This window comes from Lygodium microphyllum, chromosome 25 (assembly GCF_053477565.2).
Source record: "Lygodium microphyllum isolate KBCC chromosome 25, Lygodium_microphyllum_v1.1.10, whole genome shotgun sequence".
NCBI classification, from domain to species: Eukaryota; Viridiplantae; Streptophyta; class Polypodiopsida; order Schizaeales; family Lygodiaceae; genus Lygodium; species Lygodium microphyllum.
Genome location: NC_141159.1, coordinates 88,153,626 through 88,225,714, shown reverse-complemented (window position 1 = coordinate 88,225,714; position 72,089 = coordinate 88,153,626). Strand labels below are relative to the sequence as shown.

General features: G+C 43.7%; 2 long non-coding RNA genes across 3 annotated transcripts; both read right to left on the bottom strand.

Annotated features, from left to right (window-relative positions):
* Positions 1-43,249: 43,249 nt before the first annotated feature.
* On the bottom strand, positions 43,250-44,982 carry LOC148014474 (uncharacterized). 2 transcript variants are annotated; one of them, XR_015688689.1, is made up of 5 exons: positions 44,898-44,982; positions 44,697-44,782; positions 44,439-44,587; positions 43,656-44,172; positions 43,250-43,544 (listed from the first exon to the last, which is right to left on the bottom strand). It is a non-coding gene; the product is annotated as an uncharacterized LOC148014474 (long non-coding RNA). The 2 variants fall into 2 exon arrangements; XR_015688688.1 differs by having other exon boundaries at positions 44,444-44,587.
* Positions 44,983-45,088: 106 nt separating this feature from the next.
* LOC148014473 (uncharacterized) lies at positions 45,089-52,518 on the bottom strand. The gene is made up of 3 exons (XR_015688690.1): positions 52,085-52,518; positions 50,726-51,606; positions 45,089-45,176 (listed from the first exon to the last, which is right to left on the bottom strand). It is a non-coding gene; the product is annotated as an uncharacterized LOC148014473 (long non-coding RNA).
* Between the last annotated feature and the right edge of the window lie 19,571 nt (positions 52,519-72,089).

Genomic DNA, 72,089 nt, shown 5'->3' with positions numbered 1-72,089 from the left:
GGGTCGTTCCTCTCATAGGGTAGGTTGCAAAACGCCATCCAGGTGAGCATGCTAGTATCACACACTCGCCTCCTCCAAAGGGTTTGGAAGTGTAGCCATGTACAATATGTGGTATTTTGAACACTTTGTCTTGCCAAAACTTTGCTTCCTCCATGCCCCACAGAGTGGGGGTCTTCTCTCTTTCTTCCAACCATTTTTGTCCCAGTCGGCTGCCCATCGCGATCACCTCCTCCATTACCTTGATCGATAGGACCCTCCGTAGGTTGTTAGGCATGAGGAAGTTGAAGATGAAAGGATCCTTTTCATTTTCTTGTCGTTCCCAAATCACCAGCTCCGCGTGGAATCCAGCAGGGAGGTCATCGGGGCACGATGGGAGGGGTGCGGATGGCCGCACGATTGGTTTGGCTCTTAACTGCCTCCTAGTTTCTTCAACTAATTTTCTCCATTTCTCCCTGAGCACGGTTTGTTTGTTCGAGGGCGGATCATTTGTTGTTGGTGTTCTTGAGCATGCAACGAGGGGGGTTGTGGGATTATCTCTTCGCTGGTTCTCCTCATGATAAATTCAAGGTTAATCTCCTCCCCCTTCCGGTCTTCTAGTTGCGCTCCTTCCTCAAGGCCCAATGCATCCAACTCCTAGGGGGTTAGGCCGGCCAATAGTAGGTACTTCCGTTGCTCTTCTAAGCTCAGCATAAGCTCCGCAGGTTGGAGTGGCATCTGTAGCCCCGCATGCAGGGCCCTGTGTGCGATGCTCAGTTTCTTCTGCACCACCTCCAAATGATTCATTTCCCTCTGGCTGGGTCATGTCTAGTCATGTGTTGAGGAAGGCCTATTGCTGGGTATTGAAGTCTGTCTGGGCGGCGTCTGCTTTACTTTCTGTAAGGATTTTTTCTTTCTCCACCAAAGCGAGGCACTGTGCCAGCGTCTTTACCCATTTCTCATTCTACGCGGACCATTCCTTTGCTCTTTTTTTCATCCCTTCCATGCTCTCTCCCGGCTTCTGTGCTAGGGCTACAAGCTTCTGCTCCTGGACTTTGAGTTCTCTGCTCATATTCTCGTGCTCTTTCCTTCCCAGGTGCAATTGATCGGTCATAGACTCAATCTCCTTTTGTTGTTGCTCCCTCTCTTGTCTTCTCTCCTCCTCTTTGGCATTTAGTTCCTCCATCATTTGATTGATGTTGGTGGTTTTCACCTCCAATTCCCCATGTTACATCAAGAGGATCTTGTATTCCCGCTGTATCTACACCAGTTCTTGATTTTCATCCTTGAGCCACTGTTTGTAGCTTTCTTCCATGTCTTTCTTGGCCTTTAATTCCTACTCGAGGTCAAAGATCTATCGTTGTTGCATGGCTATTGTGCGGGTTTTCTCAAGCTGGAAGGCGGCTATTGACTCCTTTTCTGCCACTAACTCAGCCACATCCATTCTCTTTTCCTCCTTTGCCCTCTCCAATTGGGAGAGCAACTCGGCAACGTACTCATCGTAACTAGCTGGTGGCATCATTTTTGTGTGGGTTGGGGTGGTTGAGGCTTCCACTCTCGGATGCTTTTGGTCCTATCTCGACTCAGCATCTGCGGCTGGTCTCTTTTGCCCCATGGCCGTGGTTTCTGTGCTCTTTCCATGGGCCATTTCTTTATTGATAAAATATTGCATCCAGGCCACGAAGTTGGAAACCTCCATGCTGGTGGGAATGCTAGGGGTGAGGATGGTTGGTTCAATGGAGGGTGCCATGAGGGTGGGGATAGGATGGAGGAGGGCCTTACCTTTTCCTTCCAGGACAGCGGGCGGCACGGCTTCTGGTACCTGCGTGCTTGAGCTAGGCCCTTCTTCCCTCAGCTGGCTGCTCCAGGCTTGTGGATCATTAGCCCTGCACTGTTGCTCAATGGACCGGCATGTGGCTTTGGCCAAGTCCTCCTCCTTCCTTCTTAGTTTCCCTTCTTCCAGCATAGCTCTTCTTTGCTTTTCTTTTTCGGCTTTCCTATATTCTTCCTCCCGTTTCTCCTTTTCTTCCTGCTCTTCTCTTTTTCTCTTCTCAGCCTCCTGTTTTGACGCCTTTTTAGCCCTCTTGACCTGTTTTGTTGTTTCTTCTTCTTCCTGTTTCTTCTTCTTCTCCCTCTCATTGGCCTCCTTGAGGAATTGTCTTTTGATTTTTCCAAATCCTCTTTCTCCTTCCTGCAGTCTTCATCTGGCTTCTTTTTCTTCTGCGCTGTCTTCTTCTTGGGTTCCTTGATCTACTTTTTGCTTGATTGCTCTTCTTGCCCCTGCCTTTCCTTATCAGTCTTGATCTTGTCGCTGGACCTCTCTGGGTCCTGATGAGGGGGTGACCTGTCAGGCATTTCTCCTTCTCCTTCTTGTGCATCCTGCGTCTCTTTCATTGCCTCGTGGATGAGCGCAGTCAAAATGCTTTCATAGGCAATGAACAAGGCCTTGGATGAGGCCTTCTTTCTTTCCGTGGCCCTAGAAGCTGGAGACTCTCCTCCTACGGGTGTGCTTCCTAAATCCAGTGCTTTAGCCACCTGGTCGATAGTTTTGCATGCAATCTCGTTTCCGCATCAGGGATGTCCTGGATGATGATGCCGTCATTTGTCAGCACATCCTCCTTTCTCATCTTCAGCATGGCGTACACATCCCTCTTTTGGTTGTTTTCTATTTTTGGCTCCAGTTCCAATGCCTTCTCCACCAAGGCGGGGGGTTAAGCAAACTTGCACCTATTTGGCGTTTTGTCCCCTTCCTATTATGACGGTGCCGCACTCATTGTCGAGGTTGTAAGACATGAGAAACTCCACACACTTTGTGTGGTCAAGTTCTTGTGCAAATTTTTCCAGGTACTTGGTGAAGTTGCATTTTTCAACGACTCTCTTGGTCGCTTCCTCCTTGGCCACCAAACCTTCTACATTGTGAATGGTTTGAAACTTTAGTTGGTTGTTGGCGTGGCTCTCCAGAGTGATGCTGTACTGCGCTCTTTCCTCTTCCGTGAACGGAAGTCGGTGGGCACAGTCTTGTTGCGACATCTTTTATTCCTGTTATAAACCCTAGTTTCCATTAGTGCTTTCAAATTAACAATTCACCAAAAAAAACTCATAGACTAAAAAGGAAAAACTCTATGTGTTTATTGAATGAAAGCCTTAAAATCCTATCCAATGTGGAGCCTTCCCTTTCAGCTTTAACTTTTTGCCTTTTATTTTAAAGTTCTCTTGACATTTTCTTACCTCACTCGTTGTCTACGTGCTTATGCATTTTGCTTGATTTTCATTAGTTTTAATTGATCTCTTGATTCATCTCACTCCCCTTCCCTTCCCAGCTTGAGAAGAATCCTTACTAGGATTGAAGGTGTTGGAGGTTGAGGACCTTCTTGGGGACCTTCGGCAATGGGTTTTAGGAGTCACCGGCATAGGAACCAAGTGTAAAAATCGGGGTTATACTCTAACTAAGCTGCACGATCGAGATCACAAGGGCAAGTGCCAACGTGTGTTATGTAAGTGAGAACATCCATTAGGAAGTCACCGGAGGCACCACGGCTAGCAATGTGTAGCTCCTCCTCAGTCAATAGGTGATTGAGGTAAGGGTGTCCCTTGATGTGCTCTTCCAGGGGGCGGTCGAGAAGAGTGGTTAACACTCTATACGAGGTTGACGCGATATAAGTGGGGTCGTACTCCGCTCTTTTAATTGTGCGGCGCTGCTCCATGTTGGTGATGACTCGGCATCCCTCTACTTCCCATTGCAACCTAAGAGTGTATCATTGCCGCAAGAATGGGGATTCAGTCCTAGCAAGTTGGGATAATTCTGCAATTTCTTGGTTGGTGATGGCAGCAAGTTGGGATAATTTTGCAATTTCTTGGTCGGTGATGACAGAAGTGGTTCACTGATTGTATGACATTATGAGGCGTTGTTTGAGGGCTTGCTCTTTAGAGACCTCGCTGTTGAGAAATATAGCAGTGGAGTGTGGTGCCTTTGCGAAGGCAAGTTCAAACATTTCCCACGAACAAGGCATCGTGCGAATTTCGATTGCAAAAGGCTCGGGCAACAAGCCTAAGTCCAAGCGGTCATAGCTCAGAGCTAGCTCTCTGAAGGTGGCATCGAGCCATCTACTAATGCAATCAACCATGTCATCCCCTGTATCTTTGGCTAGATCTGAGGCCAGTGTCAAGAATGACTTCCACTCGTAGGAGGGTTTAAGACGTGCTAGTGGTTGGGGTTTGATAGCACTAGAGCCTTTGACAGTGGATAGTTGTGGTTATGGGTGTTCCTTAGGTTGTGGTTGGGCTTCTTGGCTTAGGGCTGGGGAAGCACAGCTACTTCTAATGGACTGCTGCCTTAAGAGTGGATCATTGTAGTCGGATGGGCTCTAGCGGGTGATGGGTCATGCGACGATATCTGTTGTTTGGGCCGGTAGGCTTGTTCGACTCTCTCGGGCATATGTGTGGATGGGCTTGATGGATGTGGTCCTGGGGAGCATTGCAGCTTATGGGTTTGAGGTTTGATGGGGCTGGGGGTGATCAGGCTTGGGGGTAGCATATGAGTGGTGGTCTTGGCCGTGTGGGCCTTAGGGATCCACAACCAAGCCTTCCCCTCATAGTAGCCTTGCGCGTGCAGGAGGGCTTTAGAGACCCACCTTCTCCTAATCATGCCTTGATTACTGCGCCTTGGTGTCCTCGGTTTAGAGCTTTGGGTCTTATGACGTTGCGTGCGACGACTCCTAGGTGGCAGTTGCGGTGTTTAGGCCTCCATTAGAAACTAGGTTGTTGAGCCTTAGCTTTTGTTACCACAAGCAGTGGTTCTTAAGAGGTGGTGGGTGGTGGTCGGGCACTACCCTTCTCCTTAGATTCGGATGTTAATAGTTCCATCAATGGCTGTGCAGATTGTTCCATCACACAACCCTTGCTGAAAGGTGTATCAATGTGGATGTTGGCTATGGAAAGGTGAATGAGATGCAACTCATAATCGACGTGGCAATGAGTTTGCTTCTTGAAGGTTTGCCCTAGCAGCGTCTCCGTGCCTGGGTCCTTGGTGTTTGGCAGCATGTAGAAGATCATTGGTACAGTTTTGGTCTCGATAGAAACAATGGCCCTACACTTATCGAGGAGTGCATAGGAGCGGCCCCCATATGGATTTAATCTAGCATTAGTGGGTTTTGTAGTGGTGGTTTGCCAAGTTGGGTCCAATGATCATGAGTCAAGACATTGAAGTCCGCTCCCTCATCAATTAAGGCATTGAAGATGCATGTTAACTTGGTAGTGACCATGATGTGCAGGTATGCAGGTTCCATGAGTTCCTCATCCCCGTCATCGATTTCAGTGATGGTGGCTACTTGAACGTTGACTGGTGGTTCCAACATTGGTGGTTCATGCAAAGGATGCATGGGGGGGTAGTATTTCTTGACACGGCTGCCATTCAAGAAGCCTATTCCGTCTCCGGCTAGAGTCTCGAGCTCAACGTTGCCCATTCGGCTGATCGCACGGACTCTGAAAGGTCTAAGACCCCAAAAATTCATTTTTTGCTTATGCCCCTTGACTGAGTATAGGAGCATTAGGTCACCTTATTCGAAGTCGTGTTGCTTGACATGCTTGTCAAACCAGCTCTTGCGTCGTGCCTTCTCACATATGAGTGCATGAGTGGCTAGAAGACGAGTCTCCAAGAGGCATTCGAGCTCTACTAGGCATTGCGTCCATGTCTCCTTTCCTTCCCATCGCTCCTAAAGTGCAATTCATAGGCTAGGCACAAAGAATTCTATGGGGAGAATTGCTTCGGTTCCATAGGTCAATCTAAAGGGGGTTTGTTCGACGGCCGTTTTGTAAGCTGTGCGATAAGCCCACAAGGCCGTTATCGGCTTGTTATCCCAGTTGCTGCGTGAGGCTGAGATTACCTTGGTTAGGACATTGACAAGAATCTTATTTGTGAATTCTGCCTAGCCGTTCACTTGAGGGTAGTATGGAGAGGATTTCCAATGGATAATTAGGAAGGTGAATAGGAGATGAGTTATCACTTCATTGACAAAGTGTGTCCCCTAGTCACTGACTAGTTTGATGGGGCATTAGAATTGTGAGATCATCTGCTCCCATAAAAACTTGGCAGTCGTTCGAGCATCCTTCTTTTGGGTTGCTCTCGCCTCTGCCCACTTTGTTAGGTAGTTTGTGGCCACAATGATGTATTTGGCCTGAGAATACTGTGCAATGGGGCTGATGGGTCCCATGAAGTCGATTCTCCATTTTTCGAAGGGTTGTCATGCAATGATTGGGGTCAACTCCATTTGATCCTTGCGAATCGGGACCTTCATCCCACTGACATTCATCACAATGCTTAACAAATCATGCGGCATCACGAAACAGCATTGGACACCATAGTTGAGACTGCAACACCATGCGGGCCATTGTGTCTCCGCTAAAGTGTCCACCAACAATCCCATGGTGTGCCTCCGAGAGCATGTTGTGCATCTCATGTTCGCACACGCATCTGCACAGCAATCCATCTTGCCCTAAGTGATATAACTGGCTTGCTATCAACTGGTAGGGTTGGATTTTGAGAATAAGTCGCCTCAATCTTGCCTTCTCTATTGGTCGTTCAGGCAGTCCGTGCTTAAGCACTTGGACTATGTCATCTGCCCAATATGGCGTTAGATCGACCTTGAATAAATCCCTCCTGCTGGAGAGGTTAAAGAGGTGGGCATTTGGCAGTTCATCGGTGATGCCTTCTCCAGTGGATTCTCCTATGGGGATGCATGACATATGATTAGCCATGTAGTGTTGTTTTCCCTTCCGTACAACCACAGAGAAGTCAAACTCCAAAAGCAAAAGGAGTCACCGAGCTATGCATCCTGTAGCGCAAGGTTTGTTCACTAGGTATAGCAAGGCTTGATGGTCTACAAAGAATGTAAAGGGTGTAGCCAATAGATAATGCCAGAACTTCTTCACAACAAACACCATGGCCAAGCCCTCTCTTTCCATCGTCGAGTAATTCATTTCTATCTCTATGAGTTGTCTGCTAGCAAAGCTCATTGGATAATCTAGGTTGTGCTCGCCAGGTTGGCACAACACTGCCCTCACAACAATTTTAGAAGCATCGATATGCACGTGGAAGGTTATGGTCCAATCCAGGGCTCGTAGAATTGGTGCTATGGTTAGAGCCCTCTTCAACTCTTCATATGCTCATTGACATGCTTCAGTCCATTCAAAGACAACCAGCAGCTTGTATAAAGGTCTAGCTATCAATGTGTAATTCAACACAAACCATCAATAGTATCCCGTATGGCCTAAGAAGCATTAAACTCCCTTGTAGTTGGTTGGGGGTGGAAGGTCGACAATAGCCCTAACCTTTGTGAAGTCAATGGCAATGCCGTTCCTCGACACCACATTGCCGAGGATGCATCCATGCTTCACCCAAAACTGGCATTTCAAGGGGTTCAAGGAGAGACGAGATAGGTGATACTGGTCAAAGACTGCTTGGAGTTTGTCCAAGTGTTCCATCCAAGTCGAGTGAACATAGAGGTCATCGACAAAGACTTCTAACTCCTTGCAAAGCATGTCTTTAAATATGGTGCACATGAGACGTTGAAAGGTGGCAGGGGCATTAGTCAACCCAAAAGGCATGACTATGTACGTAAAGACGCCCCACTTGATGGCGAAGGCAGTCTTATGCCTATCGACAGGATGCTCTTGCACCTGATTGTATCCTGAGAAGCCGTCCAAAAAACTATAGGCCTCCTTTCCTGCCACTCTTTCAAGCATGTGCTCGGTGTATGGAAATGGAAGCATGTGCTCAGTGTATGGCAATAGATAATTATCCCTTTTAGTAGTAGCGTTCACCTTCTTGTAATTGACGCACACTCTAATTTTTTTGTTTTTCTTCATCACAATGACTATGGGTGATACCCAGTTCGTGTGCTCAATTTCGTAAATGAATCATGCTTTCATTAGCTTATCAATTTCTTCCTTGACAGCATGAGTGTGCTTAGGATTCATTGGGTATGGTCGCTGCTTTACTGGCGCTACTTTGGTGTCATGGGTATGTTATGAGTCACTATACTTGGATCTACCCCTTTAAGCTCTTCCAAGGACCATGTGAATACGTCTACATACTCTCGTAAGAGAGCAACAAGACTCGCTTCCTCTTTCTCAGCCAAGTCGTCAGCAACAAAGACTAGTCGGGGTGTCTCCCCTTCCTGGGTTAAGTTCACCTCTTTGACCCTGGTTGGTCCCTTGATTGGTTTGCTTGTTTGCCCTTGCCATTTGGCACCCATCAAGATCACTACCCTGTCTCCTTTCTTGAATTTCGTAAATCATTTTGGAAGGTCCCGTGGTTTTCGTTGTTCGTCTGTTCGGGTGTCCCTGGGTTGGTTTGCCCTTCCTTGCTTCAATCGTCTGTGTCTCAGGTGGACAGGTAAGTCCCCAGTTGTGCGTCGGGTCTTGGGCGGCCTAGGTATTTTTGGGTCACTATCCAAGCTTACCACCGACTCAGAGTCGAACTCGCTGTCTTTGCTAGAAGAGGGGTCTCCCCTGGTGGTCGCAGTTCAGATGGTGATTATGCCCTAATAAAGAACTAGTGTTGCTCATGGTTGGGCTAGGCCTGCTTGCTCAAGGTCTATGGCTCCTATGTGTTCTAACCGGGTGCGGTCACAATTTATATGCATGAGTCCTTGCTTTGTCTTGTAGGCACTTCTTTTTTGTGGCTTGGAATTTGCCCGTATTTGTTCTATTTCATGTCCTTCCATGTCGTATTCTATCGAATCCACCTCACCCTCACTTCCATCATTGAAGGGTTTGCAGTCTTTGTACTCATTGTCAGAGTCCTCTGCACCAGATTGTTTATCGTCCTGTAGGGCTTGGTACATCTCTTGTCGTCAATCCAGAACTAAGGCCCAGTTGTACATAAGGTTCAAGTCATGCACCCTGGTCCATTGCCACTCAGATTTGCCTAAAAGATCCTGGAGTGGTTTGAGGTTTGCTATTGAATTGTCAGCCAGCTTGTTTGTTAAGTATTCCAGGGCCTTCTGGAGTTCTCTCTTGTTGCCTAGCACTTGGAAGGTGACGGGCTTAGGTTTCCCAAGAAGGGTTCCTTCCATCATGCACACTGGTATAGAGGGCGTGCCATCGATCGTGCCCATCATCTTGATGCCTTGCTCATGCGCCTCTTGATCTGAGAACGATAGGTCGACTTTAGCAAGGACATGCATCCAATCCCGCTCATCCTCTGGACATTGGATATACTTGGTCAAGGGCCCATAAGACTGCTTAACCTAACTATCACCCTTGAGCATCGAGGAGATGGCATCCAAGTTAACTGGTGAGGTCTTTCAAGTGTCCATCTCTACCCTCACAGCTTTTGTCATGTTGCCTAAGAACATCAAGCCATTACCCCAATCTTCAATAACTCTGGCATTGTGTATCTAGGGCCGGCCTAACAGGACATCGTAGTCCACCCCCTTCATGACTATAAAGTCGACAGAGAAATGGACACCTGTGATTTTCACTGGCCAATTTTTAAGTACCCCGAATGGCCGCACCCTCATGCCATTTGCTTATGTGACATTAAACCGAGCGGTCTCAATAGGTGGGTTTCCCCAGGTCTGCAGTATTGTGTGGCTTAGCACACTAAACCCACCTCCCGTGTCTACGATCCCCTTTCTTGTTGTGTTTCCTAAGGCTAGGACTGGTAACACTGCATGCATCTCAATCCCTTCCCAGAAAGCATTAACGTGCAAGGATTTTGGCACAGAGCATAGTGTTAGACTTGGTATTTGTGTTTCTGCATCCTGATCCTGTAGATTTGACGTCTGTTCTCATGATTCCTCAACCCACTGCTTGAGGTTTTGCCTTTGGGTGGGGTGCTGCTTAAGCAGGTCTCCTAGGCTTAACGTCACTAGGGTGGTCATTAGCATGGTAAGGAGGCTGTTGGCTGCTTGTCCCTCTCCTATGTCGGATTGTCTTGGCCAATGACCGTGATTGATTTGTGGGCCTGCAGCATCAAGGCTTGCCCTAAGGGGTACTGTCTGCTGTGCGGCTGCATATCCTGACTTTGGTCGAGGGGGTGAGACTGCCATGCTAATGCTGATGAGATCCTCGCTCTCGTCCTCTAGGATGGGCTCAACATCCCTTAAGTTCTCTTGGGCCTCTTTTACCTAGTCCTTCACTTTCTCTATGGCTTCGAGTTGCTGCTTCGGATGCGGGTACTCCCCTACCTTGGCACTTCCCTTTTCGACCGTCTTGGGAGCTGAAGTTTCCATCTCTACGTCCTCGACTTTCTTTCCAACAAGCAGAGTTGTAGCACTCTCAGCTTTTAGTGTGATCTTAGCCTTAAGCCTCCTCTTCCTTCGCCTACGGCTCATTTTTCCCATCGAGGTTGCATTGAGGTTGTTGGGTCCCGGTAGGGATATGCCAGCCTGCTTTGTCCGAGCAAGGGTCATGACCTGCAACAGGATGGGTGTGGCCTCCCCATCAAGCTTGTCGATGCCAAACAGCCCCAATGGGACAGATGGTACTTCAACTGAATTTGTAGAAGGTTTCTGCTTTGGGCAATCGACGAAGAGATGGGTGATTCCACACTCAACACACCTTAGGTTAGCTTTGTCTCTGTTCTGCTGCTCCCTCTCGGGGCAATGTGATGAGACATGGCTTGGGTGACCACAAGTCCAATAGATGATTGGATCCTACGTCTACTCTCCTAGGCCTCTACCTCGTCCTCTTCCTAACACCATCATTGGTACTGGTCAATAGTCCATAATGACAGCGTTTCCCTCTTCGTCATGAGAGACATAAGGGTATAAGTAAGTCTCTTCCTCATTTGGCTCTTCCACATAGTGGACTAGAGCATTACTTGGTGGATGGGTCACATAGGGACTGGGCAGCCCAGGTATACTTGTAGGGTTTATGTCCATCCTGGGGACAGTTGGCTTAATGTCGTTAGGCACAAGAAGGGCCAATGGGGGTCCCCTTCTAAAAAGTGGTTGCAATTTGTTTGCTAGGTAAGGCTGACTGTATGGTTGGGAGTATAGAAGTCTCCTGGGCAATCTGCAATGCATAATGTCGTAACCAAATCTACCGCAGTTAGCGCAAGGTCTCGACCAAGATCTTGACACACGACTGGCAAATGATTTCCACCACATTACACACATTGGATGTGTGGCCGCGTTGGTCATCTCCACAGGTCTTGCAACTTGACTATCTCCATCTTGACATCAGCCAAGTGTTGTGGTTCATCTCGGTGGCCTTTCCCTTATCCTGGGATGATAGGGTTGGTCACTCACCAGAGGTTGATGCTCTTTCCAAACCTCGCGAGATGGTTTCTTCTGAGTTGGAGCTCTTGGAGGTCCTCTCTTTCAGTTGATCATCAAATCTAATAGCTTCCTCAAAAACCCTAGCTAGCATATCTCGCTACAAGCTTGAGTTGGCTGCCAAAGCCTTATATAGTTCCTCGTTTTGAATTCCGCTGATGATGAACACAGTGGAAACTTCTCTTTCAGTCAGTCGTTCACCTATAGGGATTCTCTTGAAGAGGCTCCTTACGTGGGTTACATAATCGTGAATGTTCTCCTTCTCTTTCTACTTGACATTCATCAGTCGTACTAGAAGATTGTCAGAGTATCCAGGCTCGGCAAATCTCTTAATGAAGAGATTCTTGAGGTTATTGAAGTTTGCCCTTGTCACCTAGGCAGAGCCCGAATGCTTGAGAATGCTGAGTCAGGTTGTTGAGGCTATTGGCTTTGCACACTTGCTCAAACTGCTCTACAAAGCTGTATGGGTTATCATGGGGTTTGTACTTATCGAGCTGCTTTGCGACCATCGAGATTTTAGACTGGCTCTTAAAGCCTTGGGTTGCTTCTAATCCTGCCACCAGCAGTGAGGTCACCAATGTTGTAGCACTTTGCTTTGCTGTGGTGTTGTCTAACAATCGCTTCATAAGAAGTTTGCTTAGCATTAAGTCTCCTTCTAGGGCTCTCTCATGATCCGTTCGGTTTCTACCGACTAAGTTCAGCACTCGCTGTACCTCACGCAACTCTGTGCTTTGCCTTTGACTCTTGGCATGCTGGTCTCTATTGTACGGGGCTCTTCCTTGCAACGCCTTATGGGCTAGCTTCCTCTCTTCTTCTAAGTCTGCGATGATAGCATCTGCTATCCGACCGTGGTGCTCATATCGGGCATGCGCATCATAGCTGCTGACCAGTTGTTGCTGAATAGCCTCTGGGAAGATGCCCAAGTTGAGTTTCTCGTGAGACCTGCGGCCCGAGCTTTCCTCTGCCATAGTCGAGTTCTCGTGCTTCGCCAAGTTATCGATCAAACTGAGTGGGTTTGTCAAATCCCCTTCATTTGCGCCGCTTGCTTGGTCCTACTTTGCATGTTGATGGTTTGTCTCTGTTCTTGGGTTCTCTCCTATTCGTGGGTTCCTTAAAGTGGCTTATCTGAGTGAGTTCCTTGACTTATTAAATACAATCCTCAAGTTATCTCCACTTTGTGCGTGTGTTCTTTCTGGTGCACTTCTGTTCAATCAGGCTTTCACTTTTTCTTAAGTGCAATTCAAGTGTGGAAATTCAAGGTGAGTGCGGCAAACAGCCTCTTAGCATCTCATGCACCCTCGGGACAGATAGGCTTTGTAGATCAATTCTCTGGCCGTCTAGATGGGATTTAGGGTCTTTCGATTACGTTGCCTTGCCGTTTTTGGGCTCGATCAGGGTTTTATGGCTCATCCGGTTACCTCTAGGCCTCTGACTTTCTAGGTATCGCAAAAGCCCACTCAAACCGTTAAGCAGCTATGCCTTATGATTTTGTCTACTCGGTGCGCCAAAATCAGGATTTGAATGTTTGGAGGGCTTACGACAGGTTGCACTACTGAGCTCAAGTTGGGTTAGGTCAAATCTCTGAGATTGAGCTAGACACACACTCAACCCAACTGGTCCAAATTGCAGGGGCTGAGCGAGTGACTCGGACAGGCCGAATTGCACTTATCCAAGTGCAAAAAGTTTTTCGTAGGCCGAGGTCCGAGTGGAGTAACTTGAACGGGCAAGCCAAATGTTGGGCCGAGAGCCAAGTCGGGTCCTGGGCCGAGTGGACCTCGGGCCGAGTGGACTTCGGGCCGAGTGTCGAGTGGAGTAACTCGGATGGGCCGAGTCGAATGTTGGGCCGAGGGCCGATTAGGGTTTTCAGGTCGAGGTCTGAATGGGTGGGTCTGAGGGCCGAGTCTAGGACTCGAACAAGGGTCCTTCGGGCAAGCCAAATGCGGCGCGACGAATGCCGCGCAATGACAATTTCGATCGAATCTCTCTAGTCATGCAATCATCCCAAGCACAAACTTCCAAATCCTAGCTAAGGCACCAAGGGAAGTGATTGGTATACCTGGGGTGAGCGGTAGGCTCTCTGATGACGCGATCGAATTGAATCTTTGCAAGGGCTCTCTCTCTCTCTCTCTCTCACTCTCTGCAACGATTGCAAATGAGCTCTTCCTTGGCCTCCTGGCTCTTAAACCCCTTCCTGGGCAGGGCTTTGACACTCTCAATCACTCACTTGCCAACATTAAGCATCCCAAGCCAGCTTTTTGCCATTTTTTGCATGTTTTAAGTCCTCTTTTGCCCTGTTTGCAACAGTAAACCCTACCCTTTCCCAATTCAATTTCCTAATCCTATCCTATACTAAATGCAACGAGAATCGAAAGCAACAAATTGAAATGATTTTTCCCTATTTTCCAATCATCAAACAAACAAACTAACCCAAAATACTTACTTGTTTTGAAGATCAAAACACCCAACCTTCCTACCTACCACAAGCTCCGTTTTGGGGGAGAATCCCTTACTTCAATGCTCGATATAGGGAGCGCAAGCGCTGAAGCTTGAATCCATTGGTCCCGACAACAGAACCAAAATGTGGGAGCTTTCGCTCAACCGCCAAGACCCACAGACTGCTTATTGTTTCAAGCATTCCAAGAGAGCTCTAATGGCTACCTCTCACATAGCCGACGTGCCATCGATCCCACAAGTGTAGTGAGCTTACCTTGATGCCGATATGAGTTGCCTTCTCTCCCGCGCACTCCAGTAGCTCCACGATCCTAGATGCTAGCTAAAGCATCCTCAAGCCTCCTCCATCTCCAAGCTCCATCCACCATAGCCGCGTGCGCAAGAGAAGAGAAGAGGAGAGGAGATAGTGAAGAGCTTCACCCTCTTGATCCCTCACTCCCACTCACTTACTCCCTCACACTCTCATACTCCCTCTCTAAAGAGCACACACAAGCAAGGAGAGGAGAAGAAGAGAAGAGCTCTTGTTGGGCACACACCAAAGAATGGGCTTCCATTCACTTTTTGAACTTTATATATACAAACCCTAAATCCTCATGGGCACCCATCCCTTTTTACATGACCGGCCATTATGGCAAGGTCCCTTTTTCTAATTCTCTCTTTTTGCTTCATGCCCTAGGCCTATATTCGACTATTCTTTTACAGGTGGCACAAGAGGGAGCCTGGCACTCTTTTACAAGAGTTTTTGGAGTTTTTGAGGCGCCTTTTATTTAAAACTACGCTTTTGGCCCTGGCTTAGCTTTAGAGGCCGTCTGCATGTCCTTGCTCCTTTTCCATCTTCTTTTCGCTTTTTCATTCATACTTTCGCCTTCTCGACTTGGGGTTAATAGTTGCTCTCCTGCGAGAGTACATAGATATGTTTGCTTGGTCCATAGAGGAAGTCAAAGGAGTCGATCCGAAAGTCATGACATATAACATTCCAATGAATCCTAACGCAACACTAGTAAAGCACAATGACCTTACCCAATGAATCTGAAGCATGCTCATGCCATCAAGGAAGAGATTCATGAACTATTGCAAGCCAGATTCGTCTATGAGATTGAGCCCACGGATTGGATGTCACCCATCATTATTGTCTTGAAAAATAATGAAAAAATTTGAGTGTGCATAAACTACAAAAAAGTCAATGCTGCAACCAAGAGAGACAATTATCCATTTCCCTACACATAGAGCACATGCTCGAGAGAGTAGCAAGAAAAGAAGCCTACAATTTCGTGGTTGGCTTCTCGGGCTATAACCAAGTTTAGGTGAAGATAACATTCACCATGGAACGGGACACATTTTCTTACATAGCCATGCCATTTTTTGTGCCAAAACCAAGCCCAGACCATATGAAAGGTGAGAAGGATCGAAGCTTGCATGCGAGCTATGGCGGGAGAGCAAGAGCAAGAAAGAGAGAGACAAGAAATGGGAACTCCAACAGTCACAATGTGTGACCGGGCCTTCCTTTATTTACTAGTCACTAAAAAATGAATGTAAAGAATAAAGTGACGTGATGAGCGCCCACCACCTGCAGTGTGCAGTGGCGGGTACTGTTAGTGTAGTAATACATGGGGTGGCATGGCGGAGGCGCCTTTACCCCAACAACCTCCCACTTAAAGGCGAATCTGCCCCAGTGAGAGAGAAAAGAAAAGAAAAAGACAGTACAATTGTACATAGGTACAAGGGATGAGGAAAGGAAGCATCTCATCCAACGCCCATCAATCTCCTGAGGAAGGCAAAGCGCTCAGTAGTGAGGCTTTTTGTGAGCAGATCTGCAAGATTCTCGTCAGTGGAGATCTTGACAAGGTCAACAGACTTGTCCTCCACGACACCACGTATGAAGTGATACCTCACCTCAATGTGTTTCGTCTTCGCATGGAAGACAGGATTCTTAGCCAACAGAATGGCACTCATAGAATCCGAATGCAGTGTAGGTATAACATCAATCCCATGGTCAGCAACTAGATGGCCTAGCCATATGGCCTCCTTGCAAGCCTCAATGGCTGCAACATACTCGGCCTCGGTGGTAGACAAAGCCGTACACTTCTTAACCCTGGACATCCAAGAGCCAGCACCTCCAGCATAGGTGAATACATAGCCAGAAGTGGACTTCCTACTATCTGCATGTCCTGCATAATCGGAGTCAGTGTACCCCACGACGCCTGTATCGTGGCTGCCATAGAAAATACACATATCTGTTGTGCCCTTCAGGTACCTCATGATACCCTTCACAGCATCCCAATGTTTCCTACCAAGTGTAGCCATATAGCGTGCCACAACATCAACTGCAAAGGCAATATCTGGATGAGTGGCTATCATGGCATACATCAAACTGCCCACGGCTGAAGCATAAGGGATCTGGGCCATCTCGGCCCTCTGCTCATCTGTCTGCGGACAATCGGCCTGTGATACCTTCACATAAGAAGGCAATGGACAGCCAATAGGCTTTACTCCTGCATGCGGAAGCGCTCAAGGACTTTATGAATATACTCCCTCTGTGACAAGTAGAGGAGTCCTTGATGCCTGTCGCATCTAATGCGCATACCAAGTATGTGAGAGGCCTGTCCCAAATCCTTCATCTCAAAGCTCTTCTTCAACTGAGATTTAAGAGCATCTAGCTCATGATGAGCTTTCCCTTCTATCAGCATATCATCCACATAGAGTACCAAAATAAGCAATGAACCATCATGGGCTTTCTTCGTGTAAAGACACGGATCCATAGCACTCCTGTTGTAGCCTTGTGACTGCATAAAGGCATCAAACTTATGATACCATTCCCTAGGTGCCTGCTTCAAGCCATAAAGACTTTTCTTCAACTTGCACACTAGGTGCTCCCTGCCAGGTTCTGCAAAGCCCTTAGGCTGCTCCATATAGATCTCATCATGCAAGTCCCCATGTAAGAAAGCCGTCTTGACATCCATCTGATATAGATCTAAGTCAAGCTGAGCAACCAAAGCCAAGACCAAGCGCAGGGTGGTCATCTTAACCACACGAGAAAAGACCTCATCAAAGTCTACACCATGCTCCTGCTTAAAACCCATTGCTACCAATCTAGCCTTGTATGCCGGCTTAGGGTGTCCGGGGGTACTTTTCAGCTTGTACACCCACTTGCATGGTAAAGCCTTCTTGCCCTTAGGCAAGGCAACCAAATCCCAAGTCTCATTCTTATGCAAGGAGTCGATCTCAGACTGCATAGCCCTCTCCCAGGAGTGACTGTCACCCCTGCGCATAGCCTCATCATAAGTGAAAGTCTTTCCTGCATCTGTAACCAAAATATAATGCATAGAGGGCTGAAATCTATCAGGTGGACGTCTGTCTGTAGTAGACCGTCTCACTGCAGGCTCAGCTGCCTGCTCAGCTGCCTGTCCAACACCCTGACCATGAGCATCTGCTGCAGCTCTAGGCTGTCCAACTAGCTGTGCAGGAGCTCTAGGCTCCTCCTGAAAGGTCACTCTGCGGATCTCAACCACTTTCTCAGGCTGCCTGTGCATCTTGTCTTCATGGAAGACTACATCATGGCTGCGTACTATTTTCCGTGCCTGCGGATCCCATAGGCGATAGCCCATCTCTCCTGAATCACCATAACCAAGAAAGATGCATTTAATACTCTTTGGATCCAACTTACTCCTCTTGTCCTTGGACACATGGCAGAATGCCTCACATCCAAAGACACGGAGATGCGCATAATAGGGTGGCTTACCAGCCCAAACTTCCTCTACAACCTGAAAATCCAATCCACTAGAAGGCAATCGGTTTATGACATGCACTGCCGTACTAACTGCCTCAGCCCAAAAGCTCAGTGGTAGGCCTGCATGGCTAAGCATAGAGCGGACACACTCTTGAATAGTCCTGTTCATGCGCTTAGCCAAACCATTCTGGGCGGGGGTGTAAGGGGCAGTCAACTGACGCTTAATACCCCTGTCATCACAAAACTGCTCAAAAGCACGTGAGACATATTCTCCCCCATTGTCAGTCCTAAGGCATTTCAGCCTATACCCAGTCTGGTTCTCAACAAGAGCAAGCCAACGCTGAAAGAGTGCCAAGACATTAGACTTTTGCTTTATGGGATAAGCCCACACTTTCCTAGAAAAATCATCAATGAAGGTAACAAAGTACTTCGCGCCACCCATAGACATACATGGCATGGGCCCACAAACATTTGAATGCACCAAATCCAAGGGCTCACTCATGCATGGCCTACCCGATTTCTTATGCGTAGACCTATTCTACTTACCATAAAGACAATGATCACACGAGTCAAAATGTGCATAGTCCAAAGGCGGAAGATACTGCAAACCAGATAACATTTTCATTCCCTTCAAAGACATATGCCCCAAACGGGCATGCCAAAGTGATACATGTGGGATAGAGCCCACTGCCAAAACATGGTCTACAAAAGACCCAGATACAACAAGAGGATAGAGGCTGCCAGCCTTGGCGCCTCTAGCAAGCACAAGTCTGCCTCTGGTAATCTTCCAGGCAGAATCCCCAAAACAGACATGAAACCCCAACATGAAACCCTGCATCATCCAACTATCCTACAAACATAAGACTGTGCGTAAGTGCAGGTACATGACGTACATCCCTGAGCAAAAATGAATTGCCAGTGGAAAACTGCAACTGAATATCTCCACAGCCCACAATATCAAGAGACCTGTCATCTCCAAGTCTGACTGATCCAGATACAGTATGGTAAGAGTGAAACCACTCACGGTAAGGCGTCACATGGAAGGACGCACCTGAATCCAATAACCAACACTATGCATACATACTAGGTGTCTCAGTCAAGTGTGAGGCATCAGAAGAACTAGCTGCAAGTATGAACTCATCACTACCATTGGAATCCTCGGTCTGCGTGACATTAATTTCTTCAATCTTGACACTGGACTTCGCAGGTACTATGCTGTGATCAGAGGACTTCTCCTGCACTTTCTCTTTCCCCTTATCCTTGTGCTTCTCATTGCGCAACTCATGACACTGTGGTCTGATATGGCCCTTTTCTCCACAATGATGACAAGTGACATTAGCATTGCGCCCACACGACTTACTACGCGACTTTCCACGAGATTTAGACCGACCTTTCTGAGAGTCACGGCCACGGCCATTCCCACATTCATTCCTGTCATTCCTGCCTCTAACTGTCAAAGCATGTGAAACACGAGATGCATCCAAGTTTTTGTGATTAACCTCTTCCTGCAGAAGAGCACTCTCAACATCATTCAGTTTTAGAGTAGCACTAGAGGCACATAGGGCAGTGTGGAATACATCCCATGACTCATTCAGAGTCCCAAGCAAGAAAAGAGGAGTTACTTCCTCTCCAAAGGTGATATCCTGCGAAGTCAGGTTCTTCAGTATAGCATGGAACTGGCTCAAGTGAGCAAACATAGTCGCATTATCCTTCATGCGCAGATCCATAAGCTACTTCAACCAGTACATCTGACTCGCCGGACTTTTCTTATCATAAAGATTCTTGATCTTATTCTATAGATCCCATGCACTCTGTGCTTCCTCAAATACATTATAATGTACATGTTCAATGAGAGACAATATAATTGTGGACTTGCATAGCTCATCAAGTTCAAGCCAGTCGTCATTGTCCATAGTTTCAGGCTGCTCCCCACTCAACCGAAGTGGCTTAATTTGAGATTTATGCACCAAGACTTGCCAAATTTGACTCTTCCAATAAGACTAGCTGGTACCATCCAACTTTGTGATGTTAAATATGGCATTATTAGTCGAAGAGGATGCCATAATGCAGGCTGGAAATGCACAGACAATGTAAAACTGTTGGCTGTTTTACTGCAAAAAATGCCCAAAATCCACTAAAATGAGCTCCAAATGGCGAGAAAAGTGTGCCAAAAGATGCTGCCCGCTTAGTACTAGGTGCGGTACACAAAATTAGGATATTTCAGCATAAAAAATACTGCTCAGTCCACCAATAAATGCTTGCTGTAATAAATTTCAGAATTGCAATAATGAGAGCAAACTGTCCCAAAACTGGATCTAATGTCAACTAAACAATGCTAGGTCCAAAGCCGGCATAAAGAGGAGAAAGCAAAGCCAAATGACAGTGAAAATACATGAGCATAACACCGAGAGATGTCAAATAGCATCTGCCAGTAAGAGGCACACCCCAGACACTAGGCAAAATGTAGAACCAACTGCCAAAACCTGACACAAATAGGTGTCTGCTCAAAAGAAAGCAGATCCAAAATTGAGACTCAGCTCATAAGCATCCTGTGAACCAAGACATATACTCAATGCAACATCCAATTGTTGGAGTATAATCCCAAAGTCTCAATACATCTATAACTGCTCAATGACATAGACTGCTCCAATAGCATGTAATCCGTGCTCAAGGTCAAGTAAGCATGCAAGATGCTCCCATTGGCACAAAAGGCGTACAATCGAGTTAAGGGCTCAAGCAACCCAAGACAAAGTACCAGTGACAAGTGACCAAGTCAATGCGTCATATGCTTCCCAAGAGCATGACATACATGAAGCAACTGATGTAGCAACCACTAAGCAAGACATAATCCCAATGGCAAGATCTCTGTCAAGTCAATACATCCAGTAGCAAGCCAAAGTCAATATCCCTGTGAGTCAGAAGTGCTCAAAACATCCAAATCGGAGCTCCAAAATATCTGTCAAGCATGGACAAACTAAGAGGCATCAACCATGGACCAAAGCATGTAATGCATAGAGCTTATCCATCAAGTACAGACAATAGGCATAAGCGGCGCAAATGCCAATCAAGTCGACCAAACTGCTAATGACAAACGAATAACAACGGAGCAAATGTGATGCTCAAAAGCATTCCGAAATCACGATCATGAGTTCGAAGTCGATCCCTAAAGTGTAATACATCATGACATAACCCATAGCATACATCCGGTATCGATAGAGAAGCAATACATGTGACAAATGAGCTTCAGCCCACTCATGTACAACAACTCTAAACAGTCCAAAACTGTCAATTTCCAGCCCAAAAACAATGCCAAATCATGGGCAAATTGAATGCATACATTCCCAAGACATTAGGCATCATGTAGACCGCATATGGGCATCAAACAAGGTAACCGGAGTAGAGTATAAGCATCAAATGCCAATGCCAAGTGTGGCTGCCCTGTTTCCAGCACTGTATAATAGTAAATAACAGTCCCAAATCAGCCAATATTTCAGGCCAAAATCATGGCATAATCATGTGCATACATTCCCAAGGCACTAGGCATCATGTAGACCGCATACGGGCATCAAATAGCACAACCGGAATGGAGTATAAGCAACAAATGCTAATGCCAATGGTGCTGCCCTATTTTCAGCCTATTATGACAGTTTATGATCGTCCCAAATCTGAAGAAATCAGCTCCGAATGATCAAGACCAATGCCCAAAGCTTGAATGACATCAAACATGAAGTCTATAGCCCTCTTGATCAAGGTAGAGAGCAAGAAGCAATGGCCAAGTGTGGAGCTGAAGTAGACGAGTGCTAACAGCCTGGAAAAAAATGGTGCAATCTGCCCTGTTGGTGCTGAAATTGCTAGTGCTCCACATGGGCTGAAAAGGGGGTAATGGGGGGCTCAAGAAGGGCCTATCAAAGGCCTATGACAAGCCTCTTTGAGCCTTGATAGGTGTAAGGCACAATATGAGGAGAATAAGCTTCAAGGGTTTGAAGCCATGGCTGCCCTTGCTGTTTGCAACCTGTAGACTGAAATAAAACCCTAAAAGAATGATCAAATACCTGAGTATCAATGCCTTGAAGGTGCCTCAATAGGCCGAAAAGGTGCTCGGGAAGCCAGGGAGTGACGGGAGCTCGGGGAGATCGGATATGGCTGCCGGGATGGAGATCCAATGCGTGAAGGGAGTCGATGCGAAGGTAGAGAAGCACCGAGTCGAGCTCGAGCAAGAGGAAGCCAAGCTCTGATACCAGTTGAAAGGTGAGAAGGATCGAAGCTTGCACGCTAGCTATGGCGGGAGAGCAAGAGCAAGAAAGAGAGAGATAAGAAATGGGAACTCCAACAGTCACAATGTGTGATCGGGCCTTCCTTTATTTACTAGTCACCAAAAAATGAATGTAAAGAATAAAGTGACGTGACAGGCGCCTGCCACCTACAGTGTGCAGTGGCGGGTACTGTCAGTGTAGTAATACACGGGGCGGCACGGCGGAGGCGCCTTTACCCCAACACCATACCAAAAGTAGTCGCAAAATATGACACAAGAGAATCTAATACCTATCTACAATTGTCAATCCACAAAAGGTAAATACACCAAATGTCCATCAACAATTGTCAATAAATAGTCCAAATAATACTTTGATGGTAGCCCAAACGTGAGTACATAAATGTAGCCATATTCATGCCTAAAATGCTACCAAATTGTGCAAATTTTACTACCAAAGAAGTTCCCAAAAGCTATCAACGACTTGCGAGGAAAGCGAGTTCTGCAGTGGTCCTAGCTCTTTGAGGTTGATTATGTTCTAAACAGAGATGTGCCTCTAGGCTGGACTAGCCCTACTTACTTATAGTCTATCATGCCTAAGTGATCCAACCAAGTGCGATCACATTCAGTTCTAAAGACTTCTCTTTCAATTCTATAGGCATTGGCTCTTGGGGGCCTAGAGTCTACTTTTATTTATTCAATCACTCAATCGTTTGTGTCGTACTCTATCGTCTCGGCCTCCTCTCACATTCCTCATTTGAGGAGTAGCAATCCTCATACTTGTCATCTGAATTGCTACATTTTGAATACTCATCATTGTGTAGGTCTCTATTCTCAACCCTCTTTTCATCTATGGATCAATGTCCAATTGTACATAAGGTTTAGGTCGTGCACCTTGGTCCATTTCCATTTTGGCTCATCCATGAGGTTTTGGAGTGGTTTGAGATTGGTTGCTGGGTTAGTGGCTAGCTCCCTCATCAAGTAGTCAAGAGTCCCTTAGAAATTAGGAGAAATATGGACTCTCTTTTTTGCCCCTTAAGGGTTTTCTCTCACCTTTGTCTCTCTAAAAAGAGATTCCAAAATAATATTAGAATAAGAGATATTCTACAATCAAGCAAATCTTGTATTTGTATTTTCAATAGATTTCACCTATTATTTTATTCTCAAACTGTAGAATAAGGTCACTTTATTATTTTTGGACAAGTATATGTCTATTTCTAGGCATTTCTTCATTCCCTCTCAAAGCTCCAGTTTTGTTCGAAATTTTGTGTATTCTTCTTTCCTCCAGAATATGGTTTCTTGCATACGAATTCTTCTGAAGCAATACTCACTACTATCTACAACACTCTCTACCCTGCTACAAGCAATCTCCCTCTTCAATACTGTGCTATAAGATATCTTCCTCTTCAACACTCTATACTATAAGCAATCAAGTGATAATGGAGATATCTTGATTTTTTAAATCTTTGTGATGTTATTATTCTTCATAGTTGTTGTTTAATCCTTAAGTGTCAAGAGAGAGAGAGAGAGAGAGAGAGAGAGAGAGAGAGAGAGAGAGAGAGAGGGGGAGAAGGGGGGGAGGGAAGAGAGAGGACTGTGTGAGATGAACTAAGAAAATAAGTGATAGAGTGACAAATAGTAAATTAGGGTATAAGATAAGATGATGTTATTATTCTCCACTAGCCAAGCTTCTATATAAATGTGTTTAAATATCTTTGATCAATTCTTCTTGAGAGGGAGAGAGAGAGAGAGAATATTTTGGATAGAACAGAAGATAAGATTGGATGTTGATTAGAGGTAGATTAAAAGCTAAGATTACAGGAAGATTAGGGATTTATTAGGGTCTATCATGACTGAAATCAAGAGAAAGAGACAAGATTCAACTGGGTAAAAAAGAACAAAGATATAGTGAATCAAAGGGGTGTAATTGTGTGATTTTAGCCAATCCAGAATTAGCTGTATGCTGCTAGATTGATGTCGATCTGTTGCTCCCAAATATTTAGACGTTCTTGCTATTGATTAGAAAATTGGCATCGACTCCTTAGCTTCCTATTAATCAAAGGGGTGTAATTGTGTAATGTTAAAATTGGCATATATTTTTCTTTATAGGATACAGGTGCAGGGCGTACAAAGAGAAAGAGAGATATTCACTTTCAATTGGAGGATGAATATGCACCAATGTTCGAAAGAACTGTAGAAAGGGATGATGCAATAAGATACAAGATGCAACAAGAAAGAAATGCACGGAAAAAAAATGTGGACCTTTGGGTTGATGGGTGCATTTATCCACCCAATCTAGTCACTCAAAGGCCACCACAATTTGAAGGGCTTACATCATTTGCAAAGTTTGTTTGTGAAGGCAATGAAGGATTGTATGGATACACATGCAAACTTGTCTTACAAGGATTAGTAGGGGTTCATCAAGCCTTGACAAATATGAAAACAAGATTACAAGGGAATATGCAGTCTTTGATGGAAAAGCATAGATTATTAGCTGAGAAGGATAAGGAGAACCAGAGCCTACAACAAGCAATGTCTGTCATTGAAGATGCTATGCAGGCTACACACGTGCAAAATATGGAGTTATAGTCTAAAGTTATGGACTTGGAGAAGGAGAATCAAAACATAAAGAGGAAGCTCATAAAAACCTTGGAGATTGAGCCCACTTTAAAAACCAAAGAAGCACATCGGCGCATCCGATTAGTTAAACCAATTCACCAATTAACCAAAGGAAGTGGAAAATATCATAGATGGATATATGCTCAGTTTGCTACAATGAGAAATATGTTTCCTTATGCAGAGAATGATACTATTTCCAACGTCCTAAGCAAGGATATGGTCAAAAATACATTGGAAAATCGTAAATTCAAGGACATTGTAGATGGTGTTGCAAGTGAACATCTTAGGGATGTGAGCAACTTGTTTACTGCTACAAATGCTCAAGGATTATGTGACAAGGTGGGAGGAATGAGTTCTGAGTCATACAGTATGCTCTATCAACAATTGGATACAGAATTTAAGCAAGTCTTCAAAACTAAGCAAGTAATGCCTGTGCCAAAACCATTTCACGTGAAGAAGGCTCGAAAAAAACTAAATGAGAAAGTTTTAGAAATAATTGGTGAGCCGACACATCTGAAAAATACACACATATTGAAGTATAGTTCCAAAGAAGTTGCATTTGTATTGAATGCATCCAACAACTTTGTATTGGATATATGTAGGGTTCAGATTGCTATGGTCAAGTTCTACAATATCTAATGGGTGATTCTCAAGTTTTAGCCATTCATGCCCCGACGTATCACTATTAAGCCCATAGATATGGTTCTTATTCGTAGGATCCACAACAACAAGGATGCATTTAATCTTAATGTCAACAATATGCTTTGAGAAGATACCTTGTAATTGGATCTATGTTTTTAGCTCAGGTTTGGTTGTAGATTGTAAGGAGCTTAGTTTTGGTTTATCTTTCTAGTAGACCTTCAAGTATTTGATAGCAGTGGTCTACAAAATGGAGCTAAATTTTGCCTAGCTCTAGTTGTACTTTATGCAATGCACTATCTACCATGTATTTCATGGTTTCGTAATGCCAAATCTGATATTTGATATTCTATTTTTCCATGATTTGCATTGTGCGTATTTCCAAGTTTTTTATTTTGAAAGGAGTTTTGTTAAGGATAAATTCAATGCGCAATCACACACACATCAGTGATCAGTTGTACATGGGCCAATGCACTATATCTTTACTATATTTAGAGATTTGGCAACACTATATCCGATATGAGATATTCCATTTGACCCATGACTTATTTTTTGTGAATTTTTAAGTTTCTAATATTTCACGTAGTTTGGTTGACAACACATTTGATATGCAGTTGATACACTTGGTGGAGTGGTGAGTTTTTCTGTTATCAGTGAAGTATAATCCAATTAATGCATTTTCAAAAAATGATTGAACCATCAATTTTATAAATCAAAATCTGGTGAATCTTCACCCACATGTCTGGCATCATAAAAACTGATGGATATTAAAAAAATTTCTCCATTAGAAGTCTTCGGGACACCTATTCGGAGGCTCACATTTGGGCCCCTGAATCTGGGGATTCAGGGTCCTAGATGCCAACCTCCGGACAGTGTCATAGAGACTTTTGATGAGGTTGATGTATCCTAAAGAAGTCCACATTTAAAATTTTGCGTCAATCAAATCACTGATCATATTTTTCCAAAGCTTGGATACATTAATTTAGGTTTAAGGGTTTTTTGAAAGTTTGCTATAAGTTTAAAGTTTCACCTCATTTTACACATTTCACTTTTGAGTTTTGGGTTTTTCTCCTAGAAGACATGGCACGCACCAAGCCAGCGGCCCGGAGACACCCCCTTAGAAATCCTATGCAGAGGCCACCTCCCCCAGCTCCACCATCCGATCGCTTCTAGAAGCTAGTGCGTGAGATTATGGGTGGCATACTTAAGAACAACAGGAGGCACTTCCTAGATGGAACACACTTGCAACAACGAGATCGTTGAACTGGTCAAGACCTCCTTGCACTACAAGAAGCTATTGAAGCTTACGTCATCGACTTGTTCGGAGACTCGGTCTATGCAATTCTACATGCAAGGAAAGTCACCGTCACCGATAGGGATTTGTGGATAGTGAGGTTCTTCCGACAATGGAAGGATAGTCCTCATGGAGATCAACAATGATAGGGGTGTACTACCAAAACATATAGGGAATGTAGCCTTCAAAGAGATTTTGTAAAACCCTGGTTATAATGGATCCCATGTAAAATGTTATGAATATGAATACAAATTTTTTGGCATGTCTTATTTTTGTTTATTCACTTGTTATTTGTTTTAGTTATGTCTTTGAGTTATTGTTACATGTGTTCGAACGAATATATATTGTGCACGAACTAAATAAAGCACTACATATTAAATTAAGGGTACAAATTGTGTTGCGTATAAATTCGATAAATAAACGTAATATTCAAGTAAAAAATAATAATAAACGATGCGTATGAAAAAGTACATTGCACACAAATCCAACAAATATCAGTTTTCATTACTTCAAGAGAAAATTATTGTAATATTTCCACTCAAAATATGAAGTCAATTATAAAACCCGCACATCTTGCGCAAAAGTAGTATAAAATAATCTCCCCGTCAAATAATGTCAGTGGGGCCAAGTGTTCCCTCCGCGCACCATCTTAAATTTCGGCTCTGCATTGTGCAAACTAATGCCGAGATTGAAGACCGCAAAGACACGTGAGAACACCCTTCTAGAAAAAGGGAAAATTGGATAATGGGTAAGATTAAGGCAAATTTTTTTATAATTATCCCTCCCCTTAGTCGATGCATGGCAAGGGGAGAGGGAGTGGGAGAAGAATGCATGGAGGTGGAGTGCATGGGGAGAAGGGAGAAGGCATGAAAGCTCCATGTGTATGGAGTTTTGCCCCCCCCCCCCCCCCCCCCACAATGGCTATATAACCTCCCCCTTAGGCATTGGGAGGAGGCACGAATGAGAGGAGACGAAGAGGCTGTCTGTTGTCGTGTTGTGCTGCCTACCAACTCTACTGTGCCGTCGCTGCCCGTCACCATCCCGCCAGACGCCGCCTATTGCCGCCATTGCAGCCGCGCTGCCGCTGCCACGATCATCTTCATCGTCGTCCACCTGACAGTCATCAATATTCTCCCCCTTCCAATCATTGGCCCCCCCACCCATGTAATTCTGGGAAGCAGAAGCTTCTAAAGGCAAGCCTCCTGAAGCCTTGTGCATATGGCTTATCCTCGAGGTTTAAAATCCAAGCCTCCAAGGGCTTGATCCCGTGCAGGAGAGAAATATCATAGACTGTAAGTCTTCAGGACGCGCGAATAACCCGAGGGAAGCCATCGCAACAGAAAATTACATAGCATAAATGGTCCCAAAACAAAAGATGCAAGGCGCACGCACGAAGGTCTCTTCCCCGAGCATACACGTGGACATCCCCACGACCCCTCAAGCCCAAGTTCTTCGAGTTTAATTCTACGTAAAAGAAATGCATTAAGCACGATAAATTTCATGGGAAGAAAGCATTTACACATGTTTCTAATTTACGTAGCCTAGTTAAAATGCATTTGGGAAATTGCCTACTCGAACGATTTACTAGAGTTAGTGCATGACGTGAAATTGGGTTGCTTGCATTTCCAAGTTGAAATTCCTAAGCGCATATTGCTTAGGGTTAAAATATGAAATCATTTAAATGCATATTTGATTGCCGCAGAAAAGAACAAGCGTATATTGCATTTAGGCAATAACTTCTTTGTTGTGATTCGCATGAGAAAATCATTAACATCCGTGAAAATGTTGTCCAAAGAATTGCATGGCGTGGACATGAAACTATGGACTTGCATGTTGCATGAGAAGATGCTTGTAGAATGGGTTAAGTCAACATTAGACTTATCATATTCATGATGCATGAACTTCACTTATCGAAATTATATCTAGAAAAGGTTGCATGTCACATATTCATGATGCATGAACTTCATTCATTGAAGTTGTATCTAGAAAAGGTTGCATATCATATTAAATTCTAAAATTCAATTGCATTAAACAAAAGGTCGTAGGCATAGTTCCTCGATGTAAATCCTTGTAGGTTTTATGCAAGTTATTCTCCAAATTGTCATTCGTCATGACTTTAGCAAGAAAAGAAAAGGGTTATTGCAAACCTTATAGTACATAGAGGTAACGAATCACATATTTATACGTAATGTGATGTCTTGCAACTATTCACACCTTTAGAACAAGTTTAGCATCTCTAAGATGAGATCGTTTCTTGTTGCAAGACAAGTAGACCAATTTGGCTGGTTCACTTGTAAGGGTATAACCCTTGAGGGATTCGTATAAGCATAGCTAGTTAGTACAACGAACACCTCAAAGTGCTAGCTAGGGTTTAGCACGTCAGAAATTCTGCCTAGTATCGCACTTGGATGCCAAGTTGAGACCTTCAAACCCAAAGGTCTTACCTACATTCACGGAATGTTTGGGTCAAATGGATTCCCATACACTAATGATCTAGGGTTTTTACCCTAAGGATCGATCGACCTAATACTAAACTTCCGATTAATTTTAGAACCCCTAGGACCAAACGTTACTGGGCTAGTAAAGTTAGGGATTGGGTTGGGTAAAGAAGACACCCCAAACCCTACATCTTGACTAAACATACTCATTGACAAGAAACCCCGTTGATGGTTGAAATGATCCCATGAGTTAGATGTGACACTTGTGCAACAAGTTGCAATGTCGCATGACTATGTGGTTTAATCACAAGATAGATTTGCCACTCCTTGGAACAAGGTCGGCAGGCTCTAGCGCAAGTCTAAGAGGATGAGTAGACATCCTGCTACATCACTCTTCTTGGGCTAATTTGCCAAGTTAATGGAAGTTATGTATTGCTTAGTAAGCAAAGGATCAATCAAATTAGAGCAACATGGTCACCAGGATTTATTGTCTTAACTTAAGAAACCCAAGGTGTTGGTTAATTTGGGTTGACAGGGTATGACCCTAACCTAAGGATAAAAGGGTAAACAAACAAACCCTTGGGGATCTTGCCGAGTTGCAATTGATCCCGGATCGAATGGTGGATGCATTTGGAGAGATGGATTCACACCTTAGCAATTGACCAAGTAAACGACCACTGGTTTGATTATGTTTGTACATTTTAGGAGCACTGTTTGTATTGCTTTGCTCAAGGAACTAAGGATGGAAAAATAAATAATGCTTTAGGTTGAAGGTCTGAAGGGAGAGGCAGCATCAGTTACACTCGACTGTCTGCCTAACCCTAACCAAGGGGGTTGTTAGCCGTGCCGAGAACGTAGACCAAACCCATTGCGAGAGGTCTCTCCATTGGGCAGTACTTGGAGCAAGAGGACGCTTGGGTGCTAGGGGGGGCTCTAACCGTAAATCCCTTGCCTTCCGGGTCCTGCACAAGAGGCCGACATGACTCAGAGGATTGGATCTCGAGGCTCGCATACTAGTCTATGGGCGGAATCTTGGATTAGTAATCACTGTGGATTGCTGCATTGCCTTCGGGCGGATTATGGATTAGCCTACTGGCTGGATTATATGATCTATTCCAATGATAAATAAGATCAATTGTTGTAAAGGAACTTGTTTGACATTGTTTTTGTATGTCAGTGCTAAGATTACGTGAAGGAACCGGTGACTAATTGAATAATTAAGGAAGCTGTTTTATGCATGTCTAACTAAAAGTGGTAGGTAATTAGACAACTAAAGCAACCTCAAGGAAAGTGCGGTGGATGTGGCCATGGGTCCGTCCTACGGATGGGTGGTCCCGGTTGGCCGGGAACTTTTCTCAAACAAAATCGACAGCAGGGAACTTTTCTCAAAGGAAATGAACAACAAAGAACGGTGACCTAGAGCCTAGGTTACTAGAGCCTCGATTTATGCTTTTTTAGGGGAACGAAATGGGACTATGCCTTATGGGAAGAGAGGTCGAGCTTTGCATCCCTCTCGTTTTCCATTCTCCTTGAACCAAGTGCAGCATGAATCCACTTCGACCCTGACGTTTCTACGTAAAGTAGTTCACCTGGGGTTCGTCGATGCTAACTACCGTTCTAGGAATTTAACCACTAGGAAACCCTAATTGAGGTCGGTCCTAAGTGGGAACGGTCGGAATGCTTCCACTTCGTGGCAGACTCGAGAAGACCTAGATCGCAAACCACGTGACATTCTGTGGGAGTGCCTGGCGGCATTTTCTAGACTATCTTCTCGATGGACTGCTAAGACGTATCCTGCGAGAAAACAGGTGGACACGTTACAATTACAAATTACATTACATTGGTGATGCGATATCATTTGGCACTAAGTACATCTACTCTCTCCTAGGCTTCTTTGAGCTAGACTCCCCATGGTCAGAGCTATTCTTGCTCATAGGCAACATTACACTTTGCCCTAGTAGTTCATGTCTAATGACATTGGTGATGCGATATCATTTGGCACTAACATCTACTCTCTCCTTGGCTTCTTTGAGCTAGAGTCCCCATGGTTAGAGCTATTCTTGATCATAGGCAATAACACACTTTGCCCTAGTAGTTCCTGTCTAATGACATTGGGGTCTTCAACACTAGTAACCATTGTAACATATCCACTCGTTCGCTTATGGGACACGTCTCAGTAGCCCATCAGGAGGAGGGTCTAGAAGGCTCCGCCTGGCACTCGCAAGGAATAACATAGGGTTTGCGATTTAGGTCTTCCCGAGTCTGCCTCGAGTGGAAGTGTCTGGCTGTTCCCACTTGGGATCGGCTTGAGGTCTGGGTTCCTTTCCTATCAGCAAAGTCTCTAACGTTGAGCTCCAGATAAACCACTTTGCGTAGAAACAACAGAGTCGAAGCAGATTCATGCTATACTTGGTTCATGGAGAATGGGAAACGAGAGGGATATGAAACTCAACCTCCCTACCATAAGGCATAGTCCCATTCCTTTCCCCTAAAACATCATAAATCGAAATTCTAACCCTACTGATACGAGGTCTTCATAGTCTTGTTATCTCATCATTTGAGAAAAGTTTCTAGCTAACCAGGACCACCCTTCCATAGGACAGACCTAAGTCATATCCACCGCACTTTTCTCACTTTGCTTTCGTTATCTAATTACCTACCACATTACATTTGACATGCAAAAGCAACTTCCTTAATTAATCAAATTAATCGCGGGTTCCTTCACGTAACTTAGGCACATCCAATATCATAACTCCGGAGTACATCCAATATCATGCCTGAAGGCTATCCCAGCAATCTATAGGATTGCTGCTCCAAGTTCCACCCGTAGACTAGTACACGGGCCTCGAGATCCCATCTCGAGTCATGTCAGCCTCTTATGCGGGATTCAGAGGCAAGGGATTTATAGCCAGAGCCTTCCTTGGCACCCAAACGTTCTCCCACTCCAAGCAGCACCCACGGAGAGACCTCTCGCGGCGGGTTAGGTCCATTTACCCGGTGTGGCTAACAATCCCCTTGGATACGGCCAGGCAAACAGTCGGAGGTAATTGTTCCTCCCTCTTCCTCCAGGATTTTAACCTGAAGCATTAAGTGTTTTCCCTGAATTAGTTCCTTGAACAAAGAGATCAAATAATGTACCTAAGTGTACAATCACAAACACTTCGGAGGCCATTTGTACCTAGCGCTTAGAATAAACAAAAATAATAGCTTTTATACCTAGCGCTTAGAGTAAACAAAAATCCTACGACTCGTCCTTGTTTCATGCATGTAGCTAACCCCCTCATTTCTTCCACGAGAAATAATACATAATTAATTATAAATCTTAAAGAACCTGGGCTTGATTCATGATCGTGGGGGCATTCGTTACGTTGGTCGCTCCACTTGCCTCTCCCACATTACTGGTACCAACGGTAGCTTTGGCACCTACGCTTCTCGTGATTTTCTTCTTGGGAGCCATTTCTACTCGGGGTTTGGATAGTGGCCTTCAAGATGATCGGTTTGGGAGGGAAAGGTTGCGGGAAGGGGAACCTTTACCAATGAGGGGGTGGCTTGAGTGTGGCTCCTCGAACCATCTTCACTCTCCAACTCTCTTCCTCTCTCTCTCCCTCTCTCTCTCTCCCTCTCTTCTTCCTCTTCTCTTCTTCTTCTTTCTCTCTCTCCTTCCTCTTCTTCTTCTTTTTCTACTTTTCTCTTCTCTCCTTCTACCTCTTCTACTTCTTCTTCACTTCTTCTTCTCCTTCTCTCTCTCTCCTCTTTCTCTCATTCTCTTCTTCTATCCCTCTCTTCTTCCTTTCCTTCTTCTTTTCCTCCTCTTCTCCTTCCCTCTCTCTCCTTCTCTTCTTCTGTCCCTCTCCTCTTCCACCTCTAGCTCTTCTCCTTCTCTCCCTCTTCTCTTCTCTCTCCCTCTCTTTCTTCTTCTCTCCTTCTCCTTCTCTCCCTCTTCCTCCTCTTCTCTCTCTTTTCTCTTCTTCTCCTACTCTCTCTCTCTCTCTCCTTCTCCTCCTCTCTTCTCTCTCTCCTTCGCTTCCTCTTCTCCCTCTCCTTCTTTTCTGCTCACGAAGGTCCTACAGCGACAACTGGCGATAAAGGAGGGGGGGTGGCTTTAGCCGGAAGCCCGAGGGTGGGGACCCGTAATGACTGGCGATCGAGGAGGTGGGTGGTGGAGTACTCCAACGTGAGCCCAGGGCCGCTGCTGCAGATTGGTGGAGGGCGACGAAGCATGGGGGGAGGACTTGCATTTCGACGACCAGGGGGAGCGTACTATTCAGCGTAGGGAGAAGGGAGCCTCCCCTTGTATAGGAGGGGGAGGAGGTGGGTGGCATGGCCACCCCTTCCACCTGGGGGGCTACATGCCCCCCATTACCAACCCTATCATTCCCTCTCTCTCTCTCCCCGACGTGCTGTCGATGGGGACAGAGAGAGGGAAAAAAAATTGCATTAATAATAACTTTTTTTTTTAATTAAAGGGGGGGAATTCCCATGGGGGGGGAGCACGGGCATGTTACATCCTCTCCCCCTTAAAGGAATCGAGATGTCCTCATCTCGAGAGGACTTGGGGGTATTGTTGGTTGAGAGTATCTTCATCCACCCAGGAGGCATCCTCTTTGGGGTAATCTTTCCACTGAATGAGGTATTCTCTCAAGGTCCTTGACCTCAAATGCCTCTCCCTGACATTTAGAACTCTATCAGGCTGTAGCTCAAGGACTCCTTGGCTAGGCATTACAATTTGCTGGTCCTCAAGTACATGATTCGAATTAGGTAGATATTTTCAATAGGATAATGTGGAAGACATTATGAATCTTTAGGGTTGTCGGAAGTTGTAGCCTGTAAGCATTAAGTCCTAGGCACTTAGTGATCTTATAAGGTCCACAATACCTCAGACTTAGCTTCTTGTACTCTCCCAAAGACAATTAACTCTTTTTAAGGTGTACATGGATGAAGACCATATCACCTTCAACGAAGGATCTATCTTGCCGATTCAAGTCCGTGTAAGCCTTCTGTCTATCCTTGGCAGCTTGGATTTCTTGTCTTATTGACTTGATTTGATCATCCATGTCTTCCAGCATCTGCTTGAAGCTTCCACCCTCAAAGTTGGATCCGAGAAGCTCAAAGGGGTATGACAATCATGCCCATACAATGCTTGAAAAGAGGTCATTTGAATACTCTATTGGTAGGAAGCATTGTAGGCAAACTCAACCAGTGGTAAGTATTGAATCCACTTTTTGGGTTCGCGACAGCAGTATGCCCTAAGCATATCTTCAATGACTTACCTGAATCGTTCTATTTGACCATCAGTTTGGGAATGGTAAGCTATACTGAAATAGAGTTGAGTTCCAATAGCCTCAAAGATAGCCCTCCAAAAGTGTGATGTGAATAGAGAGTCACAATTACTAATGATTCTTTTGGGTAACCCATGCAGTTTGAATATTTCCTTAATGATTAATCTTGTGATGTCTGAAGCTTTATAGTTTGTCTTGACATGGATGAGATGTGCGACCTTGGTGAGCATATCTATTACAACCATAATAGAGTTGTATCCTCCTTGAACTTGGGGTAGGCCAACAATGAAGTCCATACTAATGAATTCCCATTTCATTTGGGGAATGTCAAGTGGTTGCAATTTCCCAGGAATTTTGACATGTTCTCCCTTAATACATTGACAAGACAAACATTCCGTGACATATTTGAGAACATTTCCCTTGAGCCTATCCCAATAACAGCTCTTCCTGACCGCATTAAGGGTCTTGGCATAGCCAGGATGTCCTGAGAAAGGGGAATCATGGGCTTCCCACAGTATCTTCTGCATGAGAGTTTGGCTTGCAGGGATACATAATCTTGTCCTAAAGTACACAAACCCACTACTTCAGAGAATTCTTGATACTTTGTCTTTAGCTTCGGGTCTTGATCCTTGATGGGGATCTCTCCCAGCATTTTATGATAGACTGGGCCATGATATGCTTCTTCTTTTGCTAGCTCAAGAATCGAGTTGTTTGGCATTGATACCTTTGTGGCCAGAGATCTTGTTGTTGATGGATCTTGAAAAATAAGAGAGTTTAGAAATGCCTTGCGACTGAGTGCATCGGCAACTACATTCTCTTTTCGAGGCCTATATTTGATTTCAAAATCATATTCTTCCAGCACTTCGATTCGTCGACGTTGCCTCATATTGAGCTCATTCTAGGTGAAGATCCATTTAAGACTCTTGTGGTTTGTCACTAAGGAAATTTTGTTACCTAGCAAGTAATGTCTCCAAAGTTTGAGAGCATGGATGACAGCCAATAGCTCCAGGTCATGGGCAGCATAATTCCTTTCATGGCTCTTCAATTCCCTTGAAGAATATGCTATCGGATGACATTCTTGCATAAGCACGCATCCTAAAGCAAGTGCACTGGCATCAGTTACCACTTCAAACTCCTTACTAAGATAAAAAAGTTTCAGGATGGGTGTTGATATTAAGCTTTGCTTTAGTTTGTCAAAGCTGGTCTGTTCGGCAGGTGACCATACAATTGTTACTTGCTTCTTTAGTAGATCAGTCAGAGGTATTGCGATCAAAGCATAATCTTTGATGAAAATCCTGTACCATCTTGTCAATCCAAGAAAGCTACATATTTCTTTGACAGAAGTTGGTGTTGGCCATTCCAGAACGTCTCTGACCTTAGTTGAATCTACTAAAATTCCTTCCGTTGATACAATAAATCCCATATATTCAATCTGTCTCTTGAAAAAGGCACACTTCTTCTTCTTCGCATGAAGCTTGTGTGCTCTCATTATTTCAAGAACAATGCGAAGCTAGGATTCATGATCTATTTCTTATTTAGAGTAGACTAGGGTATCGTCAAAGAAGACGAGTACGAAGTCATCAAGATAGGGTCTAAAGATATCCTGCATTAACCTGTTGAAGGTAGCGGAGCATTCGTTAGCTCGAATGACATCACTAGGAATTCAAAGTGTCCATACCTTGTGCTGAATGCAATCTTCGAGATATCTTCTTCCTTGATCCTTATTTGATAATATCCATATCTGAGATCTATCTTAGAGAAGATCTTTGCACCTTGAAGACGGTCAAGTAATTCATCTATTCTTGGAATAAGGTATCTATTTTTTATGGTTGATTGATTCAACCCTCTGTAGTCAATGCATAGATGAAGCATTCCATCATTCTTATTTAGGAACAACATTGGAGCTCCCCATGGTGAACTACTAGGATGGATGTAACCTTGGTCTAACAGTTGCTTGAGTTGCTCTTTCAGTTCGATAGCCTCTGGAATGGACATCTTATACGGCCTCTTTGCGACTGGTGCAGCTCTTGGTGCCAGTTTGATTTTGTGGTCGACTTCCCTTTGAGGAGGAAGTTCTATCAGATCTTTAGGAAATATGTTTGCGTATTCCTTTAACCATGAGGGTTCTTCCCCAGATTCTTGATTCTGATCTAGCTGGTAGGCCCTTTCTAACTCCTTTTATTATCCATGTCGCTTTTTCCAGCTGTATTTTTGACTTAGCAGCCTCTCCTTGAGTCGTGACTAGTTCCCCTTCAGAATTTCGGAAGGAGACTTGGCTCTTCCCATAGTGGATGTGGGCATCATTGGGTATTAGCCAATCCATTCCGAGTAAACATTCATGGACACCTAGGTTCATTACCCTGAATCTCACCGAAGTTGGCTTCCCACCCGGTAGGAATTTCACCTTAACAGTTGGCCTAGTACAAGAAACCTCACGACCATTTGCCAATTCCACAAGTAAAGTAGGTGCATCTATTGTGGCTATCCCTAATCCTTTTGCACAGATTGGTGAAATGAAGGAATGTGTACTGCCACAGTCAATTAGGGTTTTGAAGCTTTTACCTTCATAATCTGATGGAGTTTGAATCACTGATAATTGGCGATTCAGACCCTTCTTGTGAAGAGCGACATGGACCGTTGCCCTCTCAATGTCAGCATCCATGGATGGATCTTCTTCATCGTTTAGCTCTTTGTTGGAAACACTGGAGGTTCTTCCTCTGGCCATAATGGTGGTTCCTTGGCCATGGGTGGCTCCTTGGAATTTTCCTTGGCGATGTCCTCTGCTAAGCTTGGGACACTGCCTCTTGAAGTGTCAGGGCTCGTTGCAATGGAAGCAACGTGGATTGCGATCATTACTTTGTGTAGGAACAAAGATATTGACATCGTTGGCCCTAGCTTTCTTTCTCTGGCCATGATTCTGACCCTGCACTCTCTTGGTCTGAGCCTTAAACATACCCTTGTTCTGATCCTTGTAAGGCCAATTCCTATTATTCCTTGGTTTGGTCTGCACCTAATGTATTATTGGAGTAGCTCGAATGAGTGTGTCTTGTAGGTCTATTGGGCGCATTGATTCCAATTGGGTGTTTATGGATGGATTTAACCCAACACAAAAATTTGACACATGTTGTGTCATATCCATTGGAGGCACGTACTTTAGGAGTGAAACAAAATTTGAATAATTTGCATCAAGGGATAATCCTAGCTACTTCAAGTCATAGAATTTGTTCATCTTTTGTGTGTGGTAGGCAGGTGGCAGATACCTCCCTCGCACAGCTTCCTTAAGCTTCTCCCAAGTGACTATCCCCTCCAGTCTCTGCACCACTGTTTCCACCAAAGTCTCACTTTGCCTTTAAGCTTAAGTTTGGCGAGCATGGATTGGTTAGCAGGTGCAGTTTCTGTTGCCTCAAAATAGTCCTCCATGGACTCAATCTAGATCTCCAAATCGGCTTGAACAGTCCTTCCCTTGCCATCAAAATCGGGTGGCTTAATTTGTTTGAGGAGGAACTTCTTCTCTTAAATCACATCTCTACTTAGTGCAAAGTCGGACTTGGAACCTGCGCTTGGGGTTGCATCTGGACAATAAGATTCTTTATATTAACATCTTATCAAATGTTTCCCCATATTACGTTAATATGACTAGCACAGTTTTTAGCCAAGTGTCTTAACCACTTAACACCTTTGCTAACATTTACGATCAAGATAGACAATAGTAAAAAGTCTTATTTATTCATGAGGGCATAACCCTTTATATACATTTATTTTGGGTAAGTAGGACAAGCTGATTGATGTATCAGTTTGGGGAAAATAGAATTGTGTTACAATCGGCTACAGGGACTAAGTAATAATATGGAGTGGGGTCTTGGATTTTTAGGAAATGATAAGTCATAGGAAGTTTGGGGTATCCCTTCCTTTGATACTCGTTCTTCTCATAGCGCCCTAACACTTTGATCCTATCGAAAGAGATCACCCGGGTCACTTCTTCATAGACATACTTGTTCTGCTTGACTTGCAGACTGTCAACATGCAAAGTTTCATTTGCGTGAGCTTCGACAAAGATGAACAGCTTCACGATCTTTAAACCCTCCATCCACTTGATTCTCTACAAGTTGGTGTGAAAGGTACGCGAGTCGGTGGGCTGCTATGTAGTATATTCCTGATTCTCCCGTCCATCTCCGTTTCCCATACAGGGGCGAAGGATTATAGATGCGGTCCAGAATAGTCATCATGCCTAGCCTTTGTCGATAATCCAAAGCACACATTGCAGTCATAAACATGACTTGGAACACCAAGAACTTGCTCCACGCTTCGTGACTCTGCAACCCAGCATCCATAAGTGAGTAAAGAAACGTTTTCAATAGAAAACACTACTCTATTTCACTCACCTTACCCTAATTGTCCCCTTATTCCCTTTATTTTCCTCCATTAAGTTCCCTTGTAATCTTTGAATCTCATTGGTTCATTCTGATGCCAACTGTAACGTGTCCGCTCATCCGCTTGTGGAACATGTGTTAGTAGCCCATCATGGAGGAGGGTCTAGAAGGCTCCCCACTGGCACTCGCAAGGAATGACACAGGGTTTGCAATCTAGGTCTTCCCAAGTCTGCCCCGAGCGGAAGTGTCCGACCTTTCCCACTTGGGAGCGACCTGAGGTGTCAGGGTTCCTTTCCTATCAGCAAAGTCTCTAGCATTGAGCTCTAGATGAACCACTTTGCGTAGAAACAATAGAGTCGAAGCGGATTCATGCTGTACTTGGTTCATGGAGAATCGAAAATGAGAGGGATGTGAAACTCAACCTCCCTACCATAAGGCATAGTCCCATTCCTTTCCCCTAAAACAGCATAAATCGGAATTCTAACCCTACTAATACTAGGTCTTCATAGTCTTGTTATCTCGTCATTTGAGAAAAGTTCCCAGCTAACCGTTGCCACCCTTCCGTAGGACGGACCTAAGTCACATCCACCGCACTTTCCTAAGTTTGCTTTAGTTATCTAATTACCTACCACATTACGTTTGACATGCAAAAGCAGCTTCCTTAATTAATCAAATTAATCACGGGTTCCTTCACGTAACTTAGGCATTGACACAAAAACAATGTCAAGTAGTTTCCTTTTTTCCAAATATTTGTTCTTTATCTATCATAATTCTGGAGTACATCCAATATCATGCCCGAAGGCTATCCCAGCAATCTACAGGATTGCTGCTCCAAGTTCCACCCGTAGACTAGTACACGGGCCTCAAGATCCCATCTCGAGTAACGTCGGCCTCTTGTGCGGGATCTAGAGGCAAGGGATTTATAGCTAGAGCCTCCCCTGGCACCCAAACGTCCTCCCCCTCCAAGCAGCACCCACGGAGAGACCTCTTGCGGCGGGTTAGGTCCATTTACCGGGCATGGCTAACAACCCCCTTGGATAGGGCCAGGCAGACAATCGGAGGTAACTGTTCCTTCCTCTTCCTCCAGGATTTTAACCTGAAGCATTAAGTGTTTTTCCTTGCATTAGTTCCTTGAACAAAGAGATCAAATAATGTACCTAAGTGTACAATCACAAACACTTCAGAGGCCGTTTGTACGACCAACTACTAAGATGTGACTCCTTTTTTCCAGATGCTCCTAGCATCCTGTCAAGAATCGCGTGGTGGGGAAAGTTGCTCAAGATGCTGCGCCGAACACACACAGAATGCACAAGGAGAAGCTCACTCAAGAGACAAGAAGAGAGATGGAGGCCAAAACGTTTTCTTGCTGATTTCTTCTTCTTCTTCCACACACTTTTCAATGTACACAAATTATAGATAAGATACAACATAAAGAAAAGTGGCCTACTAAGTCAAACAATGCATAACCGACTAAACTAGTCAACCGGCGCTATAACTATGCCAGCTGTAAATAGGTGTAACAACCTGAATATAATAAGTAATGAGTTAGTGGCCATGTGAGAGTCATTATGACCACCGACGTGCTAAGTGTAGACGTGTGGACCCATCTAACCAGGCGGTCCACCATCAATGTCCGCATGTGTTGAGCTTGTCATCTCAACACATCCTATCCTAGGACTTTTTCCCAGATGTTCCCAGCATCTGATCCTGGATCGTTTGCGACTTGGCAAGATCCCAATAATCTCAAACAAGATTATGCAAGAAAATGTTCTTGGTAAGCTAACTTATTTTGACTTGCCCTTTCCCTTGGGTTTTACCTTATGGTATCTTAACCTAACCCAAGCATTAATTGGTCAATCAAGGCAACAGACATGCCTTTATTCGCAACCCAACCAAAGGTATTTTATTCTTCCAGTACTAACCAAGTTTAGTTAATACACTTGGAAATGCAAGATTCCTCATCTAGGCCTTCAGGATACAGTCTAGATGCATGCGTCCCTTCCATCTCTCTTAGTGTGGTACTATGTAGAGTTTTCCAATCAACCTTACCCATCATGCACATGGTGCGTTTAGTACAGTTGTACATCCTAAATGGCCTTTATCTCTCTTCATTCCTGGCATCAAATACTTATTCCTAATGCACCGGATCACATGTGATTTGCGTGTATGAGAGTCTAGGTTTTTATCCAATGGTGCAAATGTATCTCATGAACGGGAACTAACATTTCATGTGTTTCTTTTAATCATGATTGCAAAACAGGAATTCTAAATGACTATACATGCACTGAAATGGTTTAAAAGCTATTATTTTATGTGGAAAAATGCAAAAACCTTATCATTTTATGTGTGTAAAAGCTACCATTTCATGCATTAAAACTTATGCGAGCTCCATATCCTACCAGTTCACGCATGCAACCTAGTGCTTATAGTAAACAAAAATCCTACGACTCGTCCTTGTTCCATGCACGTAGCTAACCACTTCATTTCTTCCACGAGAAATAATACATAATTAATTATAAATCTTAAAGAACTTGGGTTTGATTCGTGATCGTGGGGGCATTCGTTACATTGGTCGCTCGGCTTGCCTCTCCCGCATTATCGGTACCAATGGTAGATTTGGCACCTATGATTTCCGCAATTTTCTTCTTGGGAGCCATTTCTACTCGGGGTTTGGATAGTCCGGGCCTTAGCGGCCTTCAAGATGATCGGTTCGGGAGGGAAAGGTCGTGGGAAGGGGATCCTTTGCCAATGAGTGGGTGGCTTGAGTGTGGCTCCTCGAACAGTCTTCACTCTCCAACTCTCTTCCTCTCTCTTTCTCCCTCTCTCTCTCCCTCTCTTCTTCCTCTTCTCTTCTCCTTCTTTCTCTCTCTCCTTCCTCTTCTTCTTCTTTTTCTACTTCTCTCTTCTCTCCTTCTCCTTCTCCTTCCTCTTCTTCTTCTTTTTCTACTTCTCTCTTCTCTCCTTCTTCTTCTCCTTCTCTCTCTCTCTCTCCTCTTTCTCTCCTTCTCTTCTTCTCTTCTCTCTCTCCTTCTCTTCTTCTCTCCCTCTCTTCTTCCTTTCCTTCTTCTTTTCCTCCTCTTCTCCTTCCCTCTCTCTCCTTCTCTCCCTCTCCTCTTCCTCCTTTACCTCTTCTCCTTCTCTCCCTCTTCTTTTCTTCTTCTCTTCTCTCTCCCTCTCTTTCTTCTTCTTTCCTTCTCCTTCTCTCCCTCTTCCTCCTCTTCTCTCTCTTTTCTCTTCTTCTCCTACTCTCTCTCTCTCTCTTCTTCTCCTCCTCTCTTCTCTCTCTCCTTCCCTTCCTCTTCTCCCTCTCCTTCTTTTCTGCTCATGGAGGTCCTACAGCGATTGGCAATCAAGGAGGGGGTGGCTTTAGCCGGAAGCCCCAGGGCGGGCCGCAGCAACTGGCAATCGAGGAGGGTGGTGGTGGAGTACTTCGATGGGAGCCTAGGGCCGCTGTTGCAGACTGCGTGGAGGGTGACGAAGCACGGGGGGAGGACTTGCATTTTGACAACCAGGGGGGGCGTATTGTTCAGCGTAGGGAGGGGGGAGCCTCCCCTTTTATAGGAGGGGGAGGAGGTGGGTGGCATGGCCACCCCTCCCACCTGGGGTGCTGCATGCCCCCCATTACCAACCCCATCACTCCCTCTCTCTCTCTCCCCGACGTAGTGTCGGTGGGGAGAGAGAGGGAAAAAATTTTGCATTAATAATAACTTTTTTTTTCCATTAAAGGGGGGGAGTTCCTATGGGGGGGAGCACGGGGCATGTTACAACCATGCCACAGGCCACCATGGAAAAAAGTGGCCCAAACCTAGTACTAGGGAATAAATAGAGGAGCTTCAAACGTTGAAGCAACACTACTTTCTCCAAGCTAGAGTTCGTTGGGATGGTCTTGAAGGGCCCAGCCTTCATTAATGCCCTCAACTTCAAGAAGTGCTCAGAAAAAGCCAGAGGAGCATGTCTTATGGAATACAAAAATATCACTCACAAGATGGCCGATATACTCCTTCAATGTTGAGTCCTGCACTCTTCCTTGGCTACCAGATCGACCACCTTGTCTACATGAAAATTCATCTATAAAGACAATGTACTACATCACACAAATTCAATGTCAGACTCACTCTGTCATACTCACTATGCATGGAGTGTGGTAAAGATATATGCATCGGATTTGTGTCAAAATTTACCAGCAGGGCCTCTAGGGTATTGGGAGTGTGCACATAAAATTTTGTCGAGATCGGTCCCCTAGAGCTTTCCTGGGGCTGGAGGCTTGCATCTGGGTCTGGGGGCCTGAATCTATAGATTTAGGCCTCGAGACGCAAGCCTCCAGCTAGAGCAGCTCTAGGGGCCTAATCCCGAAAAAATTTGATGTGCACACTTCCGATGCTAGAGACCCTACTGGTAAATTTTGACGCAAATTCAATAACATTAATCCGATAACATTACCTTCTTTGCATCATCTATTTGTTACTGTAATGGAGCCACCCACGTCTCGGATCAAGTGATGGGGAGACTCTACTCTCGGATCAAGTGTGATCTCTTCAAGCTCCCTCTCGAAATACTTTAGTTGTGGTCGAGAGGGTGTGTCGATGTCTTCCTCACTGTCCTCTTGCACCTTAGTGCACAAAACATATATGGAAAATGCTGCATCACGCTCGATGAGATCCATCATGGCATGGCCATGGGATGAGGTGGGAACTGCTCTGGCATGGAGATACTGCACCACATGCATCAAGGCTCGATTATGATTTTAACCAAGATGATTGACTAATTACAGTATGTATTATCGTACTCTTGGATCATAGTAAACCAAGATTATCTAAATTTAAAGTACTTGGAAGTTTAAAAAAAGTTTATATTCGTTCTTTATTTTAAAAAATTTACAAGGATTCCACTATCTCAAGGATATGTGGAGAAGCACATTGTTTACATGTTATGGATTGCTCACTACGAATTCTGACTTTTCTATTATCTAACTTGAAATAGAAGCTGCAAAGGGGCTCATTGGACATTAATTAAATTTCTTGTCTCAAAAAAGAAATGGGCCAATGGCTCTCTACGTTGACCACAAAAGGATTATGACCATTCCACAAGATAACCACATCTATGAGAGCTGTATGTGTCTCATCTTGAGTATCTTGATCTAAGCTGATCCACTCCCCTCGCAAAAGCCACCATCTTCTATATCGAAAGTGAATGCATAGAGTTTTTCTAGCGATGAAATACCTATAATAAAAACAAAAATAACGGTAAGTAAATGCGGATAATACAACAATTCATCTAAGCAAGACCTATATCAATTAAATCAAGGCATTCAAAGAAGTAAAAAAGATTTACCTGAATGTGAGATCAGATTGGTTGACCCTACATTCAATCATCTCATCAAAATGTGTTCTTTTGACTTTCCAAGTCTCACCCAATAGCTGACTCATCCATTCCTCAAATGGACACTTGCATTGATAAGTAATCTTCGGTTTCTTTAGAACATCACATGAACCAAACAAATGTGCAAACAATGAGAATGGAATAAACCAACTAAGATGTACATCTTTGGAGCCTCTGGTGGGTTTTATAGAACTATTGATGTCAGATTTTATCTTGGACTTACATGCTCCTGACAACTCCAAGCTACCAATCAACCATTCACCACTAGATAGTGGCGGCAATGGGACATGCTACAATCTCTGGCTTTCTACTACATACAATGAATTATTTAAAAATATATTTTGAGTTGCAAGTTGACTTGCAGAGTTATTATCATAGATCAAAGAACCTATATCTTCATGCCAAACATGTATCTTGCCACTCAAACATTCCACATTCTGTCATTTATGCAAAGTTGATGGATATAGAGCTGTCAGTAAAACAAGATTGAATTAGAACACTGCAAAGATTTTAAAAAAAAAATCTGATGCAAAAGAATAAACAATGATAAAATTTAAAAAATTACTATTTTTTTAATAATTTGAAATGTAGTTATTTTCATGTACAGAGATTTATTTGTGCGTATAAACATGTTGGACCAACACTTCTATTACTGTACTTGTTTCATTGAACACTTTTCTAAACTCTAAAATTAAACCTTTCCAATGTTTGCTAGGGTTTGCAACATCCTTACACCTGACCTTGAAACTCCCTCGAGTACTTGGGTGCATCAAAAGTCAATCCAACTTATAGTACTTATCGCAAATCCAATTACCGCCACTATCTTTCCTATTGAAGACCTCCACTGCAAGTATGTTACTAATGTTTTTTCTCTGTGAAGACATCTATGATAACCAAATAGAAAAGTTACCTATCAGCATGTGTGTAATTTGCAAATGTTCTCTCCAAATGAAATGAAATTTAAATGGAGCAATTTTAAAAAAAATATTGCACCTGCAATTCTTTTCACAAAGAAGCCCAGAGATGTTGAATAAGAAGTTGACTTATAACAAGACCATTATTCCTTCACTGACAAATTCCTAGAGTACAAAAACAAAAGAAGTATTGAGTCAAAGCATACAGATAGCTTACATAGGCTTTATCCAAATGAGTTGAAACTTAACCATGGAGCAATAGAAAAAAGTGGCAATATACCTGTGGCTCTCTTTGCAAAGAAGCCCAAATATGTTGATGAAGTTGAGTTTTAAAAAATCATTGTTCTCTACCCTCAAAGACTCTGGGAGTAAAAAAACAAAGGAAAAATCAAGATGCATATAGCTTGCATACATTTTGTCCAAACGAGATAAAATTTAACCATGGAGCAACAAAAAAACAAGACAACGTACCTGTAACTTTGTTTACAAAGAAACCATAAGATGTTGAAGAAGAAGTCGAGTGTTCCAAAAGATAATTGTTCTTAACTGTAAGAGACTCCTAGAGTACCAAAACAAAAGAAATTACATGTCAAAGAATGCACATAACTTGCACATGTTTTGTCCAAACGAGATAAAACTTTACTATAGAACATCCATGGAAGAGAACGATATACATGTAAAGTTTTGTGAAGAAAATCTTAGGGCTTTGGTAGAACAAGCTCTACTCTCATAAAACATGTGAAACTCACTCTATGTTTGTGTAGAGGAAATGAAATTTCATAGGGTTAGAGATAGGGCAAGCAACAATGAGGTTGTAAGATTTCGTCAGGAAAGAAGAAGCGGGGAAAGAGATATGATAAATTTGAGATCCACCTAAGAAAGAGGGGGAAACTGAAAAGGGGAGAAATGAAAATTCAAACATTAAAAAAATAAGAAAATGAAAATTTGATTCACAAACTTCAAGGAAGTGTTAGCATTATATTCCCCATATTTTCCCTTATTTTATTGCTGAGGGAATATTTGAGCCAAGATATGGCTAGAAGATTCATGTTACATGAATCTAGAATCCCAGCTCTCTCATTGGTTAGGCCTATATTTCTTTATTCACTCCTTAAGGGGCAAAAAAGAGAGTCCATATTTCTCCTAATGGCTCAATTCTATTAATAGAAGGAATACGGAAAGGGGTAGGAGTTTGTCATCTACTAGGGATTTTGGCCATCATGAAAAGTGGCACTAAAGGTGGGGCCTTACCCTTCAATAGCTAGGATGTGGTGGCTTTACGAGACTCACTTGTTGTCCTTGTCGCCTACTTATAATTATCTTTTTTGTCCAAAAATGGCAATTCAATGTTGGCTAGCACATGCATCCAATCTCACTTGTTTTCATAACGAGGAATATACTTTGTTAATGGCCCATACGAATTTCTAGCCTTTAAGTCTCCCTTTAAAATAGAGGACATGGCATCCAAGTCGACTGACATGGTCTTCCAAGTATCCATGCCGACTCTTACTTCCTTCAACTTGTTACTTAGGAATATAAGGCCATTACCCCAGTCTTTGATTACTCATGTGTTTTGCATCCAGGGTCAACCTAGCAGAATGTCATAGTCTACTTCCTTCAGCACTCTGAAATGGCCTAACTTTCATGCCATTAGCCAGCATGATGTTAAACCTTGCGGTCTCCATTGGCAGGTTACTCCATGCCTATATAAGATTGCATGGATAAGCACAATGACTCCCGCTCCTATGTCTACGATCCCCTTTCGTGTGATGCCTCCTAATGCTACCCACTGGTAGGGTTGCATGCATCTCTATGCCCTCCCATATAAAGCATTTACATGCAAGGACTTAGGCACTGAATTCAGTGTTAGACTCTATATATGTGTGGTTGTGTCATGGTCATGCAAATTGGCTACTCCTTGCTCAATAGACCCTCTACCTTCTACTTTAACTCTTGCTATAATGAGAAAATTTACGTAAGTAGATCTCCCATTGGCAAAGTCATAAGTGTTGATATCAACATTGTAAGCAGGCTACAAACTACTTGTCTTTCATTATGCTCTACACTCTTTTGCAATTTCTCTTGGGTGGTTTGCCTACTTGTGGTGCCTAGGCTTTGTACGGGTGGTGCTACATGGGGTGTAAATACGCGAGATAGGTGTACTAACACTAGAGAACTCATCGATCTTGTCTTCTAGGATGGGCTTAGCATCATTTAGATGCTCTTGTGCCTCTCTCACCCACTCCTTGAGCCTGTCAACCACTTCCAAATTGGTGCCTTTGATTGAGATATTCCCCAACCTTTTCACTCCCCTTCTCCACTGTCTTAGAAGTAGATGTTTCTACTTCTACATCCATGACTTGCTTACCCTTTGATAGTGTAGTTGCACTATTAGTTTTGAGTGTGCAACTTTTGTCTTGTCTCTCTTCCTTCTCCTCCTATGACTCCTCTTTCCTATGGTGGCTACGTCAAGGTTGTTAGGTCCTGGTAATGAGATATCAACCTACCTCATCTGCACCGTGGACATGGCATTCAACAAGATGGGAGTGGCCTTGCCATCAAGTGTCTTGACTACCCCAAGGGTATAAATGGCATGATAGCTTAACTAGTGGACGGTTTCTATCTAGGGCACTCAGCATACAAATGAGTGATTCCACACTCAGGGTATCTCAAGTCCACCTTTTCTCGATTAGCTTGCTCTCTTTAGGGCAAGGAGATGAGATGTGTCATGGATGGCTGCAAGTCCACCAGCATGTGATTGGCTCTTGGTTTTGATCTCCTAGGCCTCTACTCCTTCCTCAGACCTTCCCATCACATTGATACTACATTAGAATGGGATTACCCTCTTTGTCATAGGAGACATAAGGGTTTACGTATGCCTCTTCCTCATTTGGCTCCTCGACATAATGCACTAGAGAGTCACTCCATGGATGGGTCATGAAGGGTCCAGGTGGTCTAGGTATCCTTGTGGGGTTGATGTCTATCCTAGGGATAGCTAGATTTTAATTGTTGGGTGCTAGAAGAGCTACTGTAGCTCCCCTTTTGTAAAGTGGCGGTCTATTCTCTAGGTAGTAAGGCTAATTGTATGGTTGTGAGTATGAAAACTTCCTCAGCAATCGGCAATTGACAATGCATTGCATAATGGCCAAACCTATCGGAGCAATATCATGGCTATGAATAATCCGATGAGCCTGCAGATCCCATAGGTGATAGCCTATCTCACTTCTTGCATCCCCATAACCAAGACAGATGCATTTCACAAGCTTAGGATCTAGATTATTACACTTTTCCTTTGGAAACATGGCAAAATCTCACAAAATAAAGATGCGTAAATGAGCATATGATGAAGGTTTCCTAGTCCATACCTCTTTTGCAACTTGACAATCAATATCAATGAAAAGAGGCCTATTAATCAAGTGTACGATAGTAATAACTGCCTCAACCCTAAAGTACTACAGTAAGACTACCTAGCTAAGCATACTACGAACTCTCTTCTGAATTGTCATGTTCATCCATTTGACAATATCATTCCAGGGAGGGGTGTAAGCGGCAGCCAATTGACGCTTATTATCCCGCTCAAATTGCAAAACTACTCAAAATCTTCTGAGACATACTCACCCCCATTATCTAACCTTAGATTTTTCAACCTATACCCAGACTAGTTCTCAATAAGAGTAAGCCAACACTAAAAGGTAGACAAGACATCTTATTTCTACTTAAAAGGGTAAACCTAAACCTTACGTGAGTAATCATCAATGAAGGTGACAAAGTAATTTGCATCACCTAGTAAGATTGATAGTGCATGGGACCACATACATCCAAATGAACAAGAACCAAAGGCTCACCCCCCATGTGCTTCATGCCAGACTTCTTATGCATATTATGTTTCTTCCTGCCATATAAACAATAATCACAAGACTCAAAACACTTATATCCTAGGGGCAGAAGATGCTATAAAGTAGTAAGCATTTTCATTCCTTTAAAAGACATGTACCCAAGGCAACAATGCCAAAGAGATACATGTGGAACTGCGGCCACAACTAAGACATGGTCAATTGACCTAGATACAAGCAAGGGATAAGTGGTACTAGACTTAGCACCATGTGCAATAACAAGATCCCCATGTGTAATCTTCCATGAGGAATCACCAAAAGAGACAACAGAACTTACATCATCCTCTAAGGGGCTAGCAAAGATAAGGCTCTTCATGAGAGTTGGTACATGATGTACATCATGAAAAGTAAATATGCTTTGTGAACCAAACATTGGGCATAACAAATACCAACTAGTTCCTATGCCAAGTCATTACCCAAATGGATAGATCCATCCATACTACAATAGGAGTAAAACCACCCTCTCTACAAGGGGTCACATGAAAGGAAGCCCTTGAATCTATCAATCAACAAGAAGAATATCTTGACAAAGCATCCATTAGCCTATGAAGCATCCAAGAAAGTGGCTATCAATATGAGATCATCAAACACATTAGACTGCACCATATTAATCTCCTTCATCTTGACATTGGACTTTCTAGGCACAATGATGCGATCCTCATTTTTGTATTGTAATTTACCCTTTCCTTATCCTTATGCTTGTCTTCGTGAATTTTATGGCCCTATGGTTGAATATGGCCCACTTTCCCACAATAATGACAAGTACGATTGGACTTTTGACCATACTAACTTACTACAAGTGTCCATGTATCCTAAAATCATATCTTTGAGAGTCTTTACCATGGCCATTTCCATCCTACTGACCTCTCATAGTCAATGAATGTGATTGATGGGACCAAAAATGGGCCAGCACTAGCTATGGCACTAGCCAGACCTCATGCATACAACAGATACCTCCACTACTACCCGGCCGCCTCGCAGTCCAGGAGTGTCTATAATAAAAAGTAAATGCACACTAGGTACTTCTAATATTGTGTTTGTAGCTGGTGGATAAAAGTTCAACGATACCTTCCTCAAAACCTCTCAAAGGGGATATTCCACACATATTGGCAATAAGTGCCATGTATTGCACACAAAGGAGGCACCCCACCAGCTGATTGCTATGGCCCCACTACAGCTCTCCTACATCTTGGGGATTGGCCCCTAGATGCGCTGCTTTTACACATAAACACATTTGCATAAGACTCCTCTCTTTGTCAATGAGATCCAAGAGATAGCACGTTTCTTACCAATAATTTTCCCCAAGAAACGAACAACTAACCTACAGCAAGGGAATTCTCACCCTCTCAAGCGTGGGTCAACTATAATTCAAACACTTGCTATGCATTTCCAAGAGTTGATGCTGCATTTATGATTAATGCAATAGTGAATCTCTCATCGTGCACAAACAGTTATGTTTCAAAATCAGCCTATGTGCTAGTACACAAACAATCTTTCCATGAATTTCAACTAATACATGTATTTGCTTCATTGCAAGAATCTAGCACGAAGGCGGACCTTATGCTACTAGATCTCTAATTTCCAAATAGACTATTTCCTACATGCTATGCATAGAAATACATTCAGAATTTGTATTATTTCAGCCCTCAAACTGTTGCACAAAATCCTACTCCCCCTCACCGTTTAAGTTTTGCTTCATTGTATAGGTGTATAGGGGTTGTTTTGTCATGATTTAGTGTATAAAGAGCAATAAATCACACACTGTAACAAAAAGATAGGGCAAATTGAGGTCAAACCTCATGCTTTGCCCCACCATACATCCACAACCACTTATCATATTTTTCGGTATTTTCCTAAGCCATATTCCTTTTTTTGCCTCTTATTTTCTCTATTTTTTCAATTAAAATTTGATATATTTTTAGATTTGTGGCTCATTATTCTTAGAACATTAGAAATATAGATTTTATCAGCATTTTATCCCATGCGTATTGGTTTATCCCACCCGAAAATACAAAAAAATCCCATTTTTCTCATAAAAATCGTGTTTTACGTGTTTCTAAAAATTATTTCCAGCACTTTATGTTTTCTATTTTTTTCATCATGGAGCATAGAAAAACTAGTGAACAACATTTCTACCAATTTTCACTCCATAAGAACAACATTGGCTCAATCAATTGTCAAAAACAAGCAATTTTCATTTGTAAAATAGAATTACCGGTTTGTTTTCCTTCTTTGCACGTTTCAAAATCTGATATGGGACTATAGATCAGCCCTCATTCAATGCTCAGTCCACCTCCAAACAACAAACTCTAGCCCTCCACCAATCCAGGAATGATCCAATACCATGCCGGACAAGCGGTCTTTAATCTGTCTTCAGTCCTCTTCATGGGCATGAGCTGCCTCTTAAGGGGAGAGAGAGGAAGGAGAGAGAAATACTATTTTTTTTATCTCCATCTTCAAGCAACCATCGCACGCATGGAAACCGGCGATTGGAAGGTGAAATCGTCAGTAATTGATGGCTATTATCAGTTGCTATGAGTATTTGCAACCTCTGACTTGGCTTAAGGCCCCCCCTTTCTCCATTCATCTGCGCTGTGCCATGGAGGAGTTTTTTATTCTTTTTTTCATTTTCAAAAAATAGCCACCCCCTCCTAAATCATCAATTTTTTGGGGGCCACAAGGGGAGCCCCCAAGGGTCACACCCTTCCACCCTTCTTAAGTCTTTTCTGACTTGGCCTCTTTTGGTCCTTGGCTCCGACACTTGCTTCTTTCACGTCTAGTGTCTGATTCGCGATCTAGAAATTTCTACTTGATTGTCTCGAAGTCCCCCACTGTCAAGCATCTCCCAAAGTCTCGCTTAACTTGTCGAAAAATTATGAAAATTCACCAATCACGGTCGAATGGCTCTTTTAAGTACTTTTTGGGCATTGCCACTTAAAATCACATTGATTGCAACTGCCGCCTTTGACGAAATCTATTTTTTCGTTAAAATTTGGGAATTTTGGCTATTTTTGAACACTTCTCAGTGTCAAAAATCATCTGTCATTGGTGACCACAAGATAGGGTGACTCAGCTTGTCGAATCCCACGAATGAATCTGCACATATACACAACCACAAAGAGCATCAAGTTGTTACAACATAGATATAGAACAAAACACATCATAGCTCACACCCTACCCCCTGACAAAACCAAGGCATGAAATCTACAAGGAGTAGGCCTAGCATAAACTAATAAGAGGCCATCACTAGGCACTAACTTGCTGCTCCAACACGGCCAAGCTAAAAAGAACTATCCAAGAGGTCATGCTAAGTGGTGGTCTGAACTACCTACTCGACTAAGGACAACTCAACTAGGAGCTCCTACTAGGTGAGACTCCTATAGCCTGATCAACACATTATTTTTTAGCACATTGGTCCTGTAACCTCTTATTTTCCATACTCGGGTGTGTAAAAAAGAGGGAGTTGAGCGTAGTGACCCAATGAGAACAAGGCATCGGCCTCAAGTCCTATCTCGGTACCTAAGAACCTACCAAGCCCTCACAATGCGACACTTAATCCTTTTCTAACACTCACTTTTATTTTCGCTCCAACCCGCTTTTATTCTTTGCTTTCCAGCTAGTTGCCACCCCTAGGAAGACGAGGCATTGGCCCTGAGTCTTGTCTTGTCCCCCTACGAACCTACCAGGCCTTCGTAAGGTGATAAACAACCGCTCAAAGATTTTTCTTTCTTCTCTTTTTTATTCTTTTATGGGTTAGAACCCCTTTTTACACACCTTCGTATATTCATATATATTTTTTCAAATATTTGGGGTTTTTCCTTTTGGGTGTTTTTAGTAGGCTTCTCTAATTGCCTCACACTAACAGGACCTCCTAGGTCAGCCACCTAGATGGTCAATAGAATAGGGTTACTAGAACTCCCATTGGAAATAGATCTTTCAATGCCTAAAAAATGCCTTCACAGGAGGCAATTGTAAGGGGCATAGGAACCTCCCCTTAATATTAAAGGAAAAGGGAAAAACATTTTCTTTCAACTCAAATTTTTTTAATATTTTCCCTCTCTCCCTACCGACAGCAGTCAGGGAAGGAGAGAGGGAGTGGGAGTGGTGGTTTGGTAGGGGAAGCATGCACCCTCCAGGTGGAGGCTAGCCATGCCAGCTATTCCCTCCCCTCCCGGCTTCTCCCCTCCCCAGGAGAGAGGCTGCTCTGTCATCATCACACCAACTTGCCATCCTGCCGCACAACCCCCCCGTTTGATTGCACTACCCCCCTGGGGCCTTGTCCGCACACCAACCCCCCCTCACCAAGGCTGCAGGCATCACCACCTTTTTCCACCCCGTCGGTTGCTGTCATGCTGGGGGTCTGTCAGGGACTGCGGCCCCCTTTACGCCAACCCCCCCTTTCGTTAGCAATTGGGCGGGACCTCTAAGATCTCCTCCTCTCCCCACTAGTAGTGCCACTGGAGCCTTCGGCTGGCATTTCTTTTCCTCCCCTGCCCCCCGTCTGTAGAAGCGGGCCCTGGGCCCAACGGCGATAGCCAACCCACCCCTGTGATAGCTAGTGGCGGGTTGAGGCAACGACCTCCTTACGTCACCCCCTCTTTCTGGCTGAAGACGCGGGACCATCCTTGGGGCCCTCCAAGATAAGTGATCTCCTTGTTAGGCCATGAAGGAGAAGAGAAAGAAGGTGAGGGAGAGAGAGAGAGAAGAGAAAGAAGGATTGGGAGAGGGAAGGGAGGTGAGAGAGAGAGAAGGAGAAGGTGAGGATAAGAAGAAGAGGGTGGGAGAAGAGAAAGAAGGTGAGAGAGAGAGAGGGAGGAGGTGAAAAGAAGAAGGAGAAGAGAAAGAAGGTGAGAGAGAGAAGAGAAAGAAGGATTTGGAGAGAGAAGGGAAGAGGGAGAGAGAAGGAGGAGGTGAAAAAGGAGAGAGAGAGAAGAGGTGAAAAAAAGGAGTCAGAGAAGGGAGGGGAGAGAGAGAAGAGAAAGAAGGTGAGAGAGAGAGAAGAGGAGGAAGAGGGAGAGAGAAGGAGGAGGTGAAAAGAAGAAGGAGAAGAGAAAGAAGGTGAGAGAGAGAGAGAGAGAGGAGGTGAAAAGAAGAAGAACAGAAAGAAGATGAGAGAGTGAGAGAGAAGAGGAGGAAGAGGATAAAGAGAAGGAGGTGAGAGAAGGAGTGGAAGAAAGAGTGAGAAAAGGAGGAGGTGGAAGAGCAAGGAGGGAGAGGAAGAAGAGAAGGAGGAGTGAAGGAGAAGAAGTAAAGAGAGAGAAGAGGGAGGAGAGGGTATGAAGTAGAGGAAGGAGAGGATAAGAGATAGAAGGAGGAGAGGAGAAGGAGAGGAGAAAGGAGAGAGGAAGAGGAACAAGAAGGAGAGGTAGAGGAACAAGAAGAAGAGGTAGAGGAAGTGAGGTGAGAAGTGGTAGGGGAAGGAAAAGGGGAAGGAGCAGAACGAGCCACCCAAACCACTCTCTTGACAATGAACCCCATTCAGTGGATTTTCCCCCAACCAAACATATCTACCTGAACTGCCCAATCTCTGCGAGGCGAATGGCTCCCAAGAAGAAAGTCGTGGAAAGTATAGGCGCCCAAGCCACTAGTAATGCTAGAGGGATGAGGGAAACGACCAATGCAGCGCACACGAATCAAGCCCAAGTTTCAAGCATTAAAAAGAAAGTTAGTTTAGGACTTAGTTCTCATGGAAGGATTAATGGCGTGCATGTGGTTCTATTTATACTAAGAACGAAGTTGCATGTAACGGTAGGGTTGAACTCACATAAGTTTTTACTCACCTAAAATGATAAGGATCACCTTACCTCACATGAAATGATAACTTCTACACACATAAAATGATAGGGTTATCACCTTATTTCACATAAAATGATAGCTTTTTAACCAGTTCAGTGCATGAACAGTCATTTAGAATTCACGTTGTGCAATTATGGTTAAAAGAAACACATGAAATGTTAAATTCCGTTCATAAGCTACATTTGCTTTGTTAGGAAAAAAACCCTAGGACTTTCATAGACGCAAGTCACATGTGATCCGGTGCATTAGAAATAATTACTCATTGCCCGGAATAAAGGGAGATAAAAGCTGTTTAGGGGATAACTATACTAAACTGCCCAACGTGCATGATGGTTGGGAACTCTTGCATAGAACTGCACTAAGAGAATTGGAAGGATCGCATGCATTTAAAATGCATCTTGAAAGTTTAAATGAGGAACCATGTGTTGCCATGTGTGTTAATTGAGCTTGGTTGGAATTAGAGATTATAAGACCCTTGGTTGGGTTGCGAATAAGGCATATCCATTGCCTTGACTGACCAGCTAGTGCTTGAGTTAGGGACTAGGATACCCTAAGAAAGTATAAGTCAACTTACCAAGTCCATTTACTCTTGTTGAAATTATTGGGATTTCGCCAAATCGCAAAAAGACCCAAGATCGGGTGTTGGGCATCCGGGAAAAAGGAGTCACACCTTAGCAGTCGGTCATACAAATGACCTCCAAAATGTTCATGCTTGTACTTAGATATAGTATTTGATTTCTCTGCTCAAGGAACTAGTTCAAGGAAAACTCTTAAATACTTCAGGTTGAAAGCCTGGAGGGAGAGGCAAAAACAGTTACCTTCGATTGTCTGCCACCTGGCCCTATCCAAGGGGGTTGTTAGCCGCACCGGGTGTATGGACCTATCCCACCGCGAGAGGTCTCTCCGTGGGTACTGCTTAGAGCAGGATGACGCTTGGGTGCCAGGGGAGGCTCTGGCTATAAATCCCTTAATTACGGATCCCATACAAGAGGCCGACGTGACTCGAGATGGGATCTCGAGGCCCTTGTACTAGTCTACCAACGGAACTTGGAACAACGATCTTGTGGATTGGTGGGATGGCCTTCAAGCATGAGGTTGGATGTAATCCAAAATTGTGATAAATAAAGAACAGATGCTTGAGAAAAAGGAACTTGCTTGACATTGTTTTTGTGTTACTGCCTAAGTTACATGAAGGAACCCGTGATTAATTTGTTTAATTAAGGGAGCTGATTTTGCATGTCAAAACGTAATGTATTAGGTAATTAGATAACTAAATCAAACTGAGGAAAGAGTGGTGGATGTGACTGAGGTCTGTCCTTTGGAAGGGTGGTCCCGGTTAGCTAGGAACTTTCCTCAAACATCGAGATAATAAAGACCTAATCAGTGGATGTAGAATCTTCGGTTTATTTTGTTTTAGGACCAAGGAATGGGTCTATGTTGTTTGGCAGAAAGGTTAAGACTTTGCCATTAGGAAAGGAACCCTGACCTCAGGTCAATCCCAAGTGGGAATGGCTGGACTCTTCCGCTCAGGGCAGAGACTCACGAAGACCTAAATTGCAAACCGTGTGTCATTACCTGTGAGTGCCAGGCAAAGCCTTCTAGACCCCCCTCCCGATGGGCTGCTAAGATGTGTCCCGCAATTGGACAGACGACCATGTTACAGTTGGTATTAGAGCAAACCAACAAAATATAAGATTTACAAAGGAACTTAATGGAGGAAAGGGGACAGCCAAGGGAAGGTGAGTGGAATAGAGCAATGTTTGCTATTGAGAACATTTCCTTACTTACTTATGGATATTGGGCTGCAGAATCACGAAGCATGGAACAAATTCTTGGTGTTCCAAGTTATGTTTATGACTGCAATGTGTGCTTCAGATTATCACAAAGGCTAGGCATGATGTACTAGTATCCTAGACTGCATCTACAATCCTTCACCCCTGTACGTGGAACGAAGATGGATGGGAGAATCGGGAATATATTACATAGCAGCCCACCGACTTGCATACATTCAGACCAACTTGAAGAGAATCAAGTGGATGGAGGATTTAAAGATCGTGAAGCTGTTCATCTTTGTCGAGGCTCACGCAAATGCAACCCTGCATGTCAGTGGTCGGCAAGTCAAGCAGAACAAGTATGTGTACGAAGAAGTGACTCGGGTGATCCCTGCCGATAGAATCAAAGTGCTGGGGTATTATGAGAAGAATGGGTATCAAAGGAAGGGATATCCCAAGCTTCCTATGACTTATTGATTCCTAAAACTTCATGACCCCTCTCCATATTATTACTTAGTCCCTGTACCACGCAAATGCAACCCTGCATGTCAGTGGTCGGCAAGTCAAGCAGAACAAGTATGTGTACGAAGAAGTGACTCGGGTGATCCCTGCCAACAGAATCAAAGTGCTGGGGTGTTATGAGAAGAATGGGTATCAAAGGAAGGGATACCCCAAGCTTCCTATGACTTATTGATTCCTAAAACTTCATGACCCCTCTCCATATTATTACTTAGTCCCTATAGCCGATTATAATACAATCCTATTTTTCCTAAACTAATGTGCCAATCAGCTTACTCTACTTTCCCAAAATAAATGTACTCAAAAGGGCTATCCCCTCATGAATGAATAAGATTTTTATTACTATCTGTCATGGCTGTAAATGTTGGCAAGGGAGTTAAGTGATTAGGTCACTTAGCTAAAGGCTGTACTGTCATATTAATGTAATGTGAGAAACGTTTGGTAAGTTTTTAACATGAAAAATCTTACTACCCAGGCACAACCCCAAGTGCAGATTCCAAGTCCGGCCTCTGCACTAAGTATAGCTGTGATTCAAGGGAAGAAGTTCCTTCTTAAACAAATCAAGCCACCTGAATTCTATGGTAAGAGGACTGTTCAAACTGACACCGAGGTCTAGATTGAGTCCATGGAGGACTATTTTGAGGTAGCAGGAATTGCACCTGCTAACCAAGCTATGCTCGCCAAACTTAAGCTTACAGGCAAAGCAAGACATTGGTGGAAACAATGGTGCAGAGACCAAGGGATCTCGAAAGGGATAGTCACTTGGGAGAAGCTTAAGGAAGTTGTGCAAGGGAGGTATCTCCCACCTGCCTATCGCACACAGAAGATGAACGAATTCTATGAATTGAAGCAACTTGGACTATCCCTTGATGCATATTATTCAAAGTTTGTCTCTCTCGTAAAGTACAGGCCACAAATGGATATGACACAACAGGTGTCAAAGTTTTGTGCTGGGTTAAATCCACGGTGCAGACCAAGCCAAGGAACAACAGGACTTGGCCTTACAGGGATCAGAACAAGGGAATGTATAGGGCCCAGTCTAAGAGAGTGCAATGTCAAAATCAGGGACAAAGGGAAGAAAGCTAGGATCAACGCTGTCAACAACTTTGTTCCTAGACAAGGTAATGGCCGCAATATCCGTTGCTTCCATTGCAACGAGTCCAGAAACTTCAAGAGGCAGTGTCCCAAGCTTAGCAGAGGACAACGCCAAGGGCCATTCCAAGGATCCGCCCATGGCCAAGGAGCCACCGTCATGGCCAGAGGGAGAACCTCCAGTGTTGCAAACAAGGAGCTGGGTGATGAAGAAGATCCATCCATGGAAGTTAACATTGAGAGGGCAATGGTTCACACCGCTCTTCACAAGAAGGGACCGAATTGCCAATTCTCGATGATCCAAACTCCATCGGATTATGAAGGTAAAAGCTTCAAAACCTTAATCGATTGTGGCAGTACACATTGTTGAGATATCGAGCTCCACTCGTGATACGCCAGGTGACCGTTGTGTATTTATGTCACCGACTTGTCAGTTGCAGATGCGGTTGATACACCGCCCATGAATAATAGCTACATGATAGCTATCCTTATCTACTCTAGTTCGTGGCTCAGTTAGTATGCCACCTTAGTTAGATGAGTTTGGTTTGAGACCCATATATAGGGTTCTTCTATTTCTTTGTACAAGACTTCTTTTTGGCTTACACAACTAAGAAGAGGAAAACTGTTTTCAGCCTCCACCCTTGTGTGTATTCCCCCATTGTGCAAGCAAGAAAGCTACAAGTGAGACTCCTTCCTTCTCTCCCACAATCTTGACATGGTATCAGAGCCTTGTTCGTGGTAAGGAGCTCAAGAAAGCAAGCCAAGCTCGCGGTGTTCTGGTGAGAGGAGCAGTGTTGCTTTCATTTTCTGTTTTGGGAGCAGATCTCTGCAGGCAGCACAGCCGAAAATTGCAAGAGTGCATTGTCTCAGGTTGAGACGCCCTTCGCGGTGAAGCAAGAGGGCAGTATATACTGGGGGCTAGGGCTTTAGCCCTCGACGACCCTGTTTTTTTTATTTGAGGCCATTTCGGGGCCTGTTTTGGAGGCCGAAGTTTTCTGCACGCACTCAAGAAAAGGCCCAGTTTTATGCTGTGCGACCACTGTTCTACAGGTCGGTGAAAAGTTACTATAGAAATTGCATCGTATGCTTGTGCGCAGAGACATTGGGAGTTACAGAATCGTCCCTGTTGCCTATTGATGCAAAATCGTCACTAGGAAGTGACTGTGTGATCAAATACCACTTTCGTCAGTTTTGCAGATTTGCCTTTGTGAGGCTGAAGTTGTGTTCTTTACAGTGACAGAATTTTTTGCAGTGTTCTGTAATGGCGTCTGATTCTCTCTCTCAGATTGTCACTGAAAAGCTTGACAAGAACAACTTCCAAGCATGGAAGTTTAGAATGACGAATTTCCTTATGGAAAAAGGATATTGGGAATTTGTTGCAGGAAATGAAGAAGAACCAGTTCTTCCTGATGTTCCCAATCAACAGCAAATGCAGGCATTTAAAGCATGGCATGAGAGAGCTAGGAAAGTTATGTACTGGCTGTCTATCAGCATTTCAGACTCTATGATTGTGCATATTCAAGATGCAAGTACGCCAAAGGAGGCATGGGATACTTCGTCAAAAATGTATAGCACAAATACGCAAGCCAGGAAAATGCAGCTCAAGCAAGAGTTGCATAATGTGCAGAGAGAAAATATGAGCATCAATGACTACCACATGAAGGTGAAGAAGATTGCAGATGCACTTGCTTCCACGTGGAAGATGATGATTTAGTGTCTGTGACCTTGAATGGTCTAGGAAAGGATTATGCACAGTTTCGGACATCCATTTCAGTTCGTGAAAGATTTCCTGATTTTGAGGAGCTGATTGCTCTTCTAATTTCTGAGGAGCAAAGAAATGGTGGTGCATCTTCTTCAGGAGGAACTTCAAAAGAAGCTGTCTTCTACTCAAATGTTGGAAGAGGTAGAGGTAGAGGTAGAGGAGGCCGATTTGGAGGCCATGGTAGAAATCAGAATATGCAGCAAACTCAAGAAAACCAATCCTATGGAGGAGGACGTGGTAACTCTAGAGGCAGGGGGAGCCAAAGAGGTCGTGGTGGATGGCAAAGAGGCCAAAATGCAAACAGTAATGTTGAATGCTACTACTATGGTAAAATGGGTCATATGGCTAAAGACTGCTATAAAAAGCAGAATGACATCATGAATGGAAAACTGCAACAAGGGAATTATGCATCTTCTAGTAGACAGGGTGATGACAGAAATGAGCATCTGTTTATGGTGCACCACATGAAAAATTCTGTGACAAGTGCAGAAGAAAGCAACGATGTATGGTATGTTGACTCAGGTGCATCAAACCACATGACAGGTCATGCAGAATGGATGGAGGATGCAAGGAAAATGGAAAAACCAGGATTTGTGGAGACTGGTGATGATACTGCACATCTTATTGTGCAGATTGGAAAAATTCCTTTGTCTATGCAGGATGGGAAAACGAAATACATGTCCGATGTATTTCATGTCCCGAATATCACCAAGAATCTGGTTTCTGTTGGTCAAATGGTTGAGCAGGGCTTGCAGGTTAGATTTAAACCTCATGGATGCTTTGTTGAGGATATGAAAAATAAAGGTCGCTTGATAGCAAAAGGGAAGAAGAAGGGAAGAATGTTTACATTGGATGCAGACATGCCTGAATTGAGTGCAGCAATGTTTGCACATGGGACTGGTGTAGTTGCAGATATTGATATATGGCATAAACGCATTGGTCATGTTAATGTACAACGACTTAAATCAATGCAGGCCCAAAATATTGTTGCAGGATTGCCCAAATTCAAGGTTGCAGAAATGCACAAGGTATGTGAAGCCTGTCAGTTTGGAAAATAGGCAAGGAAACCATTTCCTATACATGTTCAAGAGAGTAAGAAGCCATTGGAATTAATCCACTCTGATGTGTGGACTACTAAAGCTGCATCTCTTGGAGGATGTCATTATTTTGTCAGTTTTATTGATGACTATAGCAGAAAAGTTTGGGTGTATTTTATGAAAAAGAAAAGTGAAGTTTTTGGGCACTTCAAAACTCTTAAAGCTATGGATGAAAAAGAAACAGGCATGTAGATAAAATGCCTAAGGTCAGATGGAGGGGGAGAGTACCTCTCAAATGAGTTTGCAAGGTTCCTGCAGGAGCATGGCATAAAGCAGCAATATTCATGCAGTCATATCCCACAACAAAATGGAATTGCAGAAAGGAAAAACAGGCATATTGGAGAGGTATCTCGTGCCATGCTCAATGAAAAAGACTTGCCAGATTTTTATTGGGCTGAAGCAGTTGCTACAGCAGTCTACATAATGAACAGGACTCCCACTGCAGCAATACATGGAATGACTCCAGAGGAGAGGTATACTGGTAGGAAACCAGATATTTCTCATTTGAAAATTTTTGGTTGCATTGCCTATGTACATGTGCCAGATGAGTTGAGATCCAAGTTGGATCCAAAAGCTGAGAAATGCATCTTTATTGGTTACTCTCTGCAGCAAAAAGGGTATAGATGCTATAACCCTTCTACTCGTAAGCTTACAGTGAGCAGAGATGTTGTTTTTGATGAGATGAGTAGCTGGTATAAACCAGTAAATGTGATTGATGATGTAGATGCAAAAATGGTAATGCTGCACAGAATTCACAGCAGCAGTCACAAAATATTAGTGGACCTGGAGCGTCCTCTAGCAGTGGTTCACATTCTTCGCCATGGACAGGCAGATTGAGATCAAGAGAATCTTCTCAAAGCAATGCAGATAGTGGTATGCAGGTATCACGAAAAGGAAAAGAGAAGGTTGATCAGCCCATGGTTGATGTGAATGCAGGTCACTCTTATGTGGATGGTGAATCTAGTGGCTCAGAACAGAGCATTGATGATGAGTTGGGTATTCCTTCTATTGTTACACCTGGAGTAAGGAAGACCAGGGATGTTTTGAGAGCTCCTGGGAGTGAACCTACTTTGCGCAGATCTACCAGAGCTAGGTATCTTGTGGATAGGCTGAAATATGATGGATTTACAGCCATTCACTATGCATATATGGTTAAAGTGATACAGGAACCAGAACCCACTTCTTTTGAGGAAGCCATGGGAAAAGAAAAATGGGAGAAAGCCATGGATGAAGAAATGGATGCCTTGGAAGCAAATGCTACATGGGAGTTAGTACCTTTGCCTAAAGATAAGAATGCAATTGGCTGTGAGTGGGTTTATAAGGTGAAGCACAATGCAGATGGTTCTGTGAACAGATACAAGGCAAGATTAGTAGTCAAGGGGTATGCACAAACATATGGCATTGACTATGAAGAAACATTCAGTCCGGTTGCAAGGATGGCAACCGTAAGAGCAGTCATTGCTATGCCTGCATCAAAGGGATGGTCTTTACATCATATGGATGTAAAGAATGCCTTCTTGCATGGTGATTTGCAAGAAGAGGTCTATATGGAGCAGCCACCAGGTTATGTGCATGCTGTTCATCCTGAGTTTATTTGCAGTTTGAAGAAAGCCTTGTATGGCTTGAAGCAAGCACCTAGAGCATGGTCTGACAAGATAGGACAGTATCTTGTCACTATTGGCTTTCAGATTTCCAAGGCAGATTTCTCACTTTATGTGAGAAAAACAGAGAAAGGTATTATGCTACTTGTCATTTATGTTGATGATTTGATTATGACAGGTGACAGTGATGAAGATATCCTTCATGTGAAAATGCTATTGAAGCAGAAGTTTGAGATGAAGGATTTGGGAGAGCTGCGTTATTTCTTGGGCATTGAGGTGATTAGATCACCAAGTGGGATACATCTCTTGCAGAGGCAGTATGGATTGGACATGCTGTCCAAATATGGGATGACAGGCTGTAAGCCTATTTCAGTTCCTTTGGAGTAGAATGTGAAGCTGAGCGCAGATGCAGGTGAGCTTTTGGAAGACCCTACTATGTACAGACGCATAGTAGGAAGCTTGATTTATATGACTATTACCAAGCCAGATTTGAGCTATGTTGTTGGATTGGTAAGTCAGTTTATGCAGGCTCCAAGGAAACCGCATTTGGATGCGGCTAGACGCATACTCAGGTATGTGAAGTCCACATTGTAGTATGGACTATTTTATGAGACTGGGGTTCAGATACAGTTGCATGGATACACTGATGCTGATTGGGCTGGTAGCATTTCTAATAGACGATCTACCAGTGGATATGTGTTCTCTTTTGGGAGTGCTGCAGTCACTTGGAGCAGCAAGAAACAGCCTACAATTGCCTTGTCCAGCACAGAGGCTGAGTACAGGGGTGCAGCAATGGCTGCATGTGAGGTAGCTTGGTTGCATAAGCTACTTTATGATATGCATCAGCCTACAGATGGGCCAGTTGTCATTTATTGTGACAACATGAGTAGTATACACTTGGCAAATAACCCAGTCTATATGCTAGAACAAAGCACATTGAGGTGTATTATCACTATGTGTGGGAGAGGGTTTTACTAGGTCTTATTGATCTAGTTTATGTCAGCACAGAGGTTCAGGTAGTTGACATATTCACGAAGGCATTGGGCGCAGAGAAGCTGCGCAAGTTCAGAGACCTGCTTGGTGTGCAGGAATTGGGATTGAGCTCGAGGGGGAGTGTTGAGATATCGAACTCCACTCGTGATACGCCAGGGTGACCGTTGTGTATTTATGTCCCCGACTTGTCAGTTGCAGATGCGGTTGATACACCGCCCATGAATAATAGCTACATAATAGCTATCCTTATCTACTCTAGTTCGTGGCTCAGTTAGTATGCCACCTTAGTTAGTTGAGTTTGGTTTGAGACCCATATATAGGGTTCTTCTATTTCTTTGTACAAGACTTCTTTTTGGCTTACACAACTAAGAAGAGGAAAGCTGTTTTCAGCCTCCACCCTTGTGTGTATTCCCCCATTGTGCAAGCAAGAAAGCTACAAGTGAGACTCCTTCCTTCTCTCCCACAATCTTGACACACATTTCTTCATTTCACCGATCTGTGCAAAAAGAGTAGGGATAGCCACAATAGATGCACCTACTTTACTTGTGGAATTAGCAAATGGTCGTGAGGTCTCTTGTACCAGGCAAACTGCTAAGGTGAAATTCCTACTGGGTGGGAAGCCGACTTCAGTGAGATTCAGAGTAATGAACCTAGGTGTCCACGAATGTTTGCTCGAAATGGATTGGCTAATACCCAATGATGCCCACATCCACTATGGAAAGGGCCAAGTCTCCTTTCAAAATTCTGAAGGGGATCTAATTACAACTCAAGGAGAGGCTAGTAAGCCAAAAATTCAGCTAGCAAAAGCAACACGAATAATAAAAGGAGTTAGTAAGGGTCTACCTGTCTATCTGATTAAACTAAATAAGCTAGATCAGAATCAAGAATCTTGGAAAGAACCCTCCTGGTTAAAGGAATACGCATATGTATTTCCTGAGGAGCTGACAGAACTTCCTCCTCAAAGGGAAGTCGATCACGAAATCAAGTTGGCGCCAGGAGCTACACCAGTCATTGCAAAGAGACCATATAGGATGTCCATCCCAGAAGCAATTGAACTGAAAGAGCAACTCAAGCAATTGTTAGACCAAGGCTACATCTGTCCTAGCAGTTTGCCATGGGGAGCTCTAGTCTTGTTCCAGAAGAAGAAATATGGAATGCTTCGGCTATGCATTGACTACAGAGGGTTGAATCAATCGACCATTAAAAACAAATATCCCATTCCAAGAATAGATGAAATTCTTGACCGTCTCCAAGGTGCGAAGATCTTCTCTAAGATAGATCTCAAGTCTGGATTGCAGCGCCTCTGACTATCAAAAACTATGCTTTGATTGCAGCGCCTCTGACTAATCTACTAAAGAAGTAAGTAGCAATTATATGGTCACATGCTGAACAGAGTAGCTTTGACAAACTAAAGCAAAGCTTGGTATCAGCACCCATCCTGAAACTTCTTGATCTTAGTAAGGAGTTTGAAGTGTTAGCTGATGCTAGCGCACCTGCCTTAAGATGTGTGCTTATACAAGAAGGTCATCCCGTAGCATACTCTTTGAGGAAACTTAAGAGCCATGAAAGAAATTATGCTACCCACAATCTGGAGCTATTGGCTGTCATCCAGGCTCTCAAACTTTGGAGACATTACTTGCTGGGTAACAAATTTTCCTTAGTGACGGACCACAAGAGTCTTAAATGGATCTTCACCCAGAATGAGCTCAATATGAGGCAACGTTGATGGATTGAAGTGGTGGAAGAATATGATTTTGAAATCAAATACGGACCGGGAAAAGAGAATGTAGTTGCTGATGCACTTAGTCCCAAGGTATTTTTGAATTCTATGATTTTGCAAGATCCATCAATAGCAAGATCTCTAGCCAAAAAGGTATCAATGCCAAACAACCCAATTCTTGAGCTAGCTAGAGAAGAGGCATGTTATGGCCCACTCTATCAGAAATTGCTAAGGGATATCCCCATCAAAGATCAAGACCAGAAGCTAAAGACGAGGTATCAAGAATTCTCTGTCAGTAGTGGACTTGTCTACTTTAGGACGAGATTATGTATCCCCGCAAGCCAATCTCTCAAGCAGAAGATACTTTGGGAAGCCCATGACTCCCCTTTCTCAGGACATCCTGGCTATGGCAAGACCCTTAATGCGGTCAGGAAGAGCTATTATTGGGATAGGCTCAAAGGTGACATTCTCAAATATGTCATGGAATGCTTATCTTGTCAACGCATTAAGGCAGAACATGTCAAAATACCAGGGAAATTGCAACCACTTGACATTCCACAAATGAAATGGGAATTGATTAGCATGGACTTTGTTGTTGGCCTACCCCAAGATCAAGGAGGATACAACTCTATTATGGTTGTAGTAGATATGCTCACCAAGGTTGCACATCTTATCCCTGTCTCAAGACAAACTATAAAGCCTCAGACATCGCAAGATTATTCATCAAGGAGATATTCAAACTGCATGGGTTACCTAGAAGGATCATTAGTGATCGTGACTCTCTCTTCACATCACACTTCTGGAGGGCTATCTTCGAGGCCATTGGGACTCAGCTCTATTTCAGTATGGCTTACCATCCCCAAACTGATGGTCAAAGGGAATGAGTCAACCAAGTTATTGAAGTTATACTCAGGGCACACTGCTGTCGTGAACCCAAAAAGTGGATTCAATATTTTCCAGTGGTTGAGTTTGCCTATAATGCTTCTTACCAACAAAGTATTCAGATGACCCCTTTCCAAGCATTGTATGGGCACAATTGTTGTACTCCTTTGAGCTTCTCGGATCCAACCTTGAGGGTTGAAGCTTCAAAGTAGATGCTGGAAGACATGGATGACCAAATCAAATCAATAAGACAAGACATCCAAGCCACCAAGGATAGACAAAAGGCTTACGCGGACTTGAAACGGTAAGACAGATCCTTCATTGAAGGTGATATGATCTTCATTTGCGTACGCCCTAAAAAGAGTTCACTATCCTTGGGTGAGTACAAGAAGCTGAGTCCAAGGTATTGCAGACCTTATAAGATCACTAAGTGCCTAGGACCTAATGCTTACATACTACAGCTGCCCGCAACCCTAAAAGTTCATAATGTATTCCACGCTAGCCTATTGAAAAAGTATCTACCTAATCCAAATCATGTACTTGATGATCAGCAAGTTGTAATGCCTAGCCAAGGAGTCCTAGATGTCAAGGAGAGGCATTTGAGGTTAAGGACCTTGAGAGAATACCTCGTCCAATGGAATGATTATCCCAAACAGGATGCCACCTGGATGAACGAAGATACTCTCAACCAATAATACCCCAGGTCCTCTCGAGATGAGGACCTCTCGATTCCTCTAAGGGGGAGAGAATGTAAGGAGCATAGGAACCTCCCCTTAATATTAAAGGACCCTGTGATAGCTATTGGCAGGTGGAGGCAAAGGCCTCTTTACATCACCCCCCCTTTCTGGCTAAAGACGTGGGACCATCCCTGGGGCCCTCTAAGATAAGCAATCTCCTTGTTAGGCTGTGAAGGAGAAGAGAAAGAAGGTGAGGGAGAGACAGAGAAGAGAAAGAAGGATTGGGAGAGGGAATGGAGGTGAGAGAGAGAAGGAGAAGGTGAGGATAAGAAGAAGAGGGTGGGAGAAGAGAAAGAAGGTGAGAGAGAGAGAGGGAGGGAGGAGGTGAAAAGAAGAAGAAGAAGAGAAAGAAGGTGTGAGAGAGAAGAGAAAGAAGGATTGGGAGACAGAAGGGAAGAGGGAGAGAGAAGGAGGAGGTGAAAAGGAGTAAAAGAGGGAGAAGAGAAAGAAGGATTGGGAGAGAGAAGGGAAGAGGGAGAGAGAGAGGAGGTGAAAAAAAGGAGTAGTAAGAGAAGGGAGGGGAGAGAGAGAAGAGAAAGAAGGTGAGAGAAATAAAAGAGGAGGAAGAGGGAGAGAGAAGGAGGAGGTGAAAAGAAGAAGGAGAAGAGAAAGAAGGTGAGAGAGAGAGAGAGAGGAGGTGAAAAGAAGAAGGAGAAGAGAAAGAAGATGAGAGAGTGAGTGAGAAGAGGAGGAAGAGGATAAAGAGAAGGAGTGGAAGAAAGAGTGTGAAAAGGAGGAGGTGGAAGAGCAAGAAGGAGGGAGAGGAAGAAGACAAGGAGAAGGAGTGAAGGAGTAGGAGTAAAGGAGAAGAAGTAAAGAGAGAGAAGAGGGAGGAGAGGGAGGAGAGGGTATAAAGTAGAGGAAGGAGAGGATAAGAGATAGAAGGAGGAGAGGAGAAGAAGAGGGGAAAGGAGAGAGGAAGAGGAACAAGAAGGAGAGGTAGAGGAAAAAGAAGAAGAGGTATAGGAAGTGATTTGAGAAGTGGCAGGGGAAGGAAAACAGGAAGAAGCAGAATGAGCCACCCGAACCACTCTCTCGACAACAAACCCCATTCAGTGGGTTTTTCCCTAACCAAACATATCTACCCGAAATTCATCAAGGATTGGAATCTCCGCGAGGCGAATGGCTCCCAAGAAGAAAGTCGTGGGAAGCATAGGGGCCCAAGCCACCAGTAATGCTAGAGGGATGAGTGAAACGACCAACGCAACGCACACGAATCAAGCCCAAGTTTCAAGCATTTAAAAAAATTTAGTTTAGGACTTAGTTCTCATGGAAGGATTAATGTCATGCATGTGATTTTATTTATACTAAGAACAAAGTTGCATGTAACGGTAGGGTTGAACTTGCATAAGTTTTTACTCACCTAAAATGATAAGGATCACCTTACCTTACATGAAATGATAACTTCTACACACATAAAATGATAGGGTTAAAACCTTATTTCACATAAAATGATAGCTTTTTAACCAGTTCAGTGCATGAACAGTCAAAACACATGAAATGTTAAATTCCGTTCATAAGCTACATTTGCTTTGTTAGGAAAAAAACCCTAGGACTTTCATAGACACGAGTCACATGTGATCCGGTGCATTAGAAATAATTACTCATTGCCAGGAATAAAGGGAGATAAAAGCTGTTTAGGGGACAACTATACTAAACCGCCCAACGTGCATGATGGTTGGGAACTCCTGCATAGAACCGCACTAAGAGAATTGGAAGGATCGCATGCATCTAAACTGCATCTTGAAAGTTTAAATGAGGAATCATGTGTTGCCATGTGTGTTAATTGAGCTTGGCTGGAATTAGAGATTATAAGACCCTTGGTTGGGTTGTGAATAAGGCATATCCATTGCCTTGACTGACTAGCTAGTGCTTGAGTTAGGGACTAGGATATCCTAAGAAAGTATAAGTCAACTTACCAAGACTATTTTCTCTTGTTGAAATTATTGGGATTTTACCAAGTCGTAGCAAGACCCAAGATCGGGTGCTGGGCATCCGGGAAAAAGGAGTCACATCTTAGCAGTCGGTCGTACAAACGACCTCCAAAATGTTCATGCTTGTACTTAGATACAATATTTGATTTCTTTGCTCAAGGATCTAATTCAAGGAAAAGTCTTAAATACTTTAGATTGAAAGCCTGGAGGGATAGGCAGAAATAGTTACCTCCGACTGTTTGCCTAGCCCTATCCAAGGGGGTTGTTAGCCGCGCCGGGTATATGGACCTAACCCACCGCGAGAGATCTCTCCGTGGATACTGCTTGGAGCGGGAGGATGCTTGGGTGCTAGGGGAGGCTCTGGCTATAAATCCCTTGCCTCCCGATCCCGTACAAGAGGCCGACGTGACTCGAGATGGGATCTCGAGGCGCGTGTACTAGTCTACGGGTGGAACTTGGAACAACAATCTTGTGGATTGTTGGGATGGCCTTCGGGCATGAGGTTGGATGTAATCTGGAATTATGATAAATAAAGAATAGATGCTTGAGAAAAAGGAACTTACTTGACATTGTTTTTGTGTTAGTGCCTAAGTTACGTGAAGAAACCCGTGATTAATTTGTTTAATTAAGGGAGCTAATTTTACATGTCAAAACGTAATGTGTTAGATAATTAGATAACTAAATCAGACCGAGGAAAGTGCGGTGGACGTGACTTAGGTCCATAGGACGTGACTTAGGTCCATCCTATGGAAGGGTGGTCCCGGTTAGCTGGGAGCTTTCCTCAAACATTGAGATAATAAAGACCTAATGAGTGGATGTAGAATCTTTGGTTTATTCTATTTTAGGACAAAGGAATGGGTCTATGCTGTTCAACAGAAAGGTTGAGACTTTGCCATTAGGAAAGGAACCCTGACCTCAGGTCGATCCCAAGTGGGAAAGGTTGGACTCTTCCACTTGGGACAAACTCGGGAAGACCTAGATTGCAAACCGTGTGTCATTCCCTGCGAGTGCCAGGTAGAGCCTTCTAGACCCCCCTCCCGATGGGCTGCTAAGACATGTCCCACAATTGGACAAATGGGCACGTTACAACAATGACTACTCAGACCTCCCATAGACATACCAAACCTAAACCTAGGACGTCATGCCTTGATTTTTGGTCTCCAACAAACAAAAACAAAGTAACCCTCAGAAGCACATGTATTGTTAATTGCTTAATGGAAAAAAAACTTCGGAAAGGGGACAAAACCACCTGGAATGGCCACAAGAAACTCCTCCACAGCAAAGGCTCCCTCCAGCAACTTCGTATAACCCTACTTGATGAACTGATATATGTCCCATTGAGTCAACTGGGAATCCCCTTTTACTAACAGCTGCCAAATACCACCTTTCTTGGCCATATTCAGTCCCATAATCAAGGCTTTATACTCCGCCATGTTGTTAGTGAATCCTACCCCAAGAAAAGTAGCTAATTTCATTGTGACTCTACGTCGGGAATCTTGGATAACTACTCCAACACTCCCTTTTTTATTAGGACCCCTGGACACCCCATCAAAGTATAATGCGTATGTCCATAATGGGTTTACACAACCAGCCATCCAAAACTCCCCTATTCGTAATTATAATAGTTAAAATTCAACATATTTAGTGGATGAACTGATGGCTCCATCCCACCTTCATCATTGAAGACTATATGGATGCTCGTCAAAATCTAAAAATAGTGATGAAAAAAGACATTAATCTCCCAAACGAATGTCTCGTCATCTTGCTTAGTCACTTTATAGCCTTTACTCCACCAAATGAGCTTTCCATGATGATATCGCTGCTCTAAGTATGGGCGCTCCAAATAAGGAATTAGTTGGCCCATCAACCTCTATCGTTGTTTCCTTGCAGATGTTTGATAAATCGCGCAGAGACTTGCAAGGCACTTTTTTCATTAGCGCAGTTAGAAATAATAAGGTTTAATCTTATTAAGATTAACCTTATTTTTAAACTCCACACCCTCAAGATCTGCCAATAATGCTGTGGATTCTTCCCAATCCTGAAAATATTATAAGGACCGTCCCATTTGGGCTCCATCTTGCCTGAAAATAATTCTCTATATGCATCATAGTACAAAACTAGCTGTCCTTTCTTAAAAGTATATTTCTTTGCTTTTAAGTCATGGAGCTGCTTCATCTGATGCTTGGTCATCTCCTAATGTAGCAAGCTCTACAATTTAATCTCATTGAGGTGTACCAAAGTCATAAAGCGCTCTAAGAGGGCATCCTTGTCATGCAAAGAATGATTAATTTGAATCTTATCGTCAGCAACTCGATCTCCAGAGGTAGGACGCACTCCTCTCCATATACTAGCTTGAATGGGGGATGACCAGTAGCTTGTTTGAACGTCGTATTACTGTCACATATAATTTGGTATCCGAGTCCCATTTCTTTTCGGAGACTATCTTTGATAGAATACCCACAAGCTACTTATTGGCACTTTCAACTTTTCCATTTTATTGCAGATTATAGGGGGTCGTCTTATTATGCTTGATTCTCCACGCTTCCATCACGCTTTTAATCACCTTGTTCAAAAAATGGGTTCCACGGTCCAATACTATTTCTTTTGGTAGACCAAATCGACATACGATTTGCTCCAATAGGAAACTGGTGGTTTCCTTTGCATCGTCTCTCCGTGTTGCAAATACTTCCGACCACTTAGCGAAATAATAAGTCACTACAATAATATATCTTTTCTGTGCAGACAATGGAGTAATAGGGCCCACAAATTCGATCCCCCACTTCTCGAATGGAAGGATTGCCATATTAGGAGTGAGTGGTCACTTCCTATTCTCTCAAATATCATGTCATTGACAAATGCCGCATCTTTTAACATACTTGAATGTATCCAGGAAAATGGCCGGCCACCAATATCCCACCCTCAAGGCTTTTTGTGCTGTTAGCCACCCAACAAAATGACCACTGCAAGTAGAGTCATGGCATTCTTCTAAGATGAAAGGGACCTCGTCAAGCATTACACATTAGCAGTAGATATCGTCTACCCCTTGCTAATACAACGTGCCTGCAATTATTGTGAATTTTAAAGCATGCTGCTTAATCTTTCACTTTTCTCCCTTCGATAGACTAGCTCCAGCCTCTCCCGTTGACAAATAATGTGTTATCACCGCATACCAGGAGGGAATAGATGTTGTGTCAATCTTGAACAATGAGTCCCAGTCATTGCCTTTAGCCAAAGCTTCCTTTTGGCTCCCCAAAGTCCACAAGGAACTCTACGATACCCTGCAATCTGGGTGGCTTGCTCTCAACCTCATAGTCAAACTCCTGCAAAGTAATTAACCACTTTGCCAAACGATCGAGTGATTGTAGCTTATTCATCAGTAGTCATAGCCCTTCCGCCTTCATATAAAGGATAACCTTCTCATAAAGGATGTAGTGTCTGAAATTTTAGTCACAAAGACCATTGCAAGGCACAACTTTTCCATATAAGTATAATTAACTTCAGATACACCCAGCTTTCAACTAGCAAAAGGAATTGGGTGATACCACTTCTCTTCCCAGATCTGCACTAAACAGCAACTAATGCTATACATGGTAGCTATTGAAAAGATATAAAAATTTTCACCCCTCTTTGGTGCTTTCAGTACAGGTGCTCTTACAAGTTCCTGCTTGAAATCC